This window comes from Pseudonaja textilis, chromosome 5 (assembly GCF_049901715.1).
Source record: "Pseudonaja textilis isolate UNSWEBS1 chromosome 5, rPseTex1.2, whole genome shotgun sequence".
Classification (NCBI taxonomy): domain Eukaryota; kingdom Metazoa; phylum Chordata; class Lepidosauria; order Squamata; family Elapidae; genus Pseudonaja; species Pseudonaja textilis.
The window spans coordinates 57,820,984-57,893,072 of record NC_141994.1 but is presented as its reverse complement, the minus strand read 5'-3'; the positions used below and the strand labels follow the sequence as shown (position 1 = coordinate 57,893,072).

The following is a 72,089-nucleotide window of genomic DNA, read 5'->3' as shown; positions in this document are numbered from 1 at the left end:
CATGTGATCTTGGAGGTCTGAGATCACTGCTGATCTCTTTGCTCCTAGATGGTCCAATTGGATGTAAACCATCCTGAAGAGACAGTGAAAGTGAAGAGCACATCCTGTCAATCCCAGGGATACTGCAAAGTCCCTGGTAGATCCAGGAGAAGCTCTTTTTGCCAGCGGCAAAGAGGCAGCCATTAAAGCTGCTGAAGTTGGGACAGCTCCGAAATGAAAGAGAACAGAAAGAGAGAATATGCCGATTTGGTGAGAACTTTTTCTTTATTCTAAGATTTGAAAGGACACACTAAGGAAAAGAAATAATCTGTAAAAGTTTTGACAGAAGTGATTAAGTGGTGATTTTAAACAGGAATGTCAAAGTAATATTTTTATTTTTTTTCCTCATTGCTGGATTTTCTATACATGATTTTATATTTTGAAACTGGACCGGTTTTTTTCTTCTTTTATTTATTCTTTTTCTCCTTTTTGATGTTATAATATTTTAGGCTAGAGACCCCCTTTTAGTTATTTTTTTAAAATATCTTTTTCTTTTTTTAAATTAATTCTTATTATATGTTGCTTGGAAAAGGAGGGGGAAAGTGAAAGCAAAAGAAACTTTGTAACACTGCCAACTAGAGGCTTGGAAATATTCTATTTTTCTTTTGACCAGACAAAGCTGAGAAAGAACTGAGACTTCTTTTCGAGGACATTGAGCCTGTTTGATAAGATAGAGGGAAGAGCATGGGAGAGTATTATTGCAGGTGCTCTTCTGGGTTTCTATCAACAGCTGAAGTCTGGTGTTGAAGCTTATAGGAAAAGAAAAGGTGATAAGTCTCTGGAGAAGAGAGTCTTGGATAATTAAACAAAGTGCAGTGTGCTCTTTTTATTTTTTCTAAGCTGTGCTACCCCTCCTCATCAGTTCACTTTTTGTAATAGCTACTTGGATTTTTAGCTCTTTGGAACTTTTCTTTGTTTTTTCTTTCTTGTTTTTGGAAGTTAAATATTTATGCTTGCTTTTTATTTTAAAGGAAAAGCTTTAGTATTAATGCTTCCTTTCCTTTCCTTTTTAAGGGAGTAGCCTTTTTTTCTCTTTCCCTTCCTGGTATTTTTGTCTTTCCACCTACCTTCCATATTGGTTTTTTGTTTTGTTTATCTTTCTGGCCTTTTTTTATGTATCCTTTTATATTTGAGACCTCTAAATTGGATTAAGGTGTTGAAGAACCTGAAGAATTTTTCCTTTCTTTGTTTAGCTTTTTATTCTTCACTTTTCCGCCTCTTTTAGGGTTTTACAATTTTTTCTTTTTTGTGTGTGTTTATGGTCTTTTCCTTCATTTTTAAATTTTTATTGTTATCTAACCAATCAATTGAATTAAGGTATACAAAAACCGGAAGAAATTTTTTTATTATTATTATTACTATTTGGCTTCTTTTTTCCTACTATTTTTATTTGGAACTGCAATTGATTATTTCACAATTGGATTAAGGTCCAGAAGAACCTGAAGATTTTGAAATGCTCAAAATGACTAGGAAATTAACAGCTCCTGGTTCCTCAACTTCTACTTCTTCCTCTCCACCATCTGGAGGACAACGTTCAATACAGACAATGTTAAGGCAAGAAAAATAACAAGAAAAAGTGACCCTGCAGATGATTATGCAAGGAATTCAAAATATTCAAACAAGATCAGAGAATATTGAAAAGAGAATAGAGAACATCAAACAAAGAACAGGGAAAACCGATGAAAAAGTGGAGAACATCCACCAGATGATGATGAAGTATGATGAGAGACTCCAAAAAATTGAAGAAGATAAACAAAGAGACAAGAAGATTGGAGACATTGATAACAGACTGTGGTTGAACAAGATAAAAGTGGTGTGCTGCGATGGGAGATGGACAGATCAGAATTTTATCTTAGATTCCAAAACATAGAGAAGAAAAAGGACAAAATCTAGCTGAGATAATGATAGAAATATTGGCTGAAGCTTTGGAAATAACTGAAGAAAAGATGATGGATGGAACAGATGAGGTCTACCAAGTCTTCACAAGATATGCAATGAGAAATAGCCTACCAAGAGAAGTTCACATCAGATTTACAAAGAAAGCCATTAAAACGCATATATTGCAAGTGGCAAGAGAGAAAACATTGAAATACAAAGACAAGGAGACTGTGGTCTTGAAACAAGTTCCCAGAAGAGTGAGAGAGATGAGAACAGAATACTGATTCTTGACCAAATTGCTACTTAAAAAAGAGGTGAATTATAGATGGCCAATTCCAGAAGGTTTAATGTTCAAGAAGCAAAATAATGGAAAGGCACCAGGCCCAGATGGACTTCTGGCAGAATTTTACAAAACATTACAAGAATCGTTGAATCTTCCATTGCTAGAAGTTATGAATGAAGTTATGTTAAAGAAGAGGATACCTAAATCATGGTCAGAAGCTTATATTACACTTGTTCCAAAAGAGGAGACCGATCCATTACAAATCAAGAACTATAGACCTATTTCACTACTAAACACAGATTATAAAATTTTTGCTTCAATATTGGCAGAAAGACTTTAAAAAATACTTAAATAATTTTATCCATCCTGTTCAAAATGGATTTCTGCCAAAAAGACAAATTAAAGACAATATAAGAGTAATCTTGGACACTTTGGAAACGAGGCACATCCTGAAAAACAAATGGCTCTGATATTTCTAGGTGCACAGAAGGCATTTGATAATGTGAATTGGTGATTCATGTTATTACTGCTGGAACAGATGGGCTTTGCTAGAAAATTTATTCAAGCAATAGAAGCTATCATAAGCAAACGGCAAAGGTAATGATAGAGGGAGAACTGACAGACTCTATCGACATAAGAAAAGGAACAAGACAAGGGTGCCCACTATCATCTCTGTTGTTTGTGTTAACTTTGGAAGTGCTAAATATAAATATTAGAGATGAAAAGAATATAAAAGGGATGAAAATTAAAAAGGAAGAATTTAAGTTGCAAGCATTTGCAGATGATCTGGTTTTTATCTTAGAAGATCCACTAGAAACAGCATCAAAATTGATAGAAAAGATAGAGACATATGGAAAGGTGGCTGGTTTGAAAATAAACAAAGATAAGACAAAGATCTTGACAAAGAATATGCTATCAAGACAAAAGGAAGAACTGGCAGACCTATTGAAAATTCAGGTCACAAATAAAATCAAGTACTTGGGGATATACTTGACAGCAAGATGCAGTTCACTAAAAGAGAACAATTATATCAGACTTAAACAGCAGATAGCGCTAGATTTGGTGAATTGGGAAATTTTACAACTGTCATTAATAGGGAGAATATCAACAATCAAGATATATTGTAAACCAACTGGCACACTGTATGTATATATATATGGAAGATGGCCTGATGTTTTTATGTTTTGTTTATTTATGTTTGTTTTAAAAACTAATAAAAATTATATATTACCCAGAATTTTATATTTGTTTCAAACAATTCCAATTAGGCTTGGAAAAGATTATTTTGAAGATTTAAATAAAATTGTGTTAAAATATATATGGCAAGGTAAGAAAGTGAGAATAAAGTTAAAACTTTTGCAAGATGCCAGAACAAGAGAAGCATTTGGTTTGCTTAATTGGGAGTTGTACTACCAAGCTCACAAATTTGATGTGGGTTAAGGAATGGATAACATTAAGAAATGCTAGATTGTTGACATTAGAAGGACATGATCTATTGTTGGGGTGGCATGCTATTCTATGGTATAAAGGAACCAAAACACAAGGGTATTTTAGAAGACATTATATACGGGAGTCTCTGTGGTTAAATTGGGAGAAGACTAAAAGACAATGTTATTTGAAAATTCCAGTGTGGCTATCAGCTATTGAAGCTTTTTCATATCCTATAATATACAAAAAGGAACAAACAGTTAGATATGGTGAAATATTGAATGAAAAGGATGAACTTAAATCCATACAGAAACTAGAGGAACAAGGTATAACGATGAATTGGTTTTCATATGCGCAAATACATTCAAGGTATGATAAAGATTCTAAAACAGAAGGCTTCTATGATAAATTGACTGATTTAGATAACATTTTGACAGGTACTGATGAAAAGGTTATTAAAAAATTGTATGGATATCTATTACAAATTAAATTAGAAGAAGAACAAGTTAAAGAAACAATGATTGCTTGGGGGAAGAATTTCGGATATGGGATTGATCTAGAGAAATGGCAAAAATTGTGGTCTCAAAATTATAAAATGACATTGTCAACAGCATATAAAGAAAATTTGTATAAAATGTTTTACAGGTGGCATTTCCCCCCAACAAGAATAGCAAGAATGTTCAAGAATAAATCTGGAAAATGTTGGAAATGTCATCAGGTACCTGGCTCATATTACCCTATGTGGTGGACTTGTGCAGACGCCAAAAAATATTGGGCTAAAATCCACACGTGGTTGGAAAAATGACAAAAAAAGCATATAGACTTGAAACCAGAGATAGTTTTATTGGGAATTTTACCTGAAATATACAATAAATAATTGAAATATCTTATTGTAAATGTACTAACAGCAGCTAGGATTGTATTTGCCAAAAACTGGAAAAATGAGAAAATACCATCGCAGGAGGAAATTATTTAGAAAATATTGGAATGTGCTGAAATGAGTAGATTGACATTTGAAATCAGAGAACAAGATGATAAACAATTTTATAAAATTTGGGATCTATTCTATCTATGGTGAGACAATAAAACATGGAAATGAAATATGTAGATTTTTAGAACATAATGAATATATAAAGATGTATTTTTTATTATATCTACAAAACGATTGTAGGATAGATTTGAGATTATAATATGAACTGTCATAAAACAAACTAAATAAAATATGGATTATCTTGTAAAATATGAATAAATAATAGTATAGTCAAATGATTGATTAATAATGATATTAATGTATTTAATATTTGATTGAAAATACGAGATTATATACAGTGTAATTGTAATTGAAGACTACGAAATGGAAGCACAAAGCAATTTGTAAACCAACTGACACACTGTATGTATATATATGGAAGATGGCTTGATGTTTTTATGTTTTGTTTATTTATGTTTGTTTTAAAAACCAATAAAAATTTCAATTAAAAAAAACAAGTTTTATTCTGTAGTATGATCATTGCATTGCAGATTTTCTAAAAGATACTGCATGTTGTAGTACTTCACCCATCAGGCTGCTTTAAAAACAACTAATATTTCCCAGTCAGAGGAGAGCAGATATGTATTAGAATTATGCTTGATGCTGTTTTCATTATTGGCCTAGAATTATTGTCACAGACTTTGATCTCATCAGTCTTTCTTAATGACATTTTAACTACAATTTAAAGATTTCAGGGGAACAATCTCTGAAACAAGAGATTGACACAGATTTGCATGAGAAACCTATAAGAAACCACTAAGAAGTGTTGTGATTCTTGTTGATGTACCTGAAGGTTGCCTCAAACCCCTTGGATAACTTGCAAATGTATCAAGGCCATCCTTTTTTTAAAAAATGAGTTAACTCATTTGACTTCCTTATTGGATGTCAAGTTTTTGATGTAACCCATGGAAGGATAAGCCTCTTTTTGTTGCTGCTTTTGTTCAAACACCATATTTAGTCTTATCTGGTGCAGATGATGATGATGATGATGATGTTATCTAGTGTTGGAAGCTAGCAACCACTCCTCTCCTCGAGAAATGAAATATTTTAGGATATACTAAAAAGGCAGAATATTTTCCCTAAAAAGAGAAACAGAAACTCAGAAGCAAAAACTCACCTTGGAAGTAGAAACTCTCCCCCACCTTTGTTAATGGGTGGGCCATTAAGGCCTGGGCTAGAGTATTCTACATAACAAAGCCCTCTGCCCATCTCACCACTTAGCCTGGGAAGATTGCATCAGCCAGCACTCAGCCATGTGGTCCAGACAAAGCCTACAAAGTTAGCTAAGACCTCCGCCCTTGGGAGTCTTATTTCCCCACTTAGAACTGAAGACAGAAAGATATTTCTTCCACAACAGTTTGTACTAAAGTGAAGTCATAAACTAAGCTGAAGTAAAGTTCTAAACTACTAAGACTTTCAAAAAGTCCTAGTAGCAACATCTGAATCTAGAGGAAGGAAAAACATTTTGAAGTCAAGTTGTTCTCAGGATGTCAGAATAGTCTGTTTTGAGATTGGATCTCTTCTGGTACACTTGGAATGACACATTAGCAAATGAGTCAATGTTTTGACTTAGAAAAGTTTTTCACATTTGTATTCAAAATGAGTAATAGAACTTTTAATGCTCATACATATATACTCAGGCAGTGCCTGCTTTGAAAATTATTTAGAAAAAATATTTCAGAAGGCATTTGTGTACTTTATCACTAAGTAATGCAGCCATCTTTTTTCCCCAGGGGTTCTCATGAACCTACAAAAAAGATAGGGCTGCTTTAAAGAGACAATTAATCTAATTTTCAGAAAAACTATATATGTTTTCAGGCTTTATAAAATAATACTAAAGAAATGCTGTACTGTATTGAGCTCTAAAACACTTCTGCCAAATCATTTTAGAAGCATGCATACCTTTAATATGCATTTACATGGAATTGTGACTGTGTGTTGCAAATTCCTGGTGCTTTGTGGAGACATTTGGTGTCTCAGTGCTTAAAGGGCAGCATTGCACACAAACTCTGCCCACAGCCTGGAGTTTGATCCTGATGGGGCTCAAGATTGATCCATCCTCCATCCTTCTGAGATCTGTAAAATGAGGACCTAGTTTCTTGGAGGCAATATGCAAATAATACTTCTATATTGCAAACTGCTCAGAGGGTGCTTTAAACTAAAGCACTATGGGGCAGTATATAAGCCTAAAATCCCAATTTCTTTTGTTTTTCGCATTAGCACTGTGGGTAAAAATAACCCATATTTTTCCTTTAGCAGCCAATGCACAAAATAAATCTGATTGTATCCATTTTGCCTTTTATGAAATTACTGGAAGCTTGAAAGTTAGAAATGTCAGTTGCAAGTTGAAATTTATAATACAGACCTTCTAATATCTGTGGTTGGTGTTCAATCTTTTACACAGAAAAATGGGGTAGGGGCAATTATGTGTATACACACAGACAGACAGACAGACACACACACACATTCACCTAGATATGATTTTTATGTATATCCTGGCTTATTTTGAGATGCAGCCATGATAAACAGGAAAAACACTGCATCTTGTTTTATTTCAGCAATTCATTAACTATTCCTTTTCGTATAATAGCTGTTTTAATTTAGAATTCTTACACCCCACACAGAAATATACTTTTTAAACAAATGGATTGCATCCAAAGATGATTTTGGTTGTTTAACAATTTTTCAACTAGTTTAAGAAGAAAAACACTGCCATCTAGCGTCTTTTATCCAAAATATCAGCATATAACTTGTTTTAAGAGAAGTTTGGTACTTCTTGAGGAAAATGTTCAGATGTACTTTAGATACAGTATACATTGTATATTTCTAATATTTCTAATATACATTAGAAATTGGCAACTTTATGCAGTGCACTGCATGAATTATGCAGTGGCTATATTGAACACAAAGACTTGAATTATGCAGTGCACTTTCCTAGCATTTAACTGAGAAACTCAGTGATTGGATTCCCAAGACACTTTCAGAACCTATTTACAGAATTACTACAACAAAAATAAAGACGAAAACATTGAATGAAACTTGGAAACAGCAATGCCTGATATTTGTGGAATGTTTTTTTTAAATAAATTAACTATGATGAAACCCAGAAATGGAACTGGGACCATAAATGAAAGTACTTTTAGTTTTATTTTCTTTTTTAAAGATGTTCAATGTATTTTCTTTAATAGATTTGCAGTTTTCAAACTAAGTTTCTCTTTATCCCTATCACCCTACTAAATAAAAGAAACGCTGTGTGAAAAACAATCAACTAATGTGGATGTGAGGTGCCATCTTGTGTTCATTTCGTAGAATGCCATTTCTACATAGTATACAAAATTCATGTGTTTTCTATTGTTGCGCTAGAATTATTTCTCATTTTCCTTGACTGGCTAGGTCAATTAAACATGTATAATATAGCCTGTGTAATTAAAGGGTAATTAATTATTAAACTCTTATTTTTTTCTTAATCTTTCCTTGAAATAAAATGCAATCAAATATGCATCATCAAGAAAGATTAATTTTAAGATTAAGAAAAAATGTAAAGATATAGCAGAACAAATAACTGAACTTGTTTTAATTTCCTTAAGATAATTGGCATTGTTTTCCTGAACATTCGAGACTGGTGTAACATATTTCACAATCTCAATGTCTTTAAATTTCTTTCATTTTATAGTTAATCTCTTAAATATGTCATGCTCTGTTCAAAACATGAACATTTTTAAGGCTCAGGTATCTGTTCTGGACCAACTCAAATCACGGACTGAATTTGGCATTTTAAGTCCTCAAGCAACTGGGATAGGCAGATGTGGATGTTTGATGGTGTTAAAGATATCCTTGCAGGATGTAAATTTCCAACTAAAGCTGCCTTTTGCAATTGACAGGTGATGATTTTGTTATTATTGTTATTTTGTTGTTATTGTTGTCACTGTTATTATTTAACTCGGGAAGGCTAGTGGGCAGATCAATGGTGTGTAGTGTCTGTTAAAGAGAAAAACAGGATTATACTATAGTTGTTATTATTCCTATATATTTGACTAATCTTCGGTATTTCAATCAAATCTATAACCATTTCTCAGATATTCAGCCCTACTACGGTATATTCGACAGGGCTTTCCTCTGAGTAGGAATATAGTTCCTTGCACAGTTTAGCGGTTTTATTTCCCCACTGAAATCAGGGGGAATAAAACACAATCACCTTGAGTGCGACTTTCTGCTCAGTTTTGCACCATGAGCAATTCTCCATCAGTCGCTCCACGGAAGGAGCGGCGGCTATTTCCAAATCAATTACAATGATAACGCCGCCCTTTCCCCCTCCAAAGCCAACAGCGCTTTGCCCTTGGAAGAGAGGGTACCTGAAGCGGGACAACAACAAAAAAGGAAGGGGAGGAAATAGGGATTGGAAAAGGGAGGAGCCCATCAAGCCATTCGGCCAATGCGAGAGGCGAACGCAGTAAGGAAGGCGGGTATCCGGAAGAGAAAAAAAGTAAAAGCTGTAAATCTTCCCTTCCGCTTGGAAGGGACAGGGAGTGACAGCTGGCAACCATGTTTCAATTTTTGGTAAGACTTTGGCAAAAGGAGGGGTGGCCCGGCTGAGGGGAGCACTGCAAAAAAAGAGAATTTTTAGGTGGCGACGCCCGGCCGACTTTGGGTGGTTTGGAAAGCTAAACAGGGTCGAGCCTTGGTGGCGTTCGAATGGGAATGCCCCAGGGACTGGAACTTTTTTTTAAAAAGACAAAAGGAAGGAAGGCGTTTTTTTTTGTTTTGTTTTTGGGATCTGTCCAGCAAAACAAAAACAAAACAAACAAACAAACAAAAAACACTCGGGAGAGTCGGGGCAATTTATTTAAATAAAGCCTCCCACTGTTAGAACTACAGATAGTTGCTAGTTCTTCTTGTCGGATGTTATTAAGCCAGCCTCCTGAAAATTGATGTGCTTTAGGACTTTAAATCCTATAAGCTTTATTGTATTCCTTGAGCTTAACTTCCATGTGAATCTTAACTGTGGAGCTTCTGTCCAAGGATAGGTTGTAAGCTTGGGCTGTAAGTATCCCTGCCCCTGAAAATAACATTTCTCTTTCCCGCTAGCCGCACCTTCAATACCTCTATATTCTGTTCCTACTTTGGAAGAAAACGTGCAATCCTCATGCAAACTTCCCAACCTTTTCTTGGCAATCTCCAGTGATGGGGCAACTTCAGTTTCAAGAAGTGGGCTCTTCTACTGCTTAATAGCTTAAAGCACAGTCAGGAAATTCATCCTTATTTCAAATTTTGGTCTCTTTCTGTTAAGCTTCTATCCATTGGTTCTTGTCTTAGTCTTGGAGAAGAAACCAGCACTTTCTATTCTGTGACATCCCCTCATGTATTAAATTTCTTGTCATGTCTCTCAGCCTTCTCTTCTCTTAGATTAAACTATTCATCATAGAGTTTAGTCTCCAAGCTCTTTACTTTGTTGCTCTTCTCTACACTCTACACAGTTCTTCAGTATCCTTGTATTACGGTGACAAACTAGACATAGTAGTTTAGGTGTGGCTTGACCACTATAACAAAGCAGTATAATCACTTTCTGTAATCATAACACCATTTTTGTGGATGCAGCCCAAAACTTTGTTGACTTTTTTTGGCATCTCGGACACATTGCTGGCTTATTTTCATTTTAGACCCTTTTTGGTAAAACTACTGCTAAATCCAGGTACCGCTTATTCATGCATCTGGTTTTTCCTGCCCAAGTTTAGAATACCTTGGAATCCTGGGCAGGAAAACTTCTGCTACCATCATCCTGCATAATCGGTGGTTCTTGATGTTTTGTAAAAAAAAAAAAAAAAGATATTTGCAGCATTTTAAAGATTTTTGATTTTACGAAATGCAGATTCTATGAAACTTAATGTGCTAAGCTATGGTTTGTTTAAAGTACAATGACTGGGTCTACCTATAGTAGTAAGTGATTATCATTGCTTATATTTTAACAATATAGAAAATACAACAAATGAATACTACATTTTCCAAAAGATCATAATCAGATCAGATTCTTGTATAAATTGTTGAGATCTACATATAAGGTTGATATAAACAAGTATTGTAGTAGTAGTGGTAGTATTTTATTTTTAATCTGCCGTTTTAATATGAATTCTTATTTTAAGAAGTGTGGAATTAATCAGGGTTGTGGCTAATGTTTCTTTTCTCTATTCTCCTGGGGAATGATATAATTAAGACTAGCTTTTGAAATAAATGCTAGACAATTCTGCTGAATTTATTTTTAATAGTATGTATGTAAGATATGAATTGGGCATAAAATCCACATCAAAATACAGTTAGAATTAGAATACACAATGCCAACTGCATTGCAATTCCCCATGTGAATTTTAGTTCCCAGAATTCCCCAGCCAGTCTGGTCATGACTGAGAATTCTCAAAATTGAATTTCATACATCTGGAAAATGCCCATGTTGTAAAAACACGTGGGTAGAGCATTTTATTTTTGTACTTTTTTAAAGAAGAGATTGACAACCATTTGTCTGAAATGGTATAGGGTCTCCTGCTTGAGCAGAGGGTTAGACTAGAAGACCTCCAAGGTCCCTCCCAACTCTGTTATTCTGTTGTCATCAGTAATTTTTTGCAGACTCTTGTCTGTGATCAAATTTCCCAGCTAGTTCTGGAATTTTAGCATTGAGAATAGTTTGTCTTTCCATTCCCAAGAAGCCAGCCAAACTGGGACAAACTTTGAGGAGCTGAAAGAAGCTGAACTATTTAATGATACATTAATAGAAAGGGGGAGTATGAAATCATGTGGCAGAATAATAGAAATAAATAGGAAATGGGAATACAGATCAGAGACAAAGGAAATTCTTGCATCTTCAGAGTATAATGGATATAAGAATAAGTGTCTCATTGTCAGAGCCAATTAAATAGAAGGCCCTGTTGTTCTCATATGGAATTTTGAGGTCTGTCTTGCATTTTTGTGTAAAAACTAATCCCATTTCAAAATTCCAGAAAGCATGTCAAAAAAATACCAGCGGAGTCAAGTTTTCCATCCACCACTTGATGGAACAATTTCAGTGTATATTTATACTTTCAACCTGAAAAAAGAGGGCCAAATCTGCTGTAACAGGAACAAACTGGACTTATTGGAGAAGTAAAATACTTATCTCTAGAAAAGTAAATGGTTCAGTATCTATCCTGAAAACAATAGTATGGTACATGGTGACACTGATAATGATGAATGGTCAGGGTTGGGGGTTCATAGAGAAATATGAGAAGTCTCAGAATCAAGCATGCTTTTTCAGAATTAAAAGAACATGCTGCTACTGCAAACCTCTGTGTTTTCATGTTTGGATGTCCAAAAAAAGGCAGAAAAATGTTTTTCATTTAATTAGTCTATAAATTATTCATAGTGGCCTCCCCTTTCCAGCTGGAAGAAGATGGTGATTCTATCTGATTCCCTGAGATTCTGCTCGGACGTTCTAATTACTATGAATATTTCCATGTGTCAGTCTTGTGCATATTGCTTTCCTCAATATGGTTGTATCTGCACATGAATCGAATTACAGCATCATTGGGATCCTTGCTCAGTGGTGGAATTTTATGTTAGTTCCATAGTCAGTCTTTGGACATGTGATTGGGGAATAAAGTGTTCTTAAGTTCTGGAAACTTTAGTTTCATTAGCATAATAAGTAATACTTTATCAGAGAAGAGTGTGTATATATAGATATATTATTTTATTTTTATCCTTTAAAATCCTAATAAGTAACTCAAGGCAGTAAACATGCATAATACTCCTTCCTTCTCCTTTTTCCCCACAACAACAACCCTGTGAGATAGGTTGGGTTGAGAGAGGGAGAGAGAGTGCCAAGCCCTGTCAAGTGGCATAGCAATCCCCAACCTTTATGGCCTGGTGGGGGCGGAGACGGGAACCGGCCAGCACAAGCAAGTTGAGCTGTATGTATGCGCGCTGATCCACCACTCGTACAAGTCGAGCTGCATGCATGTGTGCTGGCCTGCCAGTTGTGCAAGTTGAGCTGCATGCACTTATGCACCAGCCAGCCACTTGTGTGTCCCAGTTCCGAATGTGCCATGCCAGTAGTGGGCTGCAGCCTGGGGGTTGGGAACCTCCAACCTAGCAAGCTTTCGTGCCCTCTATATCTTTTGTATAGCTTCTTATATTTAGATATCTTGTTATATGCCCCATAGGTAGTTTTCTATATTATGTGGGTGACCTTGAGCCCAGTTATTTTGCTTCATAGATTATAATATTCAAAGGTACTTTGAACAATTTATGAGAAGTGATCCTTGGGGAGTCATACAGATGCAAAATACAAATTGTAACAGATGTTGTAAAATTATGGTAAGATTACCATAAATGTATCTATCTTGCCCAAATTAATTCAGTGAGCTTTGTTATTATTTCAAGGAGATGTCTAGATGAAAAAAATTTGTCCGTTGCTGAGGTCTGTCAAAATGGAATTGGTTAGATCAAGATTTTACTGTCATAGCAAGCACACAGCTAGGCAAATTGGACTGGACTTTGGGCACTTGGGGAGAAAATTGTGATTTCTAAATCTTTCCCATTTCCAAGAAAGTAAAACAAACATAGGCTTCAAAGCAGCTTTCCTCAACCTGGCTGGAACCAGCTAGAGCCATGGGAATTGTAGTCCAACATGTCTAGAGGGCATATTGTTGGGGAAGGCTAAATTAAATGAAGAATAAAAATAAGAATAAAAATTTAGGCTTACTGCATTAATATCACATTGTACTTTACAATGTGCATCACATTGTATTTTAAATGGATTTTTTTTCACTTTTTTAAAGCACCAAATCTACTATATTGTACAGGAAATGAGGATGGCATACAATGGCAGACTTTTGAAAACAATGATAGCTTTAATGCCTATATTTTTAATAGCTCTTTCTATTCTTGGTTGTCAGTAAAACCTGCAGTTCATTCATGGCTGAAGCTGAGATTTTCAAGTGCTAAAAGCAATTAACCTCCAGGCATTGGAATGTTATATTAATGTTTCACTACTCTTTCAGTGTTATGAGATTTGAAGACTTCATTACCCAGATGGAAACCATTTAAGAAGTGCACATCTAAATTAGTCCAAAACTCTTGTTTTTGGAAAATAGATGAATAAAATTGGATAAATCTGTATGCGCAGGAGTAAGCCATCACAAATTGACAGCAGTACTGGACTACACTATGAAGCTATGTTAAGCAAAACATTTTATGTGATTCAGAGTTTAGTATGGATGGTCATTCATCAACATTTGAACTGTTAGTCTGACTACTCTCCCATTTGGCTTTCCATGGAGGCATCTTTGAAATGCCCACGAAGGTCCTTAGAGAAACTCCTGCTCTGTTTCTTTTGACACAGTTCTTGGGATTATGTTTTTCATCTAAGGATTTAGTTACCTGTGTATTAATTTGCTAGGGGTTTATATGCTACTCTAATTAAAATGTCCCAGTATGCATTAATATAAAAGGGAATGTGTATACTTTGGAAGCAATTAATCTCTAATGCCCCCTTGATCATGCTACGGCATGATTTTTTAATATAGAATCATGGAATCATAGAGCTGGAAAGGACCATGGAGATCTTCTAGTCCAATCTCCTGAGATGGCCCACCAGGACACTTAGTACCCTCTCATAGATACTACTGTTGAGCCAGGTACCACCTATTCTGTACCTGTGCATTTGGTTTCTCCTGCCTCCGTGCAGATCTTACTTTTCTTACCACTGAACTGCATCTTTTGGATAGGGCCCAATGCTCAAGTCTGTGAAGAACCTTCTGACTCTTGAGCCTCTCTTACAGTTTGGTGTCATCTGCAAATTTGATGAATGCCACTTCAGTCCCTTCATCTAGGTCATTTATGAAGAGGTTGAAAAGCATTGGGCCCAAGACAAAACCTTGAGTTATCCAACCGCATGCTTCCTTCCACATAGAAGTATTTTGGCAGGATCAAGGTTCAAAACAGGTATATTGCCTTTGCAGTATAGGTTTTTTTTTGCCCTTTTAAAATCTTACAGACTTTCTCCCCCCTCCCATTGGGCCATTAATATTCCTGCTGTGGTTCTGAGAGGTTTCTTCTTTTAAAGCAGGGGTCCCCAACCCACTACTGGGCCATGATCTATTTGGAACTGGGCTGCGCGAGAGGCGGCCTGATGGGCATGTGCTGCTCAACTTGTGCGAGCAGCGGGCTGGCACACATACGTGTACAGGCTCATGTGTACTGCCCCAGCACTTGTGTGGCCCAATTCCCATCTTTTCCCCTCCCAGCCAGGCCGCCAAGCCTCAAAGTTTGGGGAATGATATTTTGAAGGAAGTGCATGTTCTAGCCACAAAAATGTTACCCACTTGCCACATCCCTCAATGGTTTATCATCTTTATTATCTCACACTTGAGAAGTAGAAACAGCCATGAGAAAATGCTGGCAATTAAATAAGTGGCAATTATGCCAGTGAAAAAGGAAGCATCCCTATCCTGTCTCTTTCTCTCATACCTGTACTAGGAATATGTTGTCTAAGGCCTTCCCAAATCCTGGCCTGGCTGTTGGTTTGTTTGCACAATTCCAGTGTTTAAAATTGCAAATGGTGAATAGAATTATTTGTATGTAGTTTACATGGGAATTCAGCCACATGGTGGAAACCGTTTGGCAAAAACATTAGCTAAGAACATGATAAACACTTTAATGAAAATCAGGTTTTGGCCTGAAATTGGCAAAACATTTGTTTTAAAAGATAGAATGGAAAACTAATTGCATTTCTAAATTACATTTCATGTGTGGTGAGAGAGAGAAGTAAAATCCTCAATGTTATCCTTTTCGTTCTTTCTCCAGCTCGGTTTTGCAGTTGGCAATGTAGTTGGAATGTATTTGGCCCAGAACTATGATGTAAGTATTTTTGCTGCTTTTGAAATTATGTTAAAACTTGGAATTTGTGAGCATTGCAGAGCCTGTCAAACACCAGATGATTCTGAACTCCAGTTCCCATTTTTTTTTCTAGAATGCAGCGGTCAAAAGTATCAAAGATGATGGGACTTGTTGATTTGCAATATCTGAAAGGCTATTGATTTCCTATTTTCCTATGGAACCATAATCCAGGAGCTTTAGATTTGTGTAATAGAGTCCAGATCAGCTTTCCTTTCCTTCATCCATACCTTCATTTCATTCTGTTTCTACATTAACCTCCTCTTACTTATTTGCATGAAATATTTGTGGTATATTTTGACACTTTTCCATTGAAACCTGCATTACAAGTTTCAGAATGTTATTTTTTTTCTTGAGTGTTTGTCCAAGAAGGCACCAAAGTTCGCTTATTGTTCTACTGCTACTAATTCCAACAGCCAAACTCGAAATACAGCACAGGAATAAATCAATTTGTTGTCAGTCTTGCAAAGACACTAGAGCAGTGATGGCTAATCTTTCTGTCCTTGTGTGCCAAAAGTGTGCGTGCATATGTGTGCCAGCATCCATAAGGCAATGCACGTGGAGGTCCCCACACCTGCGCATGCACGCACAACCTCCCATGTGTGCTGCACATATCTGTGCATGCACCTACATTTCCTGCATTCAACTGTGCCCCCCGGCACATCAGGGTAGCTACCCGATGATCAGCTGCTGGGCGGGTGGTGTTCACGCCCACGCAGTGGACCTGCTCTGGGGCAACAGCTCACGTGCCAACAGAAATGGCTTTGCATGCCACTTCTGGCACGTGTGCCATAGGTTCGCCATCACAGCACTAGAGTATAGTGCAGACTAGAGAATAGGAGAAAATTCATTCCTGTACATTAGATTAGATTAGATTAGATTAGATTAGATTAGATTAGATTAGATTAGATTAGATTCAACTTTATTGTTATTGCCATGGATACAGGCAATGAAATACAGTTAGCATCCAACTAGAGTGCAAGACACCAGTAAAATATAAATATATGTATGAAAATATGCATCTATGAATGTGTCAATGGAAAACACAACAAAATGTATGTACACAAGACACAAAGATAAGTGTGACTGCACATATATGAACATATACAACTGTACAAAATGTTTATGAACACGTTGAATATAAATACAGATACACAAGGAATTATACAAAATACAGTACATCATATCATGGACCCAGAGATTACTTTGAATTGACTCTGTAAACTGCAATGGTTCTTTATATGTTTATAGGTTCCAAACATTGCAAAGAAGATTGAAGACATCAAGAAAGACGTTGAAGCTAAGAAGAAGCCTCCAAATGATAAATGATGCTGATTTAGGCATCCTACTATTCAACGTAGATGGTCTACTTTAAGCATCCAGGTGTCAAGACTTTATTGGCTTTAATGAATGCTGTCAGGCCTGATTTCAGAAGGCTTAGTGTTACTATATCCACGTGGCCTCCTTGCAATATCCCACACACACACACACACACACACACACACACACACACACACACACACACAAACTGGACTTTTGTTCTCTTTTTATTGCTTCAGTAATACTCTATATTTAGTAATAACAAGAGTCAGGAACAGAATGAAGATATGCCATTAATTATTCCAATATAGAAAAAAAATCTAACTCTACAAATATTGGCATCTATCTGTAAGATACCAAATCTGTCTGATAAAAATGCCTATCTTGTTGCTGAAATATGACCTTTCTATTCTATTTTTGGGCATTCCTGCAACATGTATAGTCTGCATATAATCAGTAAATTGAATGTCAAAATGTTGAGCAGTTCATAGTGATATGATAGCCAATATGCTTCATCCATTGTTTGTAAAAATTGTAAAAAAAAATTAAAATTGAACAACTTAATTGAATTGTTGCAATGTATCAACAAACGTGTACTCTTCCGATTCTTAGTTGGTATTTTTGTTTGTAATGTTTTTAAGGATTTACCATTTTGATATAACTAGGAATTGATGGAGTCTGCACTTGTATTCTGATGATGAAAACGTAAAACTATGCAAACTGGCTTGAATTTTACTGTCTTGTATCTGTTGTAGCTCTTTCTTGAAACAAAGAAAGATGCATGTATTTAGAAGATGCTGGACAATATTTGCACATATTCCATTGTCTATATAAGCGTATCTATCATAGGCTCCCTTTAAACATTTTTGTAGCCTTCTCTGATTGATCACTATTAAATATTGTTAATGGAAATGCTAAAAATTGGCAGTGTGAAAAAGGGCTAGTATTCATCCCAAGTTCAAGTCTCTTATTCTACCGAAACCCTTCCTTACCACAATATCAAAGTTCAAGTTTTGGCTTTCTAAGGTTTAATAATGGACTAGATAATATGCTTGTGGCCAGATAAACGTAGAACCTAGAATTCTAGTTTTATGTCATATGCTAAGTGGATTACTTATATATTTTACACGAAAAGTACTTGAATTTATTATTATTTTTGTTTGTTAAACAGCAAGTTTTGGTAACCATAGGCGTGGGGTTATAACGATGCTCCTGTACTATGTTGACTATGGCTTTATGGATTACTATGTGCATTCAAAAATGTGTGAGTTGTAACAAATAAATACTAAAGTATTGTGAGAAAGTTCAGATTTTAAAAAGTGATATCACTGCAAACCTTTCCCCCTTGACTTGACTTTTAGTTCTCTATGTGGAATTATATTCATCATATCAAACTTTTCTTTGTATTATCATCATACCATCACATATAGATGCAGTGTTAGGGCATCATTATCAATTGCCTTTTCTACAGAATACAAAGTATTTGGGTAAAATTGCTTGATTTCACACCCAATCTAATTTTATCAGAATTTTTTTCTTTCTCTCTTTCAGAAGCTTGTCTATATGGGTAGAGGGGAAAGTGGACTGTTGTCCCAATTGATGCAGATTTTCAGAAAGGAGGACTTTGAGAGATCAATGCTAATTTTACATGAAATAGCATGAAATGTTTCTCTAGATTGCATATTTGTTACATTAAATCAGTGGAACTGTTGGCTTATGTTATGGTCTGCAGAGTTCAGCTTTATAATTCTGGCCATCTTCTGAAATTTACAAATAGGATTTTGAAGAATTACAAAATTCTTTCTCATGTCTGCAAAATATGAAAGTTCAAACAGTACACATGATGGTACAAAATAAAATCTGGTTATTCACTTCCACTGAGAGTTGCCAGTTTTTCTTTGAATTACATTCTTTCAATCCCACTTAGCCAACACAATTTCTAGGACAGTTTTCCTGTGCAACTTATGGAAGAGATACAACTGTCTTGAATACTAAGAGTTTTAGAATAACATGAAATATTTTAATAAATTAGTGTGTTACCTATCAGTATACTTTGTGAATTGTACACATTATATTATAAGAAAAGATGAAGTAGATCAGTGTTTTTTTAACCTCAGCAACTTTTAAATATGTGGATTTCAACTCCCAGAATTCCCCACCTAGCAGGTGAGGTTGAGTAAATAAACAGAAGTCCTTGTCTTATACAGGGAAGTAATCATGGTGCATATTTTATATCCATCTGGGTATCTACCTGTCTATCCAGGAATAAGCATATGCAAACTACATAAATATATGTGGAGTTTGTGGAATAAAGGAATTCAACTTAGAGTAATGGTTACCTCTTAAACCATAATATTTGTGTCTTTTGAATTATGAATTTGAAGGTAAGAATTAAGGATTCAGTTATTCTGGAGACCATATGCAGATGTATAGTTCATTTGATGTGATTGTCTGGAACTAGAAAACTCATATTTGGGGCATGTGATACAAGAAAAGTATGTTTAGGAATGTTGAGGGAAGGTAGAAACAGAAGGCAACAAATAACATGGATTGATATTAAAATTACTGCTATGTCCTTAGAAAAACAGAATTCTCACTGGAGAAAGGTCAGAGTAGCTATTCATGTATCAAAGGTGTTGAACGTCAGTTGATCACATCAACATAATTTTATATACATAGGCCCTTAAAACAATCAAATACAATAGCATGTATTGATAGTCCTTTTAATAGCAAAAGAAATCCTTATAAGAGTTAAATATTGGCATTTGCTGGACTTATGTACCAAATTTTAATTTGGGAAATTTAAACTGGTACTATTCAAATTAAGTGTCCTAATTATGCAAGAAAGTTTTGTTTCTTTTTTATTTGCAAATTGTTTCCATTATGAAACTTATTTCTAATCACTCTTTTTAATAATCATAAGGTATTAATTTTTTTCTTCTCTATTATTTCCAGGTATTATGATAATAATACAACTCTTGCTGTGTATTATGGCTGGGTTTATACAATATACTGAATGATGTTCTGCTTAATTGTATTTTGTTAAATTGGCTGCGGCCATGCATCATTTATTTACTATTTCAATTTATGATGGACATAATAAAGGACCAACCAAGTCTATATTGAATACCTGTGTTGAAAATAATACACCACTGGCTTCCATATCACTCGGTTTAGCAGGGAAGTTCTTTTGCTGCTGTCGTTTAACTATTGTTACTCTGATTAGTTCTCATTTGGGGATAAAGGACAGGCGATAATAACGTTACCAGTAATATTATTTTTCTCAGTCCTGACCTATTTTTATCTATAGTCAAGGGCATTCTAAATAGGATATAAGTTTGCAGTTAAGACATTAGTGATATTCTTTGCCTACATTCAGGTCTTCAGTAAGGTTAACATTTTATTTCTTTTAATTTTTTATTATTAGAGAATGAACAGCCTTTTCATGTTAGAGAATGTTGTGGAAACTCTACAGCCCAACAACACACATATACTTTAGATCAATTCATAAATTAGATTTGATAGGAGTAATTTGCTCATGGTTTTTTTCAAGTTCTTTCTTATATCAAGAAAATCAAATACATAACCAGGGTGTAAGGATGGGCAAAGTTTGACAAATTTACTTGTACCTGTTGTCATTGGAGAGAGAGTGGTTGAAGAATTGATCCTATGTTATATCTAACCATGCCCTATTATGTGTGATGCAGATTTATTTCTTGTCTGTTCCTCCTTTTCTTTCAAATAACCAAATGCTTACAAGAAATGATTTTGAAAACTAGGGGCTTGCACAATTCAGCTAAAGAAATGCATGGCTGATGGAGATCTGAATTTGTATCTTGCCAACATTTGGCCAATATTCCAAACATTATAGCAGATGGTCATGTTGTTGGAGTTGAGTGAGAAGCAATTACAGATACTAGCTCAGGTGCTACTGTAGTAAAGAGTCAAATACACTTTTGTCTGTTTCAGTGAGCCCCTCAGCTCTATACATGGAAGAGACTGATATAAATTTAATTAATAAGTAATAGCTATTGTTCAGCAGAAACCACTGAAGTCCACACTGAAGGTTCTGTTAGAAAAGCACAGTTAGCAATCAACTTTGTGGGGTAGGACACTTTTCATAGTTACAGATTTCACCCTTGAAGGTTGCAGGGGAATTGTCTGATGACAAGGCAACATCACTAGAGAGAAAGGGATGAAAAATCATATCCTTTTCTTTTTTTCATGGTGAGAGGAAATTTATTTTTAAGGGCAAAATGGATGTTTTGATCCAGACAAAGGTTTCTCACAGGGGTTTTGTACATTTATAGTTCAAAATAAAAGCAGAGCATTTGTTTATAGATAGTTTTTGCCACTTATATGGAAATTGCCCCTCTTCTGGTGGAAACACCTAGAAGTATAAGAGGACATTTGCTTAGCCAGTGAAATTAAACATATCAGTCAAAGGGGCAGACAGATGTTGTAACCAGGTCACCCTCATATCCCTAGAGAAAAAGCCTTTTGCCATTCTGTTCCTTGTAGGAAGAGTGTGCTTACCTTAAAAAACAAGCAGACAAAAAAGAGAAAGGGGAAAATGTGTTTGGACATCCACACTACAATTTCTACACACCACAAGAATATGAACAGTTTCTAGACTTTATTACCAAGCAATTTCTGCAACAGAAACATTTGCAATGGGAACAAAAGATGGTTATTACTTTTTCTTAGTGGAAAAAAAACATACCAAAGGCAATCAGGATATAATTATTACAGGTTATGTATCATCTGTAATAGGATAAGAATACAGAAGCATTATGAAAATAAGTCTATTGTAAAGGCACTTAGTGCAGAATAAATTTGTAGGAATTTGAGCTGTCCTGTCACAAGATGTTTTAAGGGGAACATGCCTGATCCTTCCGGAACTCAGCAAAGTCACACTGGCATATTTTTGTGAATCTTGTCCATAGTCTGCAATTCCAGCAAGTAAAAGCAATGCTTCCAGCAAAAATGTTTCCGTGAGGCAACCACAATCTTCCTTAAGCCTTGTTACCCTGAAAAGTTTCTTCATTGGGACATCATTTAGATGTAGAATGAATGAGCTGGAAGGTACCTTGGAGGTCTTCTAGTCTAGCCCCCTGCTCAAGCAGGAGAACCGCTATTATTTCAGATAAGTGACTGTCTAGAATCTTCTTAAAAACATCCAGTGATGGAGCATCCATGATTTCTGGAGGCAAGCTGTTCCACTGGTTAATTGTCCTCACTGGTAGGAAATTTCTCCTTAATTCCAGGTTGCTTCTCTCTTTGGTTAGTTTTCAACCATTGTTTCTTGTCCTGCCCTCTGGTGCTTTGGAGAGTAATTTTCTGCACAACAGTTTCCCTTGTTCTTATGCTAAACTGTAGGTAGAATAAACTGCAGGACATCTGCATTTATTAGGAGTTCTCTGAAAGTTATTCATAGATTCTTAGCTGAGGCCAGTCCTAACAATGCCTCCTTCTCTTCAAGCTGTTTCTCAGAGCTAAATAAGGACTAAGGAGCTTAAGTGCTTGTATTTGCAGCTAACCAGAAATGCAGATGCTTTAAAATCCTTCTTACACTTATCAGCGGCATATTTCAGCACAGGAAAGATTCCTATTCCCCCCCCCACACACACCAAATTGCATTTCGAAAGCAGGTTTATCATTGCAAAAGAAATTCAGGAAGACCTCTGTATAGGGATTAAATTAGAAACCAGGCAATTTTTTTCAGTAAGAGAAAACAAATCATTAAAATGAGTTAGTCTATTTTATGAAATGTTTAGTTGTGTTTGATAATGATAATAGTGCAATACAAAAACTCATTAACAAACACGGTGTCAAACTCAAGGCCTGCAGGCTAGATTCGGCCCATGGTGTGCTTAGATCTGGCCTGTGGGGCTGCTCTGGAAACAGTGAATGACTGGCCCACGGTGCATCTGCCAGTGAAAACAGAGCACGGGAAGGCTGGGCTCCATTTTCAGCCATGACGGTCTCCTGCTGCCCTCTGCCAGCAAAAATGGAGCTCAGGGAGGCCATAAGGCCTCCCTGGGCTCAGTTTTCACTGACAGAGGGTTGTAGGAGGCCATCACAGCCAGAAACGGAGCCTCAATGAGTGACGACAAGCTGGCCACACCCACCATGGCCACACACCTGTCCACACACACACACACACCAGCCCCCCAAGGTCAAATATAACCCTGATGTGGCCCTCAATGAAATCAAGTTTGACACCCCTGATCAAACAGAAAAGACATCTACCCAGCAGTTTTTGTGGGGGTTTCTTCAAGTAGGATATTATGTTGAACACTTTTCTTGTGCTTTCAAGTCAGTCTTGATTACTGGCAATTGTGTTGAAGCAATTTTCTTGGCCAGATTTTGGAAATGGTTTGGAAGCAACATTGTTTGTTTCCTAAGGCTCAGCAGGAATAAACAGCCTAAGGCACCCAGTTGGCTTTGTATGTAAGGTAGGGCTAAAACCCCCAGTCTCCTGGTTACTATCCTGATATCTTAACCACTACACCAAACTGGCTTTTCTAAACAGAATTAGCAAAAGAAAATAAATAAAGGAGAGAGATGGAGAGGGAACAGTAGAAAAGCAACATGAGCAAGGCAGCATTTACTGAACAGTAGAACATCCAATTTAAACATTTAAAAAGAAAAGTGTAGAGATCCCAAGAGACAGTATGTATAGGATGGCTTTATGCTACGAATATGAATAGAGCCCACATTTCCACCGAGACCATCAAAATAATGTTAAAGATCCTTTATAAGAAACCTTATAAAGTAGCTGTTATATACAGTTTTCTACACAAACATTTACAGAGTTAACCCTTAATCTTCAATTTTACACTAGAGTATCATGAGTTACATACATCCCATCAAATGGAAATGGGGGAAAAACATGTTTCAGTGTTCATTTAACAGTTGAAAATAAAAATGCTAAATGGTAGATGTAATATTTGGGAGAACTTCAATTAAGTTACATCTTATTTTATTCCCATTCCTGGTATAATATATATAGTTAAACCTCCTTGTTTAATGAAGATTTGTACAATAATGTGTGTCTACTTTCTGGGATTTGGCAAATTTTGCCAATGTTGTCTATGATGGGACAGTAATGTTATTACTGACTTGGGCCCAATCAGGAAATATGTCCAGTTGGAAGAGTTTAATTCCCCAAGTATTTATGGCCAATGTAACAATCACTAGTCCAATGATATTGACACCAAAGCCAGCTTTGATCTACAAATAAAAAGAAAAATCACAATAATGAGTATCAATTTGAATAAGGGTTTATAGTTCAAGCACACCAAGTCTGGATAGCTTCTGGAATTTTTTTCATAGACCAAATCCAGAGAGCATTTAGATCAGCTACTTAATTGGGTTAAATCATTTCCTTCTATTTCCAGATGTGTCCTTGTTCACTTTGCCAAACTACAACCAACAAGGCACTAACTAGGTTGAAATGACCCTAGCTCTATCTCTGATCTATCCATGTCAGTTTTTCTCAACCTTGGCATTTTTAAGATGGATGAACACATAAAGTTTTAAGGTTGTCAAGGTTGATAAACAGTAATCTATATTTTCTGTCTGAGATTTCCTTAATTCTAATCAAGACTTTTCCTCAACTGTTTTTGCCTTTGTAGCATTTTTGACACCATTCTTTGCGAGTTGGGGATGGTAGTAGTAATAATAGTGGTAGTGAAACCCATAATTTCAAACTATCCTAAATATAATTTGTACATACCATATCTTTGATTTTACAGTGCCCATAAGTGAAGACAATGGCATTTGGAGGGTTGCCCACTGGTATCATTACCGCAAAAGAGATGCACATGGTGACAGGGATCAGGGTGTACAGTGGGTTGATTTGGAGGCTTTCGGACTACAAAGAGAATGAGAAAGAGTAATTCTTTTGGTGATATGCATAACAAAACTGGAGAAACAATATTATTAGATCTAGGGTCATGGCTTAATATTAGACTACTAATATTAGACTACTACAGATTACAGGTTATCTTGATTCATTCACATTTTGTTTCAACCATAGAATAGAATGCAAGCCATTGGAGAAATATACTGAAGTGGTGCTGATAAAACTGAAATCCACATGTATTCAAATGATACTTCATGTAGAAAATATACTACAACCAATGGTCATGTATTTTAGCATCCAAGATTGGCTATAGTCTTGTCCCTCTACCTAGATTTTCTACCTCAATAAGTCATAGACAACATAGTTGTAGCATTATCTCTAGCAAACTGCAACGCTGCTAAACTGACAATGACTACACAGAGATGCCATCACACAAATGTCCCCATTACGTGTTTGTGTTCCAAGGTTTGATGCAAGTATATAAATTACAGCATTGATGAGGTGATAGCAACAGGATTGTGTCATCATTTTTCTCCTCTTTTGGTGGCATTTGGACTTCCTATCCCAGCTGACTTTATTTTTCTTTTTTAAAGCTTTTTATTAAGCATTACATAAGAAAGTGACTCATTGCCTTTCAAGTACAGCAACAATAATTGGTTCTTGCAAAGATTCCACCAGATTCTTCCAAAAATGAAAAGGGTGAGAATCTCCAGTTCACTGCTTTGTGTGGATATGTCCTTACTCAAAAAAACTGGCTAAGGTAATGAGGGATCCTTGATGCTCTCTAAACTTGGTTGTTTTCTTGCAAGATATTTCATTACTCAAACTAGATAACATCATCAGTGCTAATAGGGAGTGGGGTGTCTCTCATTTTATATTCTAGTGGATTGCCCTGTCAGTGTTGGCGAGAATGGTTTCGATGGTTCTTGAGTTGGGCTGTTTATGGTTAGCTTGTTTGGCAATTTCTTGATTGCAATATTGTGTACTCGATAATTGGTCTGATGTTAATCTTGGAGTTAATCTATGCTCATCTAGGTGTTGATTGCTGGTGAAGAGATGTTTTCGTCTTTTTGTTTCCATTTGAGCTTGATTGTCTCTTCTGAATTGTATATAGATATCAAGGTCCTTCTCCATTGTGTCTGCCTTCCTTTGGAACTTTATTCCTTTAGAAATTAGACTGACCCCCGCTATGATATGTTTTTGTAAAGCCCTGAAAATATGGTTTTCCCTGAGGAACCCAGAGTGGGATGGAGCCCATTAAATGGTTGATTTGAATGTATGTTGTCTCCGAGAAGGTGGGGGTGGAGGATATTATTTTATTATTTTTTTACTTTTTATTATTTTTATTTTTTCTATATTGTGTTTTTATTATCTGTAAGTCAACAAGATTTGCTGTGAACAAGCTGGCAGCTATATAAATTTTAAGAACTAACTAACTAACTAACTAACTAGCTAGCTAACTAGCAACCAAGCTCAGAGAGCACCAAGGACCTTTCATTTCAACTCTGAGCTACAAATATCCTCCTTTATTGGTAACCAAGGTAAGCTGGGTAATATAGGTTATTCTGGGAAGGTAGGAGGGGTAGTAGGAATAACCTTGTCTGTTTACTTTCTGATGTCTGTGTATTTTGTGACTAAAAGGTAAAGGTAAAGGTTCCCCTCGCATATATGTGCTAGTCATTTTCTGGTTCTAGGGGGCAGTGCTCATCTCTGTTACAAAGCCGAAGAGCCAGCGCTGTCCAAAGACATCTCCATGGTCATGTGCCCAGCATGACTAAATGCCAAAGGTGCATGGAACGCTGTTACCTTCCCACCAAAGTGACCCCTATTTTTCTACTTGCATTTTTACATGCTTTTGAAGTTAGCAGAAGCTGGGACAAGGAATGAGAGCTCACTCCATTACGTGGTGCTAGAGATTCGAACCGCTGAACTGCCAACCTTTCTGACTGACAAGCTCAGTGTCTTAGCTACTGAGCCACTGCATCCCTATTTTGTGACTAGTCCATGTAAAAAGGAAAACTGCCCTCTCCCGCTCTAAATGTGATCCTTATCTTAAAGGATTGCCTAACCTTCTTTTAATAAATCCAAAACTGTACTCACCATAGCACATAGAATTGGAAGGAAGATTGTTATGGTTGCAGGATTGCTAACAAACTCCGTTACCATGGACACCAGCAGGCAGGCCAGCAGACTGACTGCCCAGGATGGAAGGCTACTCAGGGACAACATTTGCCTCCCAATCCATGTCGAAAGTCCAGAGGTCTGAGGGGCAAAGAAAGGATAGGCAGGAAAAACAAACAGATTGTAGTTCTTGCAGTAGTTGCTCCAAGCATTAACCCCCAGTTCTGAAGGAATAAAAAAGTGGTTTTAATAGTGGTGGGATTCAATTTTTTTTACTACTGGTTCTGTGGGTGTGGCTTGGTGGGCATAGCAGGGGAAGGATACTGTAAAATCTGCAGTCAGAGGTGGTATTTGCCAGTTCTCCGAACCACTCAAAATTTCCGTTACTAGTTCTCCAGAACTGGTCAGAATCTGCTGAATACCACCTCTAGTTTTAACACTTCCACATACTGGCAGTTAGGTTGTTTGTGCAATGTGTGAATTCTCCTTGGCTTGCCTCAGCATCTACTCTCATTTATTGTCTTCCCTTGAGATTCTACTAAAAAGAAGTCTGGGAAAGATTTTATGAAGAAGTGAATCGACCATGTCTCTGTCTGCTTTATCCTTCTTCTAAAGACCTATTATGGTGCAGTGGTTAGAATGCAGTGTTGCAGGCTAACTTTGCCCACAGCCAGGAGTTCAATCCTGACTGGATTAAGGTTAACTCAGCCTTCCATCCTTCTGATAAAATGAGGACAGTAAAATGAGGACCCAGTTTTGTTAGGGACAATATGCCAACTTTGTAAACCACTTAGAGAGTGCTGTAAAGCACTATGAAGAGGTATGTAAGTCTAAGTGCTTTTGCTATTGCTAAAGAGAAGCAATTGAGAAAGGAGATGAAGTAAGCAATCACAGGAAAGAAGGATTCACTAGTGACTGGGAAGAATTCTGCTTAATAGGAAATGGTAGCACCATTTCTTACTAGAAAACATAAAAACATAGCTTTCCCCACAGTCCAAACTTACCTAAAGACAAAGAACATGCTACAGTCTAGTGCTCCCTGGCATTTCAGGATCACAAGCATCTTTTCAAATAAAAGAGATGAATTCTGTCTCTATTGCATATTTCTCAAAACTATGTTTATCATTGGAGAGTGGAGATCTGGTGACAGATTAGTTAGTGGTAAGGATAAATGTTAACAATGCAGTTATTTTAATTCCTCCAGTTCCAAAGATAGTCTGCAACGTACAACTATAATTGACTTCCAAAATGTTTGTTGCTAAGTGAGACAGTTGTTAGGTGAATTTTGCCTCATTTTAAAACCTTTCTTGCCATAGTCATTAAGTGAATCACTGCACTTGTTGAGCTAGTTACATGGTTGTTAAGTGAATCTGGCTTCCCCATTGACTTTGTTTATCAGAGGTTCACAAAAGGCAATCACATGATGCCAGGACATTGCAACCATCATAAATATAAACCAGTTGCCAAGCACCTAAATTTTGATCATATGACCATGGGGATGCTGCAGTGATCATGTGAAAACTTAGCACTTAGACTTATATACCGCTTTATAGTGCTTTACAGCCCTCTCTAGGTGGTTTACAGAGTCAGCATATTGCCCCCAACAATCTGGGTCCTCATTTTACCCACCTTGGAAGGATGGAAGGTTGAGTCAACCTTGAGCCTGGTGAGATTTGAACTGCAAAATTGCAGTCAGCCAGCAGTCAGCAAAAGTAGCCTACAGTACTGCACTCTAACCACTGTGCCACCATGGCTCAAAACTGGTCATAAGTCACTTTTTTCAGTACTGCTGTAGCTTTGAATGGTCACTCAGTTGAAGACTACCTGTACTAGTTGGCCCAAGTGATAATTAAACTGCAAACTTTTAAAAGAATCAGTTTCAGAGCAAATTATAAGTCCATTTTTGGAATAGTTGGGATATTGTAACACTTGGAAAGTGATTGTATCAGATCCCTGGAGGGATTCCATTTTCTGGTAGTCACCAGGCAAAGAATATGGGAAGGAAAAATTGAATTGATAAGGAGAAGTGGGTCAATCCTACCCTCTTTTGGATTGGGCTTTCACCCTGTTAACGTGCTTTGACCATGCATCAAGGAATGAAGCTACTAAGGGGGGAAAGTCCCTCACACTGGCAGCATTTTAGTTTTGGAAGCAGTGTAACACTTTCATCACACAGAGCAGTGTTTCTCAATCTTGGGAACTTGAAGATGTGTGGACTTCAACTCCCAGAATTCTGGTTGGCTGGGGAATTCTGGGAGTTGAAGTCCACACATCTTCAAGCTGCTAAGCTTGAGAAACACTGACATGGAGTGTTACCAGGGGTGAATCTCCTGAGGTTAATTATCTTACCTTGCATCCAGCTGCTAAAGCATAACCTCCTCCAACCAGAACTACTATCTCCCATGGCATTGTTTTCTCAAAGTCCTTCCAGGTAATTATGGACTCTCCGGAGTTAACATCCGTAGACTTACTAACATGACCTATGACAAAATAAAATACACTTGCTTTGTTTCAAAATCTTTTGCAGTTAGGAACTGCACAGTCTAGAAATGTCTACAAAGAAATACTTTTTCAGCAGAATCTGGAAAGCAGCAATTTCTAAGGTAAAATCTGACGCCTATTGTACATATTAGATGAATAAAACCAATGCAACTGGAAGCTATCAGGTTAAGAAAATCTAGTCTAAAGTAATACATAGGAAAAAAGAAGAGGTTTCTGTTGCAGAACCTCCCAGGTCCCTTCCAACTCTTCTCTTCCCTTCCCTTCTCTTCTCTTCTCTTCTCTTCTCTTCTCTTCTCTTCTCTTCTCTTCTCTTCTCTTCTCTTCCACTCCATTCTACCCCACCCCACCCCACCCCACCATACCCTACTCTACCCTATCCTATGTTTGGGGTGCTGACCTGGCAATTCAGTTCAATTTATTTATTTTTCAGTTCAAGTCATAGAGCAGCAGGTCACAATTAAAATAGCTATCTGAAAGCTGCAGTTTCCTTATCCTGCTTTTTGCCTTTGGCATTCACAAGCTAAGATCAGTTAGAATATCTGTAATTCCTAGCCTATGGCAAATCATAATTTGATCTGTTGTCCAGCTAAACATTCACCCCAAGGAGACAATCTGGGAAGTAACAGTATAATTGTGACCAACAATTGTGATGTGAATATGTGAACTCAGTTTTGGATACTGATACCAACTGAAATAAAATAACGTCAAATGTTGCTCCATATATAAGCCTTCATACCTTTCGTCTTTTTTCCAAAGCATGGCTTCTTTGCTGGAATCAAAAAGAGAAGAAAACCAAGGAAAACAGAGACAGTGGCATCTGTCCGATAGCCTTTCCTAGGAAAACCATGAAACAGTTTTACAATAGACACTGACTATAATCAGCACATAGATTCATTTTCTGATGCATGCCCTCTTTCCCCTCATTGGCTCCATGCACATGTCATTTATTTTATGAATCATGGTTTGTTAAACAAGCCATGGCATCCTGGTTTTTGCATAATTCCATGCTATAATGTCTGGATCCTCATTGTACCACACCCGAGTCAAGCTACGTCTTAGCACTGTGTGCAAATATTCGCAAGAACATTCTGTAATACTTACCAAGTCAGGCAATTTTATCTAGCATGGTACATAAATAATTTAAGGAACAAGAAAAGAGATAAGATAAGTGGAGGACTACTGATATTGTTCGGTATTATTGTCTCCACAGCCAATGAGTAACTGTGGGTGGTGGCTCCCAGAAGCAGACTACAGATCTTTCAAAGGAACATGGAGTAGTAGGGATGGGAACTTAATTACCCCCAAAATTTGGTGGAAGGCACATTCAGCTTAGTATGATTCTTCCAGGAAATTCCTAACTTGTGCTGCTGTTGATTTTCTCATTCAAAAAATGGAGAAATGAACAAGAAGATCCAAAGTTTATAACAGTACAGGTAGTCCTTGACTTATGACCACAGTGGAGCCCCACATTTTTGTTGGTAAATGAGACAGTGATTTTTTTGCCCCATTTTATTACCTTTCTTGTCACAGCTGTAAAGTGCATAACTGCAGTTTGTTAAGTTAGTCACACAGTGGTTAATTGAATCTGGCTTCCAAATTGACTTTGCTTGTGAGAAAGTGACCACATTTTCCTGGGACACAGCAACCGTCATAAATATGAATCAGTTCCCAAATTTTGATTACATGACCATGGGGATGCTGCAATGGTCATAAGTGTGAAAAACGGTCATGAGTAACTTTTTTCAGTGATGTTGTAACCATGAATGATCACTAAATAAATTGTTGTAAGCTGAGGTCATCACTTGAGACTTTCAAGAAGAGATTGGATTGCATTTGTCAGAAATGGTGTAGGGTCTCCTGCTTGGACTAGTCACTCGATGACCTATAAGGTCCCTTCCAACTCTGATTATCTGTTATCTGTACTTTATAGAGAAACTCAGCTGAGAATGGGAGCATCAGAAATATTGGGGATTATATGTATAGTTCACTATATTGTTATGTGATCGTATAATGGAAGAGTTCTGAAACTGAATCTAAACACAACCTCATGCACACATCCTCACACACACCTCAGAGCAATGATGAAGAGGACTGCTCTGAATTTATTATGCCATCATGTCTACATGTTACACAACTACTATGTCAGGAGAAGTTAGCAAGAAAAAGATCTCAAAACTAGCATTCCTAAAAAAATGTAGACTTAAAAATATTTCAATAAAAAAAGAAATGAAAAACAGTAGAAGACAGGGAAGAAAACTTTGAAGATCTGAACACACAGAAGGACATACACAGAAGATGAAAAATTGATTTAAACTGATTAAATTTTGAAAACAAAAACTCCACAATGATAGGGACAGTCAGATAGTGGTCTAATCTAGCTAAGAATCTTCTGTTAAGTCCAGCTAAGGGCCAAACTAAGCCATAATATAATGAGTTCTCTGATTTACAGTTCAGTTCTAGTCAGGAAGCCTAACATTGTGCTTCTAAGTACTGTAGATACTTACTGTTCAAAGAAGGAAGACCAGCCTGGAATAAACCCAGGCTCTCTTGTAAACCAGAGCAAAGTCATCAAAATGAAAAAGAATGCAGTCATCATCTCAGGATAGCTAGAAAGGAAATATTTATTTAAACTTTAAAAGAAGCTTTTAAAATAGAATCCCACAACCCAATACTTTGTTGATTAGTTCTATTCAGAATGTAGAAGGCTGTTCCTCCACGTTGATTTCATCCATGCTGTTTCTTGGATCTTGGTCCATTGATACATAATTGAGTGGTCTTTCTCAATCTGGCACTTCCAAATGTACTGAAACAGCAATAACTGGAACTTTCATCCAGCTATTGTGTGTGGAAACCATAGAAGTTCTAATAAATCTGGAAAATGAGAGATTGGTTCAGTGTAATACAATAAGCAAAAAGGGTACCCTTTTTCCTACCTAATATTTCCCAGCTTCTCGTATTCTTCTTGGATTCTCTTCTCAGACATTTCTTCCCTCTTGGTTTTCTTCTTCTTGCTTATTGAGCAGGTTTCCTTGAAACTGAAAATAAATAGGATATGGGAAAACAGAAGGAAGTTAGAGTATGAAACTGCAGCAAGATTTGCAGCAAATCCATATTGGCTTCGACAACCACACTCTGGGGAGAGCTGAATTCATGCCAGAAAAAAGTATTCAGTTTACCAACTGGGTTTGTTCCTCAATACTCATAAAAAGGAACTGAAGGAGGTCCTTCTGTGCAGATTTAGTTCATAAAGTATTTAAAGTCCTTTGTGGATTTTTCCCTGAAATGAAATGGATTCATACCATAATCATTTTGGAATTGGTGTTTTTAAGCACAACAACCACATAAGAGTTTTTCTGAATCAGATCACAGGAGTATATAAGCCAGTATCTGACCCACATTATTTACCATCAGTGCAAGTAAACAATATATACATATCTTAAGTTTATTTCAATTTAACCAAAGTGTGAAGATCAAAATTAAACAACTATGATTTACATCTCAGTTTGAACTTGCATCCGATCAAGCTTTTTGGATGCAAAATTAAGCATTCTGATTTAACTGAAGTGGTTTCAAAATTTTATTTTGTTTTCCAATTCTTTTTGTGTAATGTAAAATTTTCATTTTACATTATAGCAAAAAATATGGGCAATGGCAGTTACAGCTCTTGTGATCCAATTTCAGAAAACTTCTGAAGCATGGGAAACGAAATTCTACTGACTTGGGATGCTCTCCATTAATAAGAATTGGGTTTTTGCTTGATTTCTGTTTTTGGGGGCGGGGGGTTATCCCGTCTCTTTCAGCTTCTGCTTCCCACTGCCATATTTTCCCCAGCACTTGGAACAGACAACATAGCTTTGGGTTTCTTTAAAACTCCAACTTTTGGATTATTGCTATGTCAAGTTTTTTAACATAATATATTCTTGAATATATTGCAGTAAACAGAATTACAAAATAATAAGCCACAAAATGTACATTTTGCACTAAAAAACACTTGAAGTTGGCAGTGCCAACAGAATGTAACTAACTGTTCATTGTGCAAAAACCATGTTCAGACCTGTTGCAAGAGTATATATTATTTCTGATTTATTACATCTTATTTTTATTAGGAAACAAAATGTCTCAAGAGACTGATTGGAGCCCTTCCAGATAAGGCCAATGGCAGCTTGAGGTCCTTGCCAGCTTCCAGCTATTTGAGTACAATTTCTTTCTGTATAATAATCCTCAGGGTTGCAAAACAGGCTCTTTTTAAAAAGATTAACTAAAACAAATGATACAAAATCTAAAACAGTTGAGAACAAAACCTGCTATTAGAAACAGAAGAATACAAGAATCATTCAGGTTAACAGAGCTGGGCTACAAAAATTCCAGCCATTAAATTATTTCTATATTCTGTGCCCTGGTCTACTGATTATCTGGATATTTGCGGCCCAATTCTTGTAACTGTAACTGTGAATGTATTATCCGTTACTTGCTGATGCTAGTCCTTGGCCTCCATTTCATAGCTTTAATGTTCCATACTGGGACATTTTTGGTGTAATACCAGCATGATGTAGCGCTCTGACTATAGATTGGGAATGTTGATAGATAAGGTAGGTTTCTGTTGGACCCAAAAACCAAGAATAACATGTGGTGATTCTTCCAAGCCAAATTCTTTATTGTTTCCATACCTACAGACAGAAAATTGCCAGACAAAGGACTCTATTATCTGCATCTGCCATATACTCTGTGAACTGTTAGAGAGGGGCTGTCTTCAGTCTCTTTCTCCCACACATAATATCTGGATTGAGTTGTCTTTTATTCCTCTGGAATGCCCCCTCTCCCTCCTGCCTGGGAATTCAGCCTACTACATTCCATCACAGTTTCACTTACTTGCAACCAAGGAAAAGCCAATGCATCCAGAACCAGGTTAACACCAGCATAATGAGCGAGATAGGTAAACTGAATAAGAACCAGGTTCCAAAATTCACTACATCCGAATTTGGGTAATGGCTGTAAAGAAGTTAAAAGAAATGTATTCACAATTTAATTAATTGCTTTGGGGGGGGTGCTCTGGGCGTGAGATTTCTCTGCGGTCCACCAAAATTTTCTCATGGCCTACCAGTGGGCCGCGACCCACTGGTTGGCGACTGCTGACTTAGTGAGGACTATAAAGCGTTGTGAAGCTGTATATAAGTCTAAATGCTATTGCTATATTGCAACCAAGACTGCAGGACAACCAGAAAATTTATCTCTCATTCACTGAGGAAAAGAACCAAGCTCAAAGAACACCAAGAACCCATTTGTCAGATATATCCATTCTATACCACTGTGAGTTGTCTAATTAAAGGCTTATACAGGTTCAGGCCTTTTTGAGAATATGATTGCTCACAGCTCTGATGTGAACAGTAATGCATACATCTAGATTTGGAATGCTACACTCATGACAATACTACTTAGAATGCTATCAAAGTAGGGAAGAGTATAAAACAGAATAATAATAGAACCCAAATATTTATTTCACAGGTTTCTTGGCTCCTCAAGTACTGTCTTATCTTCCATTAAACTCATAGCCTTAGATGCAAACTTTTCTATGTAGATGAGCTTCATTTTGTACTTTCTCACCATTTGCAGAAAAGAATTGGAAGCAATTGTATTGAATCCAATTTTTCCCTCAATGCAAGTTTCCAGATTAAAGCATTGGCAATCAACAACTGCCTAATCTCTCTCTGAACATCCAGAGCTTGCCAATTCGCTCATCATTGGTTCCACTGCCAGACTATTATCTTTCGGATGTTTTCCCTATCATTCAGATGGAATATGCCATTTTGTAACTTACAGCTATTGTTTTGTCTCCTGTACTTTAAGATAATACACACTGAGAAAAAGAAATCTCAGCCCTTTTCTATGCTGCATTCTTTCTAGTGTGAATGGAGTGGTGCCTAGAGGTGGAGCTCTCGCCTCACAATCAGGAGTCTGTAAGTTCGATCCTAGGTAGAGGCAGATATTTCTTCCTCTGGGCACACTGAGAAGATATCTGCTGAACAAAACTCTGCATTGGCAATAGGAAGGGCATCTGGCCATTAAAACAGTCTGCTAGCTCCATTCAGTTGCCCAGGCTCCACCCTACAAGGGATTATGGGGTTGTTAAATGAAGATTCTTTTAAGTGTGAATATATCCCTGTTCAATTTTCTCTTCTTGAGACTAAACACACCTGTTTCCTCAAATTCTCCTTTTAGATATAATTTCCAGATCATTATGTGAATGAAATCACTTTAGCCACTGTGGGAAAAACATCATGCCTCCCTGTTTCCTTAATTTATAGTAAATATCTTGTGAAACTAATGGATAAGAAAAAATTATGCCTGGGATCAGGATAAACACATATCTTTTCACATCAGTTTCAGTCAGAGTTTATTAATACTTACTTGTTGAAATATTCTAGGAAGATGAGGTTGGTGGAAGTACCAATGATGGTTGTGAGTCCACCAATAGTTGCTGCATAGGAAATGCTCAGTGAGAGGCATTTGCAGATCATATGATCATGCTTGGATGGATATTGCTGTTTGCTATGTTGGTCCAAATTTTGAGGTTGGGATGGAAGAACAAGGATTTGAGCCTGGGGGGAAAAACATCATTTGTGTCAATTTGTTTGCTTTAAAAATGGAGAAACAAATCTTCATTCTTCTAGACCAACATTCTCCAACCCAGGGTCATGAAGAAATGTTGAGATTGCAATTCTCAGAATTCCTAGTCAGCTGGAAATGTTGCTCTTGCTGCCTCAGAATTCTGATCGCTGAAGCCCCAGAAAATTTGCTGAAGGCCAAGTTGGGACAAATTATCATAAAAATCACACAACTGCAATAATATTCATCAATAAAAACAGATTGTAAAACAAATTTACAAGATTTATTTACTAATTGTCAGGAAAAAATGATATAAGACTGATGTACAATCTTTTTGTATTTAGAAAAAGGGATGGTCTAGTTCAAGTTGTTCCTCAATTGTGCAATCCAGGCTGACATTGTGAATAAATACCATGCCCATGACCTACCTCACAGATTGGTTATTGTGAGATTAAATTGAAAGAAAACTTCAGGTACTCATACAATGGTGGGATTCAATTTCTTTTACTACTGGCTCTGTGGGTGTGGCTTGGTGGGTGAGGCATGGCTTGGTGGGTGTGGCAGGGGAAGGATACTGTAAAATCTCCATTCCCACCCACCTCTGTGAGAAGGATACTGTAAAATCCCCATTCCCTCCCCGCTCCTGGGGGAAGGTTATTGTGATATCCATTTCCCTCCCACCCCACTAACCTGCTTTCCAGTGCAGGGCAACAAAAGAAGACCCAGCCAATCAGCTGGGACTCAGGAGGCAGAGAATAGATGGGGGTGGGGCCAGTCAGAGGTTGTATTTGCCTGTTCTCCAAACTACTCAAAATTTCTGCTACCGGTTCTCCAGAACTGGTCAGAATCTCAGAGGAAAGCTGAATCATAAATGTAGTACTGGACAAATAATATACATCAGATTGGCTACCATGTCACAGAATACTGGATTAGATAGGTCTTGACTTCAGAATGGGATAATTCTCTGCCGGCATCTCCCTGTTGTCACCTTGCCTGGGACACCTAGTCCTAGCCAACTCTCTGTGGAGACAACTCACCACCACAAGCCTGGACCCTCCAGTCTGGTTTCCAAAGCTTCCAGTCTGGTTTCCAAGACCTCCAGAAAACTTAGCAACTACCCAATGATTCTCTTATTGGAACCCACTTGAACATTTCTTCAAAGAGAAATGTGGAATTTATAGCCCACTAAATATTAATAAACTATAAATCCCCCAAGGTCTACCAGAGCATGATCGATTAAGAGAGATTCTGGGAGTTTAGTTTATCAACCTCTGGAAGGCCTCAAGCATACAGACATGGATTCTACCTATGAGCAGGAAATTGAATATCCTATATAAACTGTCAGTTGTCTTCACTTTTATTTACTACTTCAGTGTGTCCTGCTTGAACTTTTAATGTTTATGCTGTTTTGTTGTTCAAGTTGACTTTTAAAAACTCAGTGAATGCTGTTTCTTTCTTAGTTTTGTGTTATTACATGTTTAACAGAGAGACAAGCAACATATCTGATAGAGAAACAGAAGAGATGAATAGATATATATGATTGCTGTTGTTTTATGAAAGGAAAGGATTGTTTTTTTCCCCTTGTTTATGAAGAAAATCTTTAAATACAAAGTTGAACGCTGAAACTACATCTTGTTCTGGTCTTGCAAACTGGTTACAGCTCATTGAATATGGTCTGATTAGAAACTTTAAAATATGTTTATAAGACAGTTGACCTAGAGCTACACTGCCTAGTCAATAGACAGCAGAATAGCCAACTGCACTAAAAAAAGAAATCTAGTTTGCTATAAGAATTAACATCTGGAGATGATTGTCTTAGCATACATAGGAAATTATTGTGGTTAACCATGAATTGTAGCATGGTTGAATCTGATACTTTTTCTGAAGCAGGCCAAATTTAATTCCATTTTTAGCTAGCTAAAACTTAGGAGTCATAGTATACCAATAATATGACTAGCTAATGATGTGACTAGCTAATTTCTGAAACTAAATCTTATTGGGTGAAGAGTAAATGACTTAATGTTTGTCTCCAACAAAATAATGTCCTCACCTGGGGTAGATGTTGCCCATTTGTTCTGGAATTCATTGTTCCAATCGTGTTGGCTATCATGTGTACCCCATTCATGTTCTGAGGGACCAGAAATATTTTATTAGAAAACATCACTTTTTATCTTCTTCAATCACTGCCCCCACCCCAAAATAAGTTGTTCTAGGAATATTTCCACATGTTAAATTGTTTGGCAACAAGCTATGGGAACTGAAATTGGCAGCCAGTGCAGGGATCATATACTGATGTTTAAATCTACTGTCACTGAGTAGCAGGTGACTAATTTAAACAACTGAAGCTTCCAGGTGACCTTCAAAAATAGCTCCACGTAGAATGAGCTGCAGTTGTCTAGATGCGAGGTACTGAGGACACGAATCATTATTATGAGGACTTTATAATTCTGACAGGCTTGTAATTGTTATACAGCCAAAGTAAATCACAGTTTCTATTTGTTGTTCTAGCAAAAATGATGAGTCTAAGGAGGATCCCCAAAGTGAGAACATGCTCCTTTAAGGGGAGTATAAACCCCAAACCCAGTCCAAAGTAGAACTATGGCAGAGTTAAATGTATCACTAACAAATAGAATTTCATCAATGGGAAGCCTTCTCTGCCTTTGGGGCTGCTGCATAACTCTCAGCTAGTCTTAAAACTTCCTTTCCAGTTTCTGGAATGCTCCTGTATCCAGAAATGTGTGAACATCTTGAAGACTATTAGTTGTAATAGGTTTGTGTTTTGTATTGGTGACATGGTCCTGAAACTTTTGCCTATAAATCTCTTCAGAGTTGATGAACTACCTACTTCATGGCGTTGCAATCTCTTGCTTCAGCTATTAGCAACTATGTAGACCTCTCCCAGACAACATGGAGCTGATACACATTCAGTTTCTTTTTGACCAGCCTCATGTACTAACCACCCACTCAAAAATAGCTAGATGGAATGTCCTCCAACTACGTCCTCTTTATTAGCATTTGCTAATAAAAAGCTTTAACAAAGATTCACTTTCATCTGCTTCTCCAGAGAATCACAGGATTTTAGATGATTTTTAAATACATCTGCAACTACAGAATTCTATCCCATCAACCCAATAGCCAAAGAACAATCAGTGTCCATGGAAAGAACAGTCCATCTAGCAACATGAATTATTACATTGTGGATATCCTATTGAAAGACTCAGTCAGATTAATGTTTAACAAGAAAATCCAGTTGCCTCCTGAAAAAGCACCTTTGGAACAACCATGACCTGGATGTCTGAGAATCTCTAAACACCCATGTATAAAACCTCAAGGATTGGGAGGAGGATTCAGCTTCATCCCAAACAATAATATGGCTGAGACATGGAAAAAGGATTCTAAGAACTGAAACATTTTGAATTACAAATCCAATCTTATCAAGCCATTTTCATGGAAGCGGAAGATTAGTGGAGATAGAGCCTGAATAAGCTTAGAGAATATGAAAGCCAGTGTCCTAAATAGATAATCCTAGCACTGGATAGAACTCTAAAATGAAACCAGATCATCATTGTAGATATGGATACTAAGTTGATTAATGCAATTTAAGCTTACATTAGCATAGAATATGGAAAGGGCCCTTTAGGTTTCTGAATCTAACCCTTGTTGAGTACAGGACTGCAAATCAAAAACTCTTCAACAGATTATACTAGTGTAGGCTTTCATGGCCAGTAACTGTTGGATAGTATTGGGCTTCAGGGTTTAGTCACTGTTGTGGCCAGAATGCGTTTCCTGATGTGGCAACTGTACTGGCATCTTCAGAGGCAAAGTGGCCTGCTATGAAGACCACTGAGCAGTGATTGACTGGGTTTACATCTGGGTTTCTGTCAGGACATCTGGATATGAAGACCTGTGGTCTATAGGCCATGGTCATTAAACTCTTATCTTACATTGTCATCCTCAACAGATTACGATGAAGTCTCTGTCTGAATACAATTTTGTATTTCTTTGGATAATGAGTTCAATGATCAAATTGCTATTATTGTGAGAATATTTTTCTAGCATATACCTGAAATTTTAAATTCCTGTCCTGTATTCATAGATCATAAAGAAAAGACGTCAATGTTTATTCAGGTGAATAAACTGTACTCCCTTTTGATTGTCTCTTTTCAAGGTGAAACATTCCTGTACCTTCCAGTCAGTTGCCATGCAACTTAGTCTCTAGTCCTCCAATCCTCCTCCCCACTCTTTAGTGAACCTCTTCCAGCTTGTCTGGATCCTTTTTAAAATTTAGCACCCAGAACTGAACACAATTCTCAAACTGGGGTCAGACCAATATTATTATCTAGGTTACTTTAATGAAATAGGGGCTTGTTATTAACCAAGGAAGCAATGTCGAGAATCATTTTGAGTTACAAGAAAGCTCAGAGCATCCTCATTTTGTAAGACGAATAGGAAATAAAAATGGAGAATGGCTGTTATTCAGTGGTTTTTCAAAGGGGGAAAAATATTCCCACTTCTCCAGAATAAAGACAAATTAGAGATCTTAGAAAACATACATGGGATTCCTGGATTATTTTATGACATCCGTATCTGACATGGTTCCATTCTATGAGATTGTGTTTTCATCTGTACTCACAAATCCCACAATGTGCCTTAGTTTTGCACAGCAAAGGGGGAGTTGATTGTTCCACCATTATTTTACTACCCTGGGATAGTCCTTATGAATGATGTAGAGCAGGGATGTCAAACTATCCACTCGTGGGCTGGTGCATCATGTGCTGGCCACACCCATGGCCGGTTTAGCTAAGGGGAAGAAAAGTCCCGATATGTCATGTGATGCTATCATGAGGGCATGAGTTTGACACCCCTGATGTAGAGAGTTACTGAAGCACAAATTCATGCTCTAAAAATACCTTGGACTGCACCAGAGAGCTGAAACCAGCAGTTGTAGCACTACAGATAAAAAGGGGGAATAAAAAAGGACAAACATTAATAATGAATCGTAGATGTGCCATAGCATATACTCCCAGGAAATCATGGTGCTTTGTATCCAATTCTGTTATCCCAGCACTCCTGCAACAAATGATAGACTGAGGCTCAAATTCATGCAAGTGATGTAAGAAGGTCAAATAGGTATTTTGTATGCCTGCCTGGGAGAACAAAAGGTGAGAGCAGAGCAGTTTTGTTTACAGCTTTGTCTCGTCCTTGTTTTCTCCAGCTCACAAAAAAATAAAAAAATAAAAATGGACAACTGGCTTGGAGAATAGCTGTGCTTTTTGCACCTGTACAATAAGCAGCTGTTACTTCTCACATCACTGCAGTGCTGGGAGAGAACACTGCGGCTTTATATAAATCTCTTTGTAAATTCACTTTTTAAAAAATGTTTCATTTTATAGAGAGGTCATTGGAGATTTGCATCCCAATGCAATTCTACTTGCTCTACTTCTAGGTTTAGTTCTGAGCTATGCAGAAGGAATTCAATATGATGGAAGCATGCTAGGGACAAAGAAAGAAGGGATAATTTATCTTTGGGGTGGGAAATTATCAAGTTGATTCTTTTTTTTCATTGGTGATAATTCTAGTGAAAACTGGGGGGAAGGAGTATCTGAATATTAAATTGATTAAAAACCAAGTATATGCAATGTAACAAAAAGTATGCCTGACTTTATGGTTATCCTTTAGGGGAACCTTCCTTCCTTCCTTCCTTCCTTCCTCCTTCCTTCCTTCCTTCCTTCCTTCCTTCCTTCCTTCCTTCCTTCCTTCCTTCCTTCCTTCCTTCCTTCCTTCCTTCCTTCCTATCTATCTATCTATCTATCTATCTATCTATCTATCTATCTATCTATCTATCTATCTATCTATCTATCTATCTTTCCTTCCCCTTCCTTTGTTCCTTCTTTTCTTCCTTTCCCTTTCTTCCTTCCTTCTTTCCCCTCCCTCCCTCCCTTCCTTCAATAAACATTAAAATAACACATGTAATTCTTTCCTCTCTTAAACCTGTTCAATCTCTAAATCTCTCTTGATCTCATGTTCTGCTCCTGGTATGTTATCTCATTGTGACCTGAAAGGGTTCAAATGTCCATTAGAGCTGGACAGGCTTCATTCTTACTCCTCGTTGATGAAAATGAGCTCCAGGGAGCCTTGGCCATGTTTGTCACCAAGACCTAAAATAAAAGAGACAAGAAAAGGAGGCAGGATAAGGGTTGGTCTCAAGCGTTGCCAAATTATCCCTCAAAGCCTCTGGTCCCCACATGGATCTCAGACATATTCTCAAAAAATAAAATGATGGTTGAAAATAACTTTTAGAGAGGGCCTATAATATGCTTCCAAAATTCTAAATGTGTCCACTGATCTCCACAAGTTGATTAAAGCTACTAATAAGCTATTGATAACCTTGTCTTCCATGATAATTTAGGAGGATCATGAAAGATCTTTGTAATTGTGGAGCATCGATTTGTTTCCTTCCAATCTGTTACTAATTTGTGAAACAACTGAAATCAGCTGCTCATTAGATATGCTTCATTTATCTGATTTGCTTCCTTTTATTTGGAAAGCCAGTACTGGACGAAACAACCTCTTCCAGCCAGTTTAGTCCTGTTTATGTATTCAGCTGGGAATTAAAATTGGGCATGTAGGTTGACTATATTATTTACTCTGGCCAATTTCCATGTTTTCTGCTGGAAAGCCAAAGAGAAGCTGAGCTTGCCTTTCTTGGAATGCGATTCAAGGTCTTTGCATATTCTGGAGTTTGGTTTGCTAGGCCTCTAGATCAAGGGTCTTCAACCTTGGCAACTTTAAGACTTATGGACTTCAATTCTGGGAGTTGAAATCCACAAGTCTTAAAGTTGCTAAAGTTGGAGATCCCTGCTCTAGATCAAATTCAAGCCACCTTCACAACTGGACATTTTCTAAGAATAGACTTGACAACCTTTTGACAGGCATGGTATAAGCCTCCTGCCTTGAACAGAGGGCTGGATGAGAAGACCTCTAAATCCCTTCTGGCCCTATGATTCTAAGAAAACTCCCTTTGAAGTTTTTAGGTGAAGGCAGAAGGCATGTGTAGGTACGATTTGCCATAGCAACTTGGACTATGCTCATCTCTCTCTGAAAAGCATTAAAAAGGAATGAGGATGATCACATACTTATTGTCTCTTTCTCTTCCCGGATGGTGCTTCCTGCAGTACCATTCATCTCATGATCTTCCTCAGACTTCACAAGCTCCTGAAGAACTGCCTCTACAATGGGCATCACCATAGCTGTGGTGGATGTGTTGGAAAGCCACATGGATAAGGTAGTGGTGCAACACATAAAGCAAAGAAGCAGCCTAGAGTTTAAGGCAGAAGAATCAATTGGGAGGCAGTTAAAATCTCATTGTCCACATTTTTATAATTTTATATGTCACGATTTTTTCTAGCTTCACCAGATTTGGGTATGTAAAGGCTTCCATGGTTGAGAGCCATTCTGGTATTTTCAAGTGCATTTTAGGTTTTATCTTTTCCAATATCGATATTAGTGAATTACTTATATAGCAATTTTGAAAGTATCTATGAATTGTATTTTTCTCATACCAAAGGAAGGCATGCTATCCTAATTGTAAATCATGTCCTTCTAGATATAATATCTGTCATGTCTGAGAGTATTCCATTATTTTAATCATGTTATCGCACATGCTTGATAATTTCAAGACCCATCTGGTAATCCAAATCCTCAATTTTCTTGATTCTTGCAGCATCTCTATAATTTGACTTCTTTGTTAAATCAATAAATTTTCTACTTTTTGCTATTCAGAAAGATGCCACAATGGAGATTCTCTTTGTATTGTCGAAATAATGTGCTGAAGATGAAGGGGATTTTCATATGTACATTACTTATAATAAAATCAACAAACTTTGGTAGTCTCTACAAAGGTAAAACAGAAGCATCAGAGTAAACAGACGAGACATTAAGGCAGAAAGAGAAATCAGAGGAGAATGATTTCTAAACTTATTTTACTGTACTTTTTACACAGATAGTCCTCAATTTACAACAGTTCATTTAGTGACCATTCAAAGTTACAACAGCACTGAAAAAAGGGACTTATGACCTTTTTTCCACACAATAATTTTAGCATCCCCATGGTCACATGATCAAAACTCAGGCACTTGGCAACTGACTCATACCTATGACAGTTGCAGTGCAATGTGATCCTCTTTTGTGATCTTCTGACAAGCAAAGCAAATGGGGGAAGCCCGATTCCCTATACAACTGTGTTATAACTTAATCACTGCAGTGATTGACTGAACAACTGTGTCAAGAAAGATCATAAAATGGGGTGAAACTCACTTAACAAATGTCTTGCCTGGCAAGAGAAATTTTGGGCTCAATTGTGGTCGTAAGTTGAGGACTACCTGTATCTTTTAAATGTCTTTATGATGCACTTATCAAATGTTTATTGTGCATTTTATCAGTTGGTTGTTCTCTTGTTGCAAACCACTGACTGGCTAAAGACCATCATCAGGGAAAGGTGTTTCACTTACATGCCTGGTTTTGCTCCAGCCATCATAACCATGCGCAAGGCAATCCGTTTGTGCAAATTCCACTTTTCAACAGAAGCTGCCACACAGATAACCCCAATGAGAAGCAAGGTGGTGTTCTTGACATACTCAGCAGCAACCTATGGACAATTGAAGTCGATGGGTAGACAGAGGAAATGAGGTATATGTTACTTACAGTCATCTAGAAATTGGGTCCATGTAATTTCCAAATTTTGATGCATTCCTGGGGAGCAACACTTAATCCTCACTTCTAACTATGTCTGTGAGCACCAGAGATTTGCTCCTAAAACTGTATTATGGTCCTGGTTTAAATCTTAAATCTTTTTTTTTATTGAAGACCAATGATATTAAGGAAATGACACCAAGTAATTTGGTCTTCGCAAATTAAAAAAAAACAAACACCATTGGTCTTCTCCAATGAAAAAAGATTCCCAGAGACTGATGTAAAATAATATTTGGCTGAAGTTGATGTGCAGGGCATGGAATAGATATTTCTCTTTCTCTCTTTCCCTCTGTGAGTGTTTGTCTGTCTATCTATCTATCTATCTATCTATCTATCTATCTATCTATCTATCTATCTATCTATCTATCTCTGCCTATCTATCTATCTATCTATCTATCTATCTATCTATCTATCTATCTATCTATCTATCTATCTATCTATCTATCTCTGCCATCTATCTATCTATCTATCTATCTATCTATCTATCTATCTATTCTATCTATTTGCCACCCATCTTGTTTTGAAACAACTAGTACATCCATCCACTATGAAATTCCCTTTATTCATAGGCCCAATCCTGTTGTAGGTTTTACTAACATTACACCAGATTTTGAAATACTTATTTTATTTTGAAAGCTTTTAAGGGGAAATGGTTTTAAAATCTGATCCCTAAGTTTAGCATTTTTAACTGTTTTATCTTGTCTTGGGTTCTCCTTGGAGGTTCTAGCAAGATTCCAGTCTTAAAATAAATAGGCAAGTCTGCTTATTTGCTAAATAACCCCCGATGGATGTTTCCAAAGTGCCATACAACTGTCTTGGTTAAACTTTTTTTTTTTGCTTATTTCCATTAGTCCTTTCCCTAAGTCCCAGCTCTTGCCCTGCACTTCACGGTAATCCATGCAGATTTTTTTTTTAAGTGGAAGAATTTAATTTAAGAATCGAAAAGAATCCCTTAACAACACAAAACCTTGCTTATTCCATTTTATCCCTTTCACCCTCTTGCAGGGTGGCTAAAACAAAGGCTTATATTCTTAAAAGCCAAAAGACCCTGAGAAGGAAGTGTCAGCAGGTTTGCTGTACTGTGGAGAAAAATTACAGTATGGTTTCTAAGAAGATTTAGAAAGCACTTTGAAAAGATCCGAAGATTTGTTTTGCAGGCTACAGGGTTAGCTAGATGAGGTTAGGTAGATTGTTGTTTTTACCTGGCCTTGATTATGAACTGCCTGGAGTCCTTTGTTAAAGTGGGCAGTCTATAAATAATTGCATAAATAAATGTGTCAGAGTAACTTAACTCTGTTCTGCTAAACCAGGGACATTCTAATGTTACTAATTTGTTTTGGGAAGAGTTAGTACAAAGATAAATATATACTCAGGCTAAGGGCTAATTTATATTTCACCAGCAGTGACATGAGGAGCTGCGGTACTATAATGTGACAGTTCCTATATCACTTTAGATGATTTCCCTACTCCCTAAAGCAATGCCTATATTTCATTCCAAGATATACGAGAAGCAATGTTGGAGGTGTCATAAAGCAGTATTTCTTACGCCATTGCTGGTAATGGGTGAATTATTTCTACTGCAGCCATTCATATGCATCTATTTTGAGGGAATTTGAAAGACGTGTTATTCTATCAGCCTGCTATCAGTTGTCAAGCTGCTTTCTCAACAGTATTTTCTCTTTCTCCTGTCAGGCTGCTTGCTCAATAATATCCAGCTGGTCATAAGAACCACCATTTTAAAGGTGCTTATTTTTCTACAAAAGACAACTGGACTGTTGTTGTTTTTCCTTAAGGAAGAAGAAGAAAATGTTTTGCTTCTCACCCAAGAAGGATTCACTTCTGACCCAAGAATAAGACGCCACCTGTCTCCAGTTTTTAATGCAGCAACAGTTCCAATGTCAACTAAAAAGATACTCCTTTGGTCTTTTTAGCTGCCAGGAAAGGGAGTGGGGGAAAACAAGGCATTCCTTAAATGCCTAGATAGTCACCCTGGCAGCCCAAAGTTGTTGGAGGTAAGAAGGTTATTGGAGAGCATGATGGATGACTCTTGGAGATGGATGTCTCCCATTGGAGAAGTCACATCCAGGGGGTAGGGGGAAGACCAGGGTCCAAGGGGGAATGTATGATGTAATTTAGTACCAGCTGCACCCAGCTAAATGCCAACATGGCCACTTAATTAATTTTCACAATTAATTTTCTTTTCTCTGAGAGGTGGCTAGAGACTTTTGATTTGATTGGGGGTGTATTTGTTGGAGCTGTGACATCCAGGAAGATTCCACAATTAGTTACACCCTGATTCAGGTAAGACATAAGACATAAGACATAAGAATTTATTTGTCATTACACTCGCAAGCGGGTGCAACGAAATGAGGTGCTCTTCCACAAGTAAAACTGGACAACACCATTGAAAGAAAAATAAAACTAAACACAACAAACCATACAATAATCTCTATACAATTTAAAAATGTAAATACCCCATTACTCTCAGCCATTAAATTCCACAAAAATCTTATGACCCTGCATTCAAACTCAAAACTGCACTTGGATAAAAACTGTTCTTAAATCTAGTCGTCCTTGTTCTTAATACCCTGAATGGTAATAGTTCAAAGAGCTGATATCCCAGATGAGAGGAGTCATTCAATATATTAAATATCTTCCTCTTACATCTATTCCTATACAGTTCTTCCAAAGAGGGGAGTGAGCAGCCAATGATGTTTTGGCCCATCTTAATCACCCTCTGAATTGCCTTTTTCTCTGCCACTGTGCAGCTCGAGAACCATACACAGAGACAGTAGGATAATATACTCTCAATTGAACTCCGATAGAAGGTAGACAGTAGACTCTCAGCCAGTTGCTGTTTCCTAAGAATCCTTAGTAAATACAACCGTGAGGTCATAGATAAACAAGTCTTAGAGAGAATGCTAATGTCCAGATGACTACAATGAAATACAATCCTTCCATCCCCACCATCCCCCGCCATCCTATCAGAACCCACCCTTCCATCTCTCCACCATTCAGTCTCAACTGTCAACTGTCCTTCCATCCTCCCCATTATCAGAACTGATGAAGCTTCTTGGATGAGAATTGAAACATTTTCTTCTTTTTCAAGGAAAAAAAAACTGTTCATCTGCCCTTTGAAGAAAAAAAGCATATTTGAGATAACTATGACCTGGATGATTGAGACTCTCCACAGACATTTAACTACCATTTTACTTTGAAAATTGATGCCTATGCTTGTTCTTTTTCCCTCCTTTTAGGTCATATATTTTAGATTGTAAGCTTACCTGATAAAATACGAGCTAGGCAGTTCCTATGGAATTCAGTAAACTATATAACTTAGAAACTCTGCATTCCTAAACAGTATGTGGCATTCCAACTCAACATCTAAAATTGTGATATCTTTGGAGACACAGAAGACATGGTTCTCTGATTATTCATTATTCTGTCCGTCACTGCTTTCTTTGCATCAACAGGATGCTAACTTAAACCATATAAGTATACCAATATTTGCACTTGAGAATAATGCAAGTTTATCAGGTAAACCTGGGAGGTTGAACAAGGTATGGCAGACATGGATTTAACATACATCTCCCATTGCAGGAGATCCAGTGTTTATCAGGTGAGTTTTTTTTCCCACTCTGCAGGTATTCATGGACATAGAAGGACATATTTGCAATGGATTCACATGGTTATGTCACTGTTTTGAGATTCTGCAATGGTCATGTTTAGGAATATTAAAATGAGCTAGTTATTAATTGTGCAATGAACATTTATTTGCCATATAGGCAGATATGATTTGTTTTTTAAAAATCTGCATGCCATTATCCAAAATTATGAGGGCTGAAATGCAAATAACCTCACTTCAAAGTTTTCACAAATAGATGTGTCAGTGAGTCCTCTATTAAATCAGATACCTGTAGGTTTTAAAGCCTAACAGAATAAAATGGAATAAAGAGCTTGCCCCTAAACAGTATTGGTTAAAGCATTCTTTATTGCATTTTATAGCAAACAAACCCTAAGAAACATTGCCTGTGTTTTAAAAAGGATTGAAATAAGGGTATCTCAGCAGATAGTAAGTTGGTTATGTATTTTTAAAGTTCAAAGTTGGCCACCAATCATGAACTATAAATTCATGAAAGGATGTATCTACTGGAGTGAATTATCTTAGCCAACTGTTGCTGATTCCAGAAAGCTAAGCAGGGTCAGACCTGGTTTACAGTTAAGTGGGACAAATAACTGGGACCAGACTAGGAAGTCCCAAAGGAAAGTGTGGCAAGCTTCAATTGCTAAGAAAATGACATGGTGGTCCAAGAGTCAAGTGTGATTCTTGGATCCTTGATGTTACCATTGGAACAAAGGAAGGAAAAATACACAATTCTGACCTCGCTAGATTTCATGACACCAAACAGTGGATAGAGGAAAGCAGGAATGAGGGCTGCTGCTCCAAGGGGCACTGCTTCAGATACCCAATAGATTGCTGTGACGATCAGCACATAGGCACACGAGGCTTCCTGGGGAAGACATACAGGAATAATTAGGGTCATGTGAACCTTCTGAGCTGCAACTACTGGCTGATGAAATGATTCAACTGAGATGTCTAAAGTCATTTAGTTTACTTATTATCATTGTACCTTGTATAAATACCATCTTCAGTGTACATTAATAACTATAAAAAATAAAACACAAACACACATCCTTCACATTCTATACAATTGAATTGAAAACTTGTGATACCACATTAGTATTACACTATACAGTAGAATTCAATAGAGCTACTCCTCTGGGATAGAAGCTGTTTTTCAGCCTATTTGTCCTTGTTTTTATTACCCTGCACCATCTGCCAGATGGTAATAGTTCTAAAAAAAAAAAAGAGTGCCCAGGATGAGATGGATCTTTAAGAATATTTTGAACTTTCTTAAGGCAGCGGGAGCTATAAAGCTCTTCTGAAGAGGGGAGAGGGCAACTAATGATCATCTGGGCAATGATGTTAACCTTCCTGCTAACAATGATGTTATAGCTTATGAATTGCTTCTTCAAGTTGTGCAGATTGGTTGTATTCAAGACACTCAATGTACACTGATGAGATTTGCCCCCAAACTTATAGATGACATCACCCAGTGGTTTCCTATAGATGTTAAACAAGAGTTTTAAGCCTGTAACACTCCACACTGTTGGGCTCTGGGTATAACATTTCCCCCTGTCAACTGCAATTAAAACTTGCCCAGGGAAAGGAGGATAATAATTACCACAAAATAGTGCCTCCCATTCACAACTGCTGAAGCTGGTCCAAAAGGCTGCTGTGATCAAAAATATTGAAACTGGCTGAGAGATCAAAGAACATCAAGATGAACTCATCACTTAATCTCAGCTCTGCCACAGGTTATTAATTAATGCAACCATTTTAATGTTTAAACACTTAACATTTGATGAGTTTCCTAACACAACATCTGTTTATAAACAAAAAAAATCAGATAACATTTGATTTTCCTAACAGTGAGAACAATTAACCAGTGGAACAGCTTGCCTCCAGAAGTTGTGGTGGGTGGGGGGTTGGTCTAGAAGATCTTCAAGATCCCTTCCAACTCTATTATTTTCTTATTCTGTTAATTTTTAATGCTTTAATCCTGTAATTATTTTAATTTCTTGTTTATGGTACTGTAAGATGCCCAGAGTAACTTGGTGGGGAAATGGATGGTATACAGATTTAATTAATAAATAAACCAATGGTCTCTCCAAAATGAACCCTGAAATGATACTGATATTTGGTTTCCTCCAAGGAAGCACAACCATCCTACCAGTACCTTCTCTAGAAAGGGGAATTTGGAGATGGGACAGAAATTGTCCAGGATGGTTAGGTTGAGTAAGTTAGGACTAACTAGAGGCAAGTTAAGACTGAAAGCACCATCACCCACACCAAGAAGTAAATATACTGTATGGATCCAACATAGGACACTTCCTGGGTGGCTTTAATCATGCAAGAAGAACCTGAACCTAATAGACAAATGACTAAGATCACCAACTGGAAGACCTTACCCATTTCCTCAAGAGTCACAAAATCAAACTTGTTCCAGATAACACTGCCCGTTAGAGCTTAGGAACAAATTCCAGTTTTTCATGAATTGACTCGTTTCTCAGCTCCACTCTGTAAATCTTACTTTATCAGCCAGTTTGAACTATGTTGCATATATTATATCTTTTCACACACTGTTCTGCAGTCTTTTCCTATTCAGGGCTGTATGCTGTTGTAAAGTAGGATATCTCTACACCTTGAATAAATCTTAATGTACTAATATATATAGTACAAAATATAGTGCATCCCAGAGGTTCATTATCTTTATTTACACTGAGGCAAGAAAATGGTAAAAAGAAATCAAGATCGCGATGGTGCAATTGAAACTCCAACTAGCTTTTATGTGTTACAGCATAGCACTTATGGAACAACCACACTTTTTTTCACCATAATTCACACAGATACAAGCACACTCTCACAATGCCAATACTATTAGTCATTCAAGAATACTCTTTCCACAGCTAGACTTAGCCAAGTGGCAGCTGCATGCTAAATCTGGATTTGACGGAATGAATGCTGCAGATCTTTCTATCAGTGTGACTACAGCTCTTACAAAGCAGTGAACAATAAGAAGATTACAAAAAGACTATTTTATTTTCATATTTCAGAAATGGGCGAGTCAGTCAAAAATCTTGAAATGTCCACTCTCTCCCCCCATTTTATTTCTTGATGGCATCCAACATAGTTACTCATCCGCCACAAGATGACTTCTGCTAAGTGAGCATCTACATCAGAAAGTGAGGCTCTACTGTTATTATTAATCTACTCCAACTCTTGTTTCTCCCTGGACTGAAAATCCTGGCATAAACTGCTTGGTGCAAAAGCAGTCTAAGTCACTCTGAGTTGCTTTAAAACTATGTTTCTCAACCTTGGCAACTTTAAGATCTGTGGACTTCAATTCCCAGAATTCCATGTGGTAATTCTTTCAAACATCCAATCCATTGAAAATCTCTTTGGAGTATGCTTTGGTATCACTATGTATGCCATCTTCTCTTAGCTTGATAAAATCAGTATTAAGAAACAAAGCCGCTTAAGTATGAGTTGTAAAGAGACAAGCTCTTGTGGTCCCAAACTACATCTCTAAGATGCAAACATACAAAAAGGCATTAAGAGTTGTTAACCTAATCCTACATAGCTTTTTCTCTGGTAATATTACACTACTAACTAGAGTATACAAAACATTTGCTAGACCAATACTCGAATACAGCTCATCAGTCTGGAACCCATATTACGTATCTGATATTAGCACAGTTGAGAAAGTCCAGAAATATTTCACAAGAAGAGTTCTCCACTCCTCTATTCATTGTAGAATACCTTATGCCACCAGACTTGAAATTCTAGACCTAGAAAACCTTAAATTATGCCGTCTTCAGTCTGATCTAAGTATGGTATATAAAATCATACATTGCAATGGCTGAATACTTCAGCTTCAGCCATAACAACACAGGAGCACACAATAGATACAAACTCAAGGTTAACTGCACCAAACTTGATTGCAGGAAATATGATTTCAGCAACAGAGTGGTCAATGTCTGGAATACTCTACCTGACTCTGTGGTTTCTTCCCCAAACCCCCAAAACTTTAACCTTAGACTGTCTACTGTCGACCTCACCCCTTTCTTAAGAGGTCTGTAGGAGGCATGCATAAGCGCACCAACATGCCTCCCGTCCCTGTCCTATTGTTTCTTCTATTTTTCTTATATGTACCCATTTCATGTATCCATAACTATGTATATACTTATACCTATTATCTTGTAAGCGATTGACAAATCAAAATAAATTAAATAAAATAATACAACACATGTTCATTTAATTCTGCATGAAAAGCATAGACCATTCCATTGTTATAAGTGGAAAGGAACATCCGGTAAATCAAGAGCTTTGATTGTCACTGGATGTATGAAGTTGCATGAAATGAAATCAAGCCATTGGTTCTCCTTACCCAGTCGTATCTAACTTGGCCCTGACATTAAACAGAGTGAGAAGATAGCAGAGGACAGGCTGGGAAAAGGAGAAAGTGAATGCTATTGAAAGAGCTGTATATTGAGTACAAAGAGCTGTTCATACTTCTTCCAATTGTCTATTGTATGGACCTCAAACACAACAGAAACAGATATCAAAATGAAACTAATTGGACTGTTTGTGAATATGAATGGAAGCTCACTGTAGGGACAACCTTTTCATTTGATTTAGGCAACAAACTAATTTTAAAAAGGTTAATATATAGAGTTAAAACATAACTCTTAAAAAGCAAAGGAATTAAATCTGAGACTTTCTGCAAAGAAAGCTTGTGTTCAACTTTCCTGTCTCCTGGGAGAAATCAGTTTGTAAAACTATTTAGCTGAATGTTATCTTCTATTACAGCAACATAAAAATACAGGGAAGCAGAAGGAAGATAATCCCGAGAAATGCAGGAGATCATAATCAACTCTTAGGTGGATAGAGAAATCTCATAGTAACCTTTTAATCAACTTCTGCTTAATACCAAGGACTTTAGCTTCAAGTTATGTTGTTCAAGTGGTAATAATCTTTCTTGGAGAGACCAACCTGACCTTACTGAAATTGTTTGCTTTTTTGAGAAGCACTTATATTTGGCACTTTAGCAGGAACCTCCACATTTTTTTCCACCTTTTATTGTGGAATCCTTCCTTGATGAATTTTACAAATGTTCCTTGCTTTAATTAAAAGTTTTCTTATTTCTTTCAGAATCTCTTCTAAGCCTTTATCCAAGTTGGAACTCACTCAGGTAGAATCTTCAGATCTTTAAAACATGATGACAATGACCAGAATTGGTGAAGGTGATCATGATGGCCAGCAAAGTTAACAGACTGAATTTCAAGAGAAAAATACACGAGAAAAAGAGTCTCTCATGCCATGGTACCCAGTTGCAGTACAATGTCCATACCTTCGACAGACATATTGCCAGCCATGCTAAGGGGATGATGGAAACTTAGTTCAACATATCTCAATTGAAGAAGGCAAAGATTTTATAAAAGGAAAGAGGTTCAAAATGCAGGGGTGGCTAAGGGCTCAACAGACCTTTAAAACAAAAGTGGAGCTGAACTGGAGATGGATATCTTCAGATTTTTGTAGGGTGGACAATTAAATAAAAGGCTTGTGCTACCCAGAAGACCTGAATACCAGCAGGGTCAAAAAATTCAATTTGGAAATCGCAAAAGGGGTGCGTTTTGCCTTAAGCAAGCCTGATTGGCCTACTTTATATAGCTAGCTAAATAAATCACCTAGTTATCAGAAGATAGCTGGAAATAACTTATTTCTACCCTGCTTTTGATCAGGCTATGACCCAGATTCTAACTGAAAGGGGGAAAGGAATAAGGAAAAGGAATAAGGAAGGGGAAAAGGAATGAAAGAATATCTCACACTTTTAAATGCTAACTCATTCTTTTCTCAAATAGTTTAACGAATAGTTTTCCCAGTTTAAAGTAATTCTAGATTCAATATGTGCATACTATTACTTCCAAGAAAGTACGTCTGCAATTCTATGCATTATTAAATAAGAAAAAAAAAATCTCCTACACTTAATTGGATTTATTCCTAGTATATTGCAAGCACAGAACTATTGATTAGAACTTTGTGACTCCCAGATTTTTCTTCCTGAGTTACTTCATTGACTATAATAATGAAAGGAGTGACTCACTTTATTGTGATGAGATTCATAGTGATTATAACAATTATATAACAGTAATTATAACCATTATATTCAAAACCCACAAGCACCAGATTATTTTCATATAATTTGTGGCCCTTCAAACTGCATCTGTGTTCAAATTACACATAGGAAAAGAACGGCTTTACTCAACATGTTAAGCCAAACAGTTTAAAGTTTGTGTGAATGAAAGCTAGTAAACCATATGTTACAAGTTGATAGGAAAGCTAGTTTAAACCTAAGAGCTAGACCTCATTGATTCCCCAGTAAAAGAAAAAAAAAGTGGGGGGGAGGTTATAAGGTACCAACCACCATACCTTCAGTATATCCAGTTGGGGAATTCTTACCCATCTACAAGAACTCTTCCCATAATTCAGGTTTTTGAAAAGTAGAATGAAAAATGCTTAGATCCCTTCCTACCCAAAGATGAGAAATACATAATTTTACAAAATGTTATGAATGTCTTTTTGCAGTTCTGCTAATGAGGCATGTTTTACTGAGAAATTCCCTTATTGTCTGCCATATGAACATTTGTCACACATTACGATTCTATATAGAATAGAGTAGAAGAAAGAATAGAAGAGAAGAGAAGAAAAGAGAAGAGAAGAATAGAATAGAATAGAATGGAATCAGGGGTGGGATTTTACCAGTTCGCACCTATTGGCTAGAACCGGTTGTTAATATTCTAAGCAGTTCGGAGAACCGGTTGTTAGAAGAAATTACTGGCCTAATCCTGTAAGGAAGGCAGGAAGGAAACATTCTGGTGTTGCTTACAGAAACTGCCTCTCCGTTGACCCTTATTACATTCTTGGCAGGACTAGACTTCCTGTCTCAGGAACTTCTCTGGAGTTTTTTTCCCCTCCTTCGCTGGTACTTTGCTTGTGTGGAGTGACCATTCAAAGTTACAGTGGCACTGGAAAAAGTGACTTATGACCATTTTTCACACTTACGACTGTTGCAACATCCCCACAGTCATGAGAGGCCAGACAAGGAGATGCGTGCCTCAATGTGAATGATATTGAGTTGGCCACGGCCAGCCAATAACATGACCATCAAGCCATGTCCACCAGTCACATGACCACCAAGCCACGTCCATCACCTAAGCCATGCCCACAGAACCGGTTGTTAAAAAATTTGAATCCCACCCCTGCCTTGAAGGTCTTCTAGACCAACCCCCTGCTTAGGCAGGAAACCCCACTTCAGACAAGTGGTTGTCCAATCTCTTCTTTAAAACTTCCAGTGTTGGAGCATTCACAACTTCTGGAGGCAAATTGTTCCACTGGTTAATTGTTCTGTCAGGAAATTTCTCCTTAGTTCTAGGTTACTTCTCTCCTTGATTTATATAAACCAGGCCATGTGGTTTAATCATGGTTAAGCAAACTCAGTGTGTGAACCTAATAGAGTATATCTACTTTATTACATCAATTTTGTATGTATTACAATGGTTTTTATACCATCCAACCCAGAAATCCGCTTGCTTTGTATTTATCTTTTGCATTTCAATTCTGGTATCAGATTATAGGTTTAACACCCATTCTAGAGATTACATTTCTGAAGAGGGTTATTTTCTTGCAGACTCTTCAAACTAGGTAATGGCACTGCTAGCTCTGCTGATGTTACTTAGTCTGGGTAATGAAACACCTGCAAGGAAACAATCAAGCTCAGAGACCACCAAGGATCCTTCATCTCAACCCTGAGTTTCAAATATTCTCCTTTACTGAAGAGGGTTAAGCAATCTGGCAAGCTCTGCAAATTTGGAGCATATATAAATGGAATCCATTGCCAATGACCAGGATACTTGTGATTAACTAGATTTGAAGACTAAAACATCTCAGGGGCATTAAGCTGCCTAGGCATTTTCTAGTGGCACTTTTTAACAATTTAGCCATTTAAAGCACATTTAATATTTGAGAGCTTTTGTTCCTAGCAGATAGAATCAAACTCTATTCAGACAGGAAATCCACTAGTCATAATATTTTGTCCTGTTCTTATTCAGAGAGTCATTTTTTGGGTGAACATAAGCAAGTGGAAATCAACCTTGAGCTCTTACAGAGAAGTCAAAACACAAATATAATATAAACAGGGAATAACAGGAAACATACTGTTAAAATGCCAGCATAAGGGATATTTTTTGAAAGCAAATTCTGAAGTTCAACAGTTCCTTATTTTTTAACATGTGTGAGTTGGAGAGGAAAAGAAGAAAGCAGTAGTAAGGACAAAATAATTCAGAGTGTACTTAAACTGTCACACCATGTCATGTAATTTAGTTATATGGCTAAACTATTGGTCACTGAAAATTCCTTCAAGCTGAGCTCAGCTCCTGGTGACTATGTACAAATGTTCTTTTTAAATCCCAAGTTAGCCTAAAGCCTTGGGATTTTCTTCAGAAATGTGCTGCAGACTAGTACTTTGTAAATTAGCAATGCAAGTCTTGGAAAAGATATTCAGCTGCTACAAAGATCAGAATCATGCAGACAATGTTTTTTCCCTGTGGAAGTGAAAGTTAGTCTCCAAAGAAGCAGGATAAAAGTGGTGTTGATCTTTCTGAACTTTCATGCTGGAGAAGGTCTTGAGAATACCAAGGATAGCCAAGAAAACAGGCGGGGGGGGGATGAATTTTTGAACAAATCAACCCAGAATTCTCATTCAAGACTCAAATTATTCTATTTCACAATATGTGAACATCTAGCTCTCTGGAGAAGAATTTGAAGCTGGGAAAGTTGGAAAGAAAGAAGATGAGGATACCCAGCAGCAAGGTGAATGGACTCAGTTACAATTGTGATGGGTGCACTTTTAGAAGATCTGATGGATTAAACAGAGCCTTCTGAAGAAGGTTTCTTTATGTGATTACTAAGAGCTGACACTGACTCTTATATATAAAATCTATCCTTCCATCCATGCATCCATGCATCCATCCATCCATCTCAGGATTTTCTCATAGCTTATATTGTTCAATATCAGCAAAAGTCAAAAGAGATTATAGTATTAATCAGGTTTGTCTGGTTTACATAGAGACAGAAATCAAAAAGTTTTGGAATATCACTTTCCTCTGTTTAAATTTTACATGTTAATGTATTTCAAAGGACAAGATTAAAATATACATGAGACCTTCAGAATCTGCTGAAGAACAGACATTTGTATTTCCCAACATGCTAGCATTAGCATTTCCGTTGGATTCTTGTTTTTAAGATTTTCCATCCATTCCTTCATTCTTTTGCTAAAGAACTGTAATTAAGCTTATATAACGTAGTATTTGTTGTTAGGTGATGAAGTTATAATTCTAGCCCTTTTGATAAAGAGAACTAGATGCTTTTGGAATCTTTGAAATCTTGTACTTATAATCACACACACAATATCTCTCTCTCTCTCTCTCTCTCTCTCTCTCTCTCTCTCTCTCTCTCTCTCAAATCTTGGTCATCAATAAAGCCTTTGAGAAGGCTTTATTGTTATGAGCACTTTGCAAATTTATTTATGCAGAATGCTGGTTGAAACATTATTTGCTAATAAAGATTATCCTCAAAACCCAGAGGATTTGACATCAAAATAATTTATTGCAAACATTTACTTGATATTTTTAAGAGTTAATAAATATAGAAGGCATGTTTCTGAAAAGCACATGGCTAAATCTGAGCCTGCTGCTGTGGGTTGTGTTTATTATCCAAACAGCCCATTCTCCTTATGTTACATCACAAGAAAATCTTGAAGCTGGAAGGATTTCTAAAGCAATGGGGCCTGTGGAGTTGAAGAGGCTAAGATGCAAAAGTGGCTGTTTAGAAAGCCCCCCCAAAAATGGGGGGGAGGGAGCCAAGGAAAAGGAACCTGAAATTAAAGGAAAAAGGGGTTGGAATTCTATTAAAAATGTGCTAAGAATGCAACCAACTTTATTTATGCCTATTTATAAGCTACCTTGTACCATTAAATCTTTATGTATTCCTCTATGTAATCAAATATAGAAATAAACACTATCAATAAGTATTTATTACATCAAAAGCAGTAATAGGGCATGGGCTTGCAAGGTGGAAGGAAATTATAAAAAGGAACACAAAGACTGTACAAAAGTTGAATTTTGCTATTCTTTACTACAGAAAGTATAAAGTAGATGTTGGGAAACAGAGTTCTATTTCTCTGTCTCCATAAGTCTAAGACTGAAGTGTTATAAGGAAGGACCAGATTGGGGACAGATACTGATGGTTGTGAAGAGTTGATACTGACTTTATGGCACAAAATCAAACAATCCATCAAATAATTTTGCTGGAGGGTTTCTTAGCTTAGAGCTGTTCAATATCAGTCAAAGTCAACTATAAAATGCATTGGGGTGTGAACTAAGTTTCCTGCTGTACATTCATCATAGAGACAGCAACCAGTTCAGCTTCCACTGTCAGTCACCTTAAAGTTGTTTTCTTGGCTGGTTTAATGTGTTGTATAGCACATACAACATATTATGGGTTGTAGTGGTTTATTAGGGCCTACTGGCACATGTAAAACCAGACACAGTTAAGAAACCATAGTTGAGCTAATCATGGCTTATCATGTGTGAACAAAGGTCTATTTTGATAGAAAAGTAGCTTATAAACAATTAAAAAGAACAGAATAAAATAAAGAAGCAAATCCAAATTTAAAGTACACAATCAGGATATGACACATTTGTATATGACTTCCTCAATGCTTGGCCCTCAAAGTGAGTTAGACTACATTTCCCAAAATTCTCCATCATTCCCCCTCCCTCAGTCTGGGACCCTTCCAGATGTGAATGGCGATGCATCAAATTCCTATGCAAACATGGCCCCTGCTATGCAACACACCTGGAAGGCACCATGGTACTTGATCAGATGCTCCTAAGAGGCTACAGCCCATTTCCCCCCTTATCCATTGGTACACATTCTGTTTGTGACCTTGGTAGTTCCAGGTGGCATGCTGACTAATTTCATGTGGCAAAATGGTAAACAGAAAACCATCAATCACCTTTGCCAGTTTATTAATCTCAGTTAAAATGTAATTGGTTTCTGTTGGGTTATTTAATGGTCAATAAGCAGGGCAGTTGAATAATGAAGGCATTTAATTACGAAGTATTTAAAAACCAACCTGTCTTGATCAGGCACAGCTAGAATCTCTTTCAATTTCTCTTGATCTGATGTAAAATTGCCAGAAATAAAGAGTGGAGTACAGTAGTTTTGCTTTACTATATGATGTTTAATTACTAGCTGTCCTTTCATTTTTGACACAGAATTCAAGGTTAATAAGATTAGTCAAGCTGACCTGGCAATTTAAATCCCTCCAAAAAGTAAATGGAGTTTTAAATTGATTTTCTGTTCAGCCAATTAAATCAAACATTTTAAAGAAATGTGTAGCATCTATGGGACCAATGTGGATTTAGATGCAATTTTATCTGTGGAATCATAAATCTGATATGGGAAGTCAAATTAATTCAATTGGGAAGTAAAATCAGTTTGGACATATTATCTACTGTACCATTTGGATTTACAAACTGAATAACTGATTCAACCCCATATAATTTATCTGACTTGGATCATTGATTCAGTCCAGAAAAGTGAGTTTTGGCCATATTCAAAATCATGAAATCAATTCAGTGACATCTGTTTTTATGCCACCAAATTGACAGCTGGCTTTCCCCCTCCCAGAATGTCAGATTTTTCAGGCCAGAAGAAGCAAGAAATACAAGTGGAAATACTTCTGACCAGTTTCCTTTATTTTTCCTTATTTATAGACAGAATCTTGCCAAACAAAAGCAACTATTTGCATCATCATAGATAATATAGTGAGAATTGCTAGAGAGGCTCCTACTTAATTCTCTTTCTCCTGACCAAATTATTTAAGCTTCAGTCCCTCTTTGCCATCTGGAATGCAGCCCCTCCCTTCTGGGAATCCAGACTACATTCTACCTCAGATTTGGAAAAGCAATTAATCAAATATTTAAACTGAATATTTTTACATCCCTAAGCATTTACTTGAAATGAAGATTAGATTTATTTTTTCCCTAACTAATTTACTTTTAAAAGTAAACTTAGCTGGAATTTATTGACAGGAAAGACTAGATCAGGGGTGTCCAACCTTGGCAACTTTAAGACTTGTGGACTTCAACTCCCAGAATTCCTCAGCCAGCTTTGCTGGCTGAGGAATTCTGGGAGTTGAAGTCCACAAGTCTTAAAGTTGCCAAGGTTGGACACCCCTGGACTAGATGAAAATACCTGCACAATTTTGGGGAATCTATTTGAAGGTATGGGATTTCTGATTTAAAATATATGCCTCATTCTTAATTCTAAAGCAGCAGTCCCTAACCTTTCTGGGTTGGAGGCTTGACTGGTGGGGAGAGATGGGAACTGGGCCTCATGAGTGATGGGCTAGTTCACATTAATAATTTCTTAAAAGCAGAACTTCCCTTTAACAATTAAAATGCTTCTGGAAAAGCTTATTCCTGACAGAACAAGCCTTGGGTATCTGACAACAAAACATCTTCTAGATCTCCACCCATTAACACCTGAAAGCTTTTTCTCCTCAGAAAGATTTCTAAAGCTTCAGGTGAATGAAAACAAGTAGAAATGAAAACAAGCTGAAGAATTTCTCTCTGCCCTATAGCAGGGGTCTCCAACCTTGGCAACTTTAAGACTTGTGGACTTCAATTCCCAGAGTTTCTCAGCCAGCAGAGTTGAAGGCCACAAGTCTTAAAGTTGCCAAGGTTGGAAACCCCTGTCCTATAGTAAAGCTGAGATAATACTGTACAACCAAATATTCCTGATTGTCAGAGCAACCATGACAGGCAACAGCCCCCAAGATTCCTCACCATTGGCCATAAGAACTGAGAGTTCTGGAACCTAAAGTTTCATGAATTCCTCACATCTATTCCACTGTTGCAGCTTGAGATATTACAGAACATTCTCTTGTAGTTCAGACATTGGTTAGCAAAATACTTTAATTTTTCAGGCTGATTAAGGGCTGAAAGCTGAAACACCAAGCCCTTGAATTAAAGTTGGAGACAAGCTGGTAAGATATTATTTGAGAAAAAAAAGTCTGCAGCAATATAAACTATTCTGTGTTTATCAGCAAAAATTCAACAGCTTTCAAAACAAAGGAACATTGAAATAATTTACAGTTGAAAAGGATTCCTTTTTCTTTTTGCTGAAAGATAGATTAAGCAAATAGAATTAAGGGTAAATATGCAATGCTACGGACATTTAATAGCATTTTATATTAATTTACTATTTGCTGATTGTTAATGTTTGTGTGAGTTTCTGTTCATTGCATCTTAATTCTGTCTTCAATATCTTACTTTATCTGTAGCAGAGAAAGAATCTTATTATCTTTCTTTGCTTCCCTTGTTTAAATCAGTTTTAGCTGACTTCTGCTTTGTTTAATTCACCATAACCTTGATAGTCAAGAGGATACTGTTAATTAGCATCTCAGGTTTGTCTTTCTTTTAACATAAGTTCTTAACACACTAGGCTTTGTCTGATTAGTCATATAATTAAGACAGACTGTCTTAGATGAGTTAGAAATTCTTGTTAAATTTTATTGATAGACTGACTATTCTTGTCTTTTGACTGACTTTAGTTGGCTTCAGTTGTACAATGCTGTTTAAAGTGCTAAACTGATATATTATCTTCATATATTGCTCCAATTTAATGTTGCTAGTAAATAATGGGAATGTTTTTTTAGTTTCTAATATATTTTGTAAACTTTTGTCTACTTTATAGCTTATAAGTCCCTTCTCCATGTTTTTCTTCCTTTTTCTTTTTCTTTTGCTCTTCTCTTTTCTTTTGTTTGTAATTATATTTTAAAAAACGGTTAGGTTAAACTATTTTGACTCTATTGGGTAAAAGCTAGGTTGAGAAACCCATCTGGTGCTTTGGCAAGTGCATTATTCTCAAAGGAAGTTTTTTGGGTTAAAGGAGATTGGAAAGTAAAGTAAAAGTTTGAGTCAACTGAAAAGGTGGAGGGCTAGAGGTTGGATGCAATCTTCATCACTGAACCTCTGTAGTCAGCAAAGATGGTCTTAAAATGCCTGGCTGCGGTGTGCTTTTTTTCCCTTAGCGCGGAGCTCGCCTATACAGGGGACACCTTGGAAGATTAATGTGCCCAGGACCTTTATATTTAGGGTTTCTTGGCTAAGGGGACTTTACAGTGTGGCTTGTAACCCACCAGTGCTAAGTATCTTTTTGGACTTTTTCTTCTCTTCAATTCATTTTTTTTAAATAATTGCCAGTAGTATCCCTGAAGATGCCAGATCTGTCACTTTTTACCCTTTATCTTTTTGTCTCTGTCTCTGCTTTATACAGCCTCTGGATACTGATCTTCAATTTAGCTGCTACATCGAATAGCTAAATCAGGTTGAAAAGCTAGAAAGCAATAAGGCAAATGTTGGAGAAAGCTCAGTCATGGTGTCCAAAGACACCCTCCCTTCCTAGAGCTGCTAGTTTCATTTCACTGTGTGAGAAGAAACCATTCAAGAAGACCTCTGCTTCTCCTTGGGTCCCTCTACTCCCATACCAGATTCTCCAAATCTAGGGTTTTGAAGATAGCAGAATAGCAGAGTTGGAGGTCTTTTAGTCCAACCTCCTGTTCAAACAGACAATTTCAGACAAAATTCTCACAACTTCTGGAGGCAAGCCATTCAACTGGTTAATTGTTCTCATTGCCAGGAAATCTGTCCTTATTTCTAAGTTGGATCTTTCTTTGATAAGCTTCAAACAGATGAGATCTTACATTCAAATCCTGTCATCCCAAGCTAGCATGTCTGCGGGATTCAAGATAACATTCCCCTTGGTTTTTCATCCACTGAAGTAGTTAGTACAGTAAAAGGGAATGTGTGCCCAAATCCTGATTCCTGGAATAACTTTTGGAATTATATTTAAATTACTTTTGCTTCCTGAACATTTTTATCCATTGGATCATTTCACGTGGTTCATTTCTCACTTTGGGAGCTAAAAGGGACATTTTGAATGTTCCTCATTCCCTGAAAAAAAGACTATTTTTTTCTGCTCCAAGCCAGGAAAGTTGTCCCTTTCCCCATGTCTATATTGAATATAGGTATGCTAAAATTTAATTATTCATTTAACCTAATTGATCAATAGCTCATTTACTCTGTCTTCAGTGGTCCATCTCAGTCCCCAATTAAAATTGCAATGAAGAACATATTAAAATACTTACACTTGTTGGGCATAAGACTGGCAATGGAAGCAGCAAAAGTGGAATTAAAACAACCAGTAGTAGGTTTCTGGCCTGGAAAAATTCCTTGGCTACTGTCATTTCACACTGCATATTGTTAGCTTGTTGATTTTCTGATGAATATTCCCAAATGGACTCTTCCAGTCAATGGTTTCTTCTTTTCTACTGGAGAATTTCCTTCCTTCAAAGACGCCTCATTCAATGCATTAAGAGATCTATGATTTTTAGGTAGGGCTGACTAATGGTTCTTCACAACCATGACGCCGAAAGTACCTGAAGAACATTGTGTTCTTTGGCTTTTTGGTGATCAGGAAAATCTCAAGGATACTTCCATGACGTAGAATGTATTTTCACATTCCATCACTATTTGAAAGGAATGCAAATTGCACCTACAACTACTTTGTTCCCCAGTAACACACTGCCAGGTGTGTCCGAACTGGATTTTCACCGTGCTAATTAAAACTTTGACGAAAACTCACAGTTTTTCAGATTTACTTCCTCCTCTTTCTCCTTTGTGCTCTCTTGTGATTTTTCCTTTCTTAACTGCTTAGGGATTAGCTTCCTCTTACTTTCTTTTTCACCCCCACTGCTAGGAATTTCACAGCAATTCTTGCAAAGATTACCTTGACTTTCAGATAAAAACAGAGTCTCAGCCTACCATAGCTCACCAAGGTGGAAGCGTTTTTCCCCTTTAGGCAAAACCTAAGGAGCTTTCTGTGAAAGAAATCAATGTCCTTCCATAGAACAGGCTATTCCCACCCAACCACCCCTGCGGCTTCTCTAGCTCCAACCCCAGATGCTGAACAGTGTGGCAATTTCAAGGTCAGAGAACTGCTGTGAAAATATGAATCCCTGTTGTCAGTACAAAATAATTCATTGATTTCCTTCACTTTCCACCCCAGCAGCTTTGTTTCTGCAGAATGCAAATATTTGCAGCATGAATGGTAGAAGTTATTCACATGAGGTGGATGCATCCAATGCTGGACTCCAGCAGGATAGAATGGAATGGAATGGAATGGAATGGAATGGAATGGGAGGTGAGGGAAGGGAAGGGAAGGGAAGGGAAGGGAAGGGAAGAGAAGAGAAGAGAAGAGAAGAGAAGAGAAGAGAAGAGAAGAGAAGAGAAGAGAAGAGAAGAGAAGAGAAGAGAAGAGAAGAGTTCTTTACTGGCCAAGTGTGATTCGACACACAAGGAATTTGTCTCTGATGCAGAAGCTCTCAGTGTACATATGAACAACAAAGCAATATTATTATAAGATACCAATAGGATAAGGTAGTAGGAAAGATGAAAAGGATAATAGTATTACAGCCATACAACATAGGCAAATATGCTTAGATATAAGGCAATATTGTAAGGATTAGATGTTCAGCAGAGTGATGGCATGAGGGAAAAAGACTGTCCCTATATCTAGTTGTTTTTGCATGTAATACCCTATAGCGTCATCCTGAAGGGAGGAGATCAAACAGTTTATGTCCAGCATGTGAAAGGTCCATTGTTGTTTTCTCAGCCCTCCTTCTGACCTGCTCAATATGCAGGTCTTCTATGGAAGGCAAATTGGTTGCAAATGTTTTCACCGTTGGTGAAATGTTTTTTTCTGCAGTCTTATCCATTGGAGTCTGTTCTTGTCCTGTTCAGTTGCTGTACCAAACCAGGCAGTTGTAGATGTAAAAATGACAGATTCAATAATTCCTCTGTAGAACTTTATCAACAGCTCCTGGGGCATCCAATGCTGGACTCCAACAGTATATAGCTGGATGCACTTGTAGCTTCTCACAATCCTAACACAATTCCAGGAATTTCTCACCACTCTGATCTGGGTTGGATAAAAAGTATGACCAGGCACAGCTGGGCTTTGCATTAAGTTCTGCTGATGTGCTCACAATTCCAAATCAGGTGGATTCTGTACTATATTTTTCTTGGTGGGTCTCCAACTCTGAGTTTAGCTGTATGTTATGCAGAAAGGCATTCATTAACTATTACTGGACTGGAGAAATTACAGTAGCTGTTGACATACTTCACCTCTGCTTTTATTATGGGGTAAAATAGAAGTCCTTTTTGCTTTACTAATATTGAGAATGATGATTTCATGATGATTTTGAAGGAGATTATATATTATATAGTTAGTTAGTTATTGGTTTTGCCACTTAGCCATTGTAGGAAACTGACCAGTTTGTGTATTTTGGCCTGACCCTAGATATATCCTCCAAAATACTCATAAGTCATCTACTATTCTTTATGTTTTTCAGAGTTGTCCAAGGAGTATTTAACTAAAATTCAAAATGATAGCCATGACACACTTAAAAACAGAGTAGACTTTTGATCACACCATCTTTACTTTTTTTTTTGCCATGACTGCAAGCATATATGATTTTTTATTATTATTTCAAATTAACTTTAATGGAATCCTTCACAAAGAATATCACTTTTCACTCCCTAATGGATTTTGAAACCCTATGTAGTATCTTTTGGTTCCTTGTTTAATTATTTGGAAGAATTTATTTTTAAAGTAAAAACAGCTACCAATTTCGATCTAATGTAAAGGTTTACAATAAAACCAATTCTCTTTTCTCTCTTTCTCCCCCACCCCCTCATTTGCTAGGCTTTTTACACATTTCCTCTAATAAATGAACCCCAAACCCAAATATATCTTAGAATATGGCTGCTTTATTCCTTTGTCTTGAAATAGTTTACTGAATAAAATAGAATGATTGGGATGCCATTGTTATATTTTTTAACTACTGACATTATCTACAATAAAAGAGGTGGATGAAAACCCACAAAGCTGGAAATACTTTATTTTAGAAGCTTGAAGTTCTGGACTATAAAGAGTTATTTCTAAGTTGATTGCTCTACAGGGAGTTGCATAGTATTTTATGCTTTGTTTGTATATGTATTATTCAGAGAGCAAGCCAAGGCTCTGTTAAATCAACAATACTTCATTTTGACTATGAGAGAAGTCACACAGTGCTGTGAAATGTGGCTTAAAGTTTAGCTAAGGTCTTGCTAAAAGGCTGCCTTGTAAAAGATTCACAGGCTATGTTGAGATGATAAAATCTTGAGAATAATGAGAAATGGCAAAATCACAATGGTCAATGCTTTGTTAATATTTTTCCAAAAGTCATTTCTGAACTTCAGCTGCTCCATGAAAATGGATCATGGTATCATAGGTGTCTTCACTATCAGTTCTGGAGCATGGCGAGACTCTTTTCTTTCTGAAATCCTGTTCTTTATGCATATAGATTTTATAATGAGGGTAAGAAGGAATTGAGGTTTATGGATAGGGAATTCACAAATGACATAGCATTGCTAGCTGCATATCTACAGGATATGAGTAGTAATCTGGAAACGGAAGCAAAATTGGGCCAAGCAGTGAAAAAAAAAAAAAGAAAGCTACGCAAGTGAATAATGCTTAAAGATATGCATTAATGGTTGTTGGATTAAGACATCCATTTATTATTCACACCATTCCTTTGCTTGGATAGTATATATATTTTTAAAGATAGATTTCCCTAATATATGCAGTATTGCATCCAAATTTCCATTTTAGACAGTCAACCTTAACACATATATTTTTGGGGCCAAATATTAGCTTCCTTGCAGGAATATAAGAAAAGAATGAAAAGCACAAACAAATTTCATTTGTTGCTTTTCACCTGAAGCATGGTACAAACTTTTTGTGGATTGATTTCTTTTCTTGGAAGTTTAGGCTGGGGACCCCAATTCCTCAACATCTCCTTGAGTAAATGAAGATTTCTAAAAAGAAAGAGAGAGAATAGGGGGAAGGAAGGAATAATAGAAAAGAGTTGGAAGGGACCTTGGGGGTCTTCTAGTCCAACCCCCAGCTCAAGCAGGAGACATATACTTTTCCAGACAAATACCAGTCCAGCCTCTTCTTAAAAGCCTCCAGTGATGGAGCGCCCACAACTTCTGAAGGCAAGCAGTTCCACTGGTTAATTGTTCTCACTGTTAGGAAATTACTCCTTAGTTCTAGATTGCTTCTCTCCTTAACTAGTTTCCATCCATTGTTTCTTGTCTTGCCTTCTGGAAATTGGAAGATATTGGAAAATATCTTTGTGGCAGCCACTCAAATATTGGAACACTGCTATCATGTAGGAAGGAGGGAGGGAAGGAGGAAGGGAGGGAGGAAAGAAAGAAAACTTTGAAGCTATTGACTGATAGTTAGTTTGTCCCAACAATAATGGTTGAATCTACTCAGAAGATTCTATTGCCTTCCTCCCGGATCCAACTTAGTTTTATAAATAAAGTTTTTGTTCCATCTTTCCTGGTTTCTCATCAGTAAGACTTAGTTACGTAATGTATTACTAACCTTACCACTGGTTCTCTAATTATAAGTCTTGATATGGTAGCACTTTTCCTGACTAACATATTTTATTTAAAAGTATACGCTTTTTTGAGCAGCAGCTCACTTGATCAATGCATAGAATGGGTAGACAGTCACAGGACTTAAACTGGAGTGAGATGGAAGCTGAAGAAGGGAGGAGAAGAGGGGTTAGTTATGCAGATATAGGTTTCCTGTGAGAGAAGTTACAGTTACCTTATTAATTAACAATTGCACTGTGCATATCTGACACATACTGTCATCTTTCTTCATGATATTTTAAAGGTAATCTTAAATGGAAAGATGGGGCACCTCCAGTACTATAATATTCTTGATTGGGACATTTCAGTAAGTGAAGGTATGCTAAAGGACAAAAACTTCATCTGATTCTTTGTTACAACATGAGGGGGTGAGATCAAATTGTGATCTCATTTAGCTTCAGTTGGTCCTACTGGAAAAATGAGAAGGGAGAGATTTATGATCGCTAACAATACAGACTCTTCCATTGAGTCACACCCAATTTTATGACTTTTTGCCATGATTGTTAAATGAATCATTCCAGTTATTAATTACATGGTCATTAAATGAATCTGGAAGCCAGCTGGGAAGGTCATGAATGGAGCTTTCATGACCCCAAGGACACTGTGATGGTTGCAAGTGTGAGGATTGTCCATAAGTCACTTTTTTTCAGTGCCATCATAACTTCAACTGGTCATGAAACAAATAGTTGCAAGTTTACAAATCTGCTAAGTATCTATCTCTTAAACCGGGGTCTTCAACCTTGGCAACTTTTAAGATTTGTGGACTTCAATTCCCAGAATTTGCCAGTCAGTGCTGGTAAGGAATTCTGGGAGTTGAAGTCCACAAGTCTTAAAGTTGCCAAGGTTGGAGACCCCTGTCTTAAACCATGCCTCCCAGGTTGCAAGTAAGGATTTTTTTTTAAAAAAAACCCTTTCTTACATCCTGGAAGAAAATTAGATAATTCCTTCTCCCTCTCTACCTTCCCTTACTCTGACTATTGACAACCACTGACAATTTCGGTTCAGTGAGACTGGCTCATAAACTTTGAAGAATCTTCACCTCACCTTCACTTCTAAGATAAATTGGAGAATGCTAAGGCTCTTCTCTATAAAGCTGCCATTGCTTAACGACTCTGCCACTTAAGCTTTCTCCTACTTCATATTATTAGACAGATCCCTGAAACAATTTGCATGCATGAACAGACAATTTTACTTCTACAGCAAAGAACATCATGTGGTTTTCCAAGACTCAGTCAGAATATATGGCTTGGTGACTGTTAAATTGTAGGCAAGAGATAACATGGGAGGCTCCGACTGCTTAGCTTCTTTATTGCATTGTTCAGAACAAAGCCGCAGCCGTGGCAGCTCCTCTTACCATGGAGCTGCTCCCAGCTACAACCAGTGATGGCCATTTAAATTCCCACCACCGCAGACCAACCAATCAGAGGTGTGTATGTAAATATCTAACGGTGACACTGGCTTTCGTAAATGCCAGTAACTAATGGTTGAGGTACTCTTATAACTGTCCACAGCATTGGAAGAATATTCTTAATGAATATTAATTAAAATAGGGCTATAATACTAAATGTATCTCATGTCGTCTCCTTCCTCTTTCTGATCCTTGTGGTTACTTTTCTCTTCCTACAGAGCTCTGTAAATGACTATCCTGAGATATCTACTTGATTCAAGGAAGATATGTTGGTCTAGTAGCCAAGGCACTTGCTTAGAAGCTGGAAGTTTATGACTCTTTGCCCTGTTTTTAACATGGATGCCAACTGGATGAGTTTTGGCTAATTACTTGCTCTCATCTCTAGGAAGAAATTATTGGCAAACTGCTTCTGAAAATGTTACCGAGAAACTTCAAGGACTTATTTTTGTAGTTACCAGTAGTAAGGATGGTCTTGATGGACCAATACAATCCAAATGAAAGTTTCTATCCTAACTATCTTCACAATGGGGAAAGATACCTCCTACTGAGGGGTGGGCTGCTGGGAGTTTGCAAGTGGTTCGGGAGAACATCTAGCTAAGATTCTGCATAGTTCAGAGAACCCCCAAATGTCACTCCTGGCTGGCCCTGGCCACTCCACCCCACCCCTCCCAGGAGTCCCCACTCGGCCCATTTTGGATGCAGGTAAGTGCAAGGCACATGTGGAAACTCAGGTAGGATGAAAAACGGGCCTCTCAGAAGTTCGGGAAGGCCAGAAATTGACCCATTTGGAGGACCCAGAGGGCCTACTCCCAAAGATTGTCACTTTTGTCATCTCACAGTGATTTCAGTCCAGTAGAAATACAGCTTGGGTTTCTTTTCTCCTTTTCAGCCAAACGGATCAACTGCCATTAGTTGGTCCTTTGATGCAGGGGTCTCCAACCTTGGCAACTTTAAGACTTGTGGACTTCAAATCCCAGAGTTTCTCAGCCAGCTGGCTGAGGAATTCTGGGAGTTGAAGTCCACAAGTTTTAAAGTTGCTAAGGTTAGAGACCCCTGCTTTGATGGACCTGAAAAAACTCCAGACTAATCTATGAGCCACACAGAAACTCATCAGGAACTTGACCCAAGTCATGCCTTATTCAATCACAAGATTCACAGAGAGGGAAGAGTGCCATTTCACAGCCAGTGGAGACTTTGATCTACCATTGTTTTGCAGATGTCTGAGCCCACATAGCGTCACTGCTAGGCTTGACACCATACTAAGATCCTGGCTCAGCTTGGTGCATTGTTTTAGAAATATTTATAAATATTAGCTCTTGGACTTCCAAATAATTTTTTTAAAGAAAATAAAAGCTGACTCTCCATAATTTGTGGAAAACCAGGGCTGTCCTAAGTTATTTTATTGTTTGGCTTCCACATGACTAGGAATTCAATCTTAAGTCAACATCGATAACTGGATGGTGTTCATATGGCACATCAGAGATAAAGGTTACTAAAAAGTACAAGATACAAACTGCTTTGTCTTTATTGACATTCCCTTCCTCAGCACCTGCCTAATGGTAGGATTAGCTTTAAAAAATTGTTTAGAAAAGTCCCAGTTGTAAAGATGGGTTTTTTATTCTTCTTTTAATAATATCTGGTCTCTAATCATGGTGAAGTACAACTCAGGATGAGTTGTTGTTGTTTTTTCATTGTAAAAGTAATTACGTTCTTATCTTCTGAACAGATTACTCTAAATGTAAATAGTTGAATTGATCAGATTATCAGTCTGGAATGATTCTCATTCTGATTTCTCATTTAAGATTGCAGAGAAAATTAAATCAAGAACTAACATAGTTTAATTGAGGTTGCAAACCTTTATGTAACTTAGTTGGAAGTAAGGCCTTACTGATTTAATTTTAAATGAGGAGAACCTTTCTGCAAAGCTGGGATCAATCCGGCAAGCTCTTATCAAGGCTTTTTATCACCGATGTATCTATATACTGCTAAAATTTTCATTGTCATGACCTTCAACTGAACAAAACTGGCACCAATTTTTGAACCAAGGTATTTCCAGAACCCATGACTCCTGAGGGAATGAAATTTGGGACGATTATGGTTACCTTAGTACTAATGGCTGCTGCTGCAGTTTTGTTCAATGTCCAATGACTGTTTATAGCCAGTCTCACAATCACTCACTCCCTTTCTTATCCAGCACCAGCATTACCTGCCAGAAAGGGAGGGGAGATATCTGATACTTCTTCCAGATTTCCACAAGGAAATTCAATGGGGAAGCCAGTAGGAAGTTGGAAATTGTTTGTATCTAAACAGCTATCCTCTGGAAGTAGCAGTAATCTACTTTGCAATTTTATACTACATTTTTTTCTTCAGTGTATTCTGTATTGCACGCCCCCAGAGAAAAAACACCCAGCATCTTATTGTTTTTGAAGAAATGTGAAAACAGACATTCTTTTTTAAAGAAACCTGAGATAATAATAGCTTAATCGGAATATGGTTATACAGTAAACCTTTCCGAATGCTGTGGCAACAAACTTTGGAAGAATCACTTTTATAATGTTTGCTTAAACTTTGTTCTGCTGCTACTAATATATCAGCTATAAGAGAAGAAAAAGAATAAAGGAAACAGGGAGAGGGAGGGAGA

At 37.2% G+C, this 72,089-nt stretch overlaps 2 protein-coding genes across 3 annotated transcripts; one reads left to right on the top strand and one right to left on the bottom strand.

Annotated features, from left to right (window-relative positions):
• The first annotated feature begins 9,099 nt into the window (after positions 1-9,099).
• STMP1 (short transmembrane mitochondrial protein 1) lies at positions 9,100-18,772 on the top strand. Of its 2 annotated transcripts, XM_026722409.2 has the most exons (3): positions 9,100-9,215; positions 15,486-15,539; positions 16,827-18,772. In XM_026722409.2, the coding sequence occupies exons 1-3, from the start codon at positions 9,201-9,203 to the stop codon at positions 16,902-16,904; spliced, it is 147 nt and encodes a 48-aa protein (XP_026578194.1). In that variant the 5' UTR covers positions 9,100-9,200; the 3' UTR covers positions 16,905-18,772. The 2 variants fall into 2 exon arrangements, with proteins under 2 accessions (XP_026578194.1, XP_087791108.1); XM_087934982.1 differs by lacking the exon at positions 9,100-9,215 and having other exon boundaries at positions 15,444-15,539.
• A 2,744-nt stretch (positions 18,773-21,516) lies between these two features.
• SLC13A4 (solute carrier family 13 member 4) lies at positions 21,517-63,873 on the bottom strand. The gene is made up of 16 exons (XM_087934983.1): positions 63,642-63,873; positions 49,125-49,253; positions 44,502-44,638; positions 43,128-43,309; positions 42,095-42,149; positions 40,902-40,941; positions 38,042-38,119; positions 35,794-35,984; positions 34,258-34,377; positions 32,322-32,423; positions 31,893-31,994; positions 30,125-30,222; positions 29,236-29,366; positions 26,866-27,027; positions 24,637-24,774; positions 21,517-24,131 (listed from the first exon to the last, which is right to left on the bottom strand). Exons 1-16 carry the CDS (start codon positions 63,750-63,752, stop codon positions 23,991-23,993), a joined length of 1,917 nt encoding a protein of 638 aa, XP_087791109.1. The 5' UTR covers positions 63,753-63,873; the 3' UTR covers positions 21,517-23,990.
• Between the last annotated feature and the right edge of the window lie 8,216 nt (positions 63,874-72,089).

What these genes read in the sequence shown, in the direction of transcription:
- SLC13A4 (XM_087934983.1), bottom strand. Translation starts at nt 63,752, where the DNA reads ATGCAGTGTGAAATGACAGTAGCCAAGGAATTTTTCCAGGCCAGAAAC. An exon ending in CAGTCTTATGCCCAACAAGT is followed by an intron (nt 49,254 to 63,641) that starts GTAAGTATTTTA and finishes TGTCTTCCCCAG; the next exon opens with GAAGCCTCGTGTGCCTATGT. An exon ending in TGGTCTTCCTTCTTTGAACA is followed by an intron (nt 30,223 to 31,892) that starts GTAAGTATCTAC and finishes TGGTTTTCCTAG; the next exon opens with GAAAGGCTATCGGACAGATG.
- STMP1 (XM_087934982.1), top strand. Translation starts at nt 15,459, where the DNA reads ATGTTATCCTTTTCGTTCTTTCTCCAGCTCGGTTTTGCAGTTGGCAAT. An exon ending in ATTTGGCCCAGAACTATGAT is followed by an intron (nt 15,540 to 16,826) that starts GTAAGTATTTTT and finishes ATATGTTTATAG; the next exon opens with GTTCCAAACATTGCAAAGAA.